At 45.5% G+C, this 72,089-nt stretch overlaps 1 pseudogene; it reads left to right on the top strand.

Moving 5' to 3' along the window:
- The first annotated feature begins 32,823 nt into the window (after window positions 1–32,823).
- LOC134929997 (5S ribosomal RNA) lies at window positions 32,824–32,942 on the top strand (annotated as a pseudogene).
- The last annotated feature ends 39,147 nt before the right edge of the window (window positions 32,943–72,089 follow it).

The raw sequence follows: 72,089 nt of genomic DNA, 5'->3' as shown, positions 1-72,089 counted from the left end.
ATTTTCCCACCTTCCGTCCTCCGGTGACATGTACACATCGCGTCACTGACCGGAAGTGACGTTCCGCAACTCCCGCGACGTCACATCCTAACAGGAAGTGAGTCGCGCATCTCCGGAGGATGCTCCCCGTCTTTCTCTGCTCACTCTTCACAGTTCCACCCTAGAAATCGTTTGGTTGGTATATTACGGGGGACGATTTTCCATAATAGGAGGGCAGAGTCCATTGTTCTATTTCAGAACCGGGATAGTTAGATGTTCCTTAAATGTATAAACACACTGATTACCAACAAAATCTTTTTCAAGGTTTATATTAAACACTTTTGTAAATAGTTATTGGTTATATCAAGATCCACAAGGTAAAAAATAACATGTGTATAAAAATAAAAGAAATAGAAGAAGAAAAAGAAGAAAAAAATGGAAGAAAAAAGAGGATAGTCAAAACCACCATTAACTTCCTCACAAGAACCATTTTAATTCGAAATCCTTGTTAATTCCCTTTGGTACAAGGGTTTCGAATTGATGTATCATCCGCATCTCGCTTTTTGCTAGTTTCTTGTTAATATCACTATTTCTAGAGTCACAGGTGATCTTTCTTAGGCCAAAAAAATTCTTTATATTCGGGAGTTCATAACATGTAATTCTACCAATGTAATTTATGGTATAGAATGTTCATGTAATCTCTTTTATATTGGTAGAACAAGCAGGCAATTAAAGGTAAGGGTAGGAGAGCACTTACGGAATATTAAAAAGGGGGTAGAGACGCATGCTCTCTCTAGCCACTTCAAAGAGAAACATAATTGTGATGTAAACCATATAAAGAATTTTTTTGGCCTAAGAAAGATCACCTGTGACTCTAGAAATAGTGATATTAACAAGAAACTAGCAAAAAGCGAGATGCGGATGATGCATCAATTCGAAACCCTTGTACCAAAGGGAATTAACAAGGATTTCGAATTAAAATGGTTCTTGTGAGGAAGTTAATGGTGGTTTTGACTATCCTCTTTTTTCTTCCATTTTTTTCTTCTTTTTCTTCTTCTATTTCTTTTATTTTTATACACATGTTATTTTTTACCTTGTGGATCTTGATATAACCAATAACTATTTACAAAAGTGTTTAATATAAACCTTGAAAAAGATTTTGTTGTTAATCAGTGTGTTTATACATTTAAGTAACATCTAACTATCCCGGTTCTGAAATAGAACAATGGACTCTGCCCTCCTATTATGGAAAATCGTCCCCCGTAATATACCAACCGAACGATTTCTAGGGTGGAACTGTGAAGAGTGAGCAGAGAAAGACGGGGAGCATCCTCCGGAGATGCGCGACTCACTTCCGGTTAGGATGTGACGTCGCGGGAGTTGCGGAACGTCACTTCCGGTCAGTGACGCGATGTGTACATGTCACCGGAGGACGGAAGGCGGGAAAATAGAACACTCACAAAATCTGCAACGGACCTAGTGGAGAGGATTTTTACCATTAGAAGCATAGAGATAGGGAAAGTGCAGGAGATCCATGTCTAGCTTTAGGGATACTTTTAGGTTTCAGAGAATGGGTATAAAAACCCTGGGATGTTTGTCCTCCACACACCTTGATAAAGATACCCTTGTGTATTGAAACGCGTTGGTGAGGAGGGGCTCTGCAAACGGAGGACCACTACCCAGGACGAAGGACTGTTTCCAGGGACGCCTGAGGTTTCTTCATTAATCCTGCGAAAAAGTCTATTTTTCAGAATAGACCATTCCATCTGGTAGGAGTCCAATATTTGCAGATTTTACAACTTGGCCATTTTTAAACTGTTTTGTCTACTTGTCGATTAGTAGACCACCTATAAGGGTGGGAGGCTAATTTTTATTTTTGCTTGTGAAAATAAATCTATGGTTTTACACTATGGTGGTGAATTTCTGTTTTCACATGTGATATCCTGAGGAGTTACTGTTGGAAGGCTCAGAAGGAGGATCCATTAAGAGGAGGAACCCCGTGTGATCAGTTGGAGTTTCAGACGCTTTTTTGTCTATCATTAATCTGATAGGCAAATTTAAGGGTACGAGTTTCCTCATAAAGACCTAGTAGAAATGCTATAAAGATATAACACTATATGCATTTTTTGTTGTTTTTTTGAGGTTACACAAGACCCTTGAAAGACCCATCAAACTAATAAGTATTTTATGTGTGCACTTGTGTGTGCTGTCTATGAACTGTCTGACCACAGTTCCAACAAACCTGGTAATCACCCTCTGTAATGACTGAGAAGCCTCCAGTCTATGGATTTTGCCTCATTATTATGCACTTTATGACTGATATATTGTTTTAGTGAATCTGCATGTGTTTGTTATTCGTCTATTTTATTAAACTGTATTACACTATATATTCTCTGTTTTATCTCATTTTATATAAAAAAAAACGGAGACGATTATTGAGAACTAAGTGATTATTGAGTCTACAAAGAAGCGCTGATTAAGTTGTCTCTCCATTTTTTCTGTTTTTGCACTGTTGGTGAAGGGTGAAGGATACCTTTAGGAGTGTTCAACTGGCAGGCTGCTTCTGTGCGCACGGAGTTGTTTCTCAAACTTTATCTTTCTGAATGCTTACATCTCACTTGTTGGCATTCTGAGAGCAGAAATCTTAATCTCACTTTTTTTCTTCCAACCTTAAGACATCCTGGTCCTGTGGCCCAGTAGTTACACATAACAAATGAAATTCTTTCTGGGATGTTGAAGGAGAGTTTGGTAAATAATTCCATTTACTCACTAAGAAAGTGACTCCAGTCTAGAAGAGAAGCCAACATGGACGTGGAATGGTTCTCTGAGCACCACGTGCCTTTCCTTGGAATTCTTTGCAATTTATCTATTATCTCTTCTTCTCCCTTTCTCTTGTGCGATGGATGGTTACACCCTATGAGTCACAATCTGGTTCAGTGTTTGCTGTATTTGTTCAGCCACATCTGGAAGTCTCTGCATCAGTAAACGACTGAAATTGTGGTTTCTCATTTCAGGTTTATGCTGTAGCGCAGTTACAGAGCTACAAAAGTCCAGTATCCAAGGTAGCAGATCCAAACAGAGTTTAAAAATGCTGAATTTTCCTGCAATAAGTTACTGTGATTTGGCAGACTGTATACAGTGTAAAAGGTTGGAAACATGAGGTCACAGCTTACACAACTTCAAGCACCTACTATTTGTTTTTAAAGTGATCTCATTACCTTCTAACAGTGAAAGCAGCATTTCTGTGGCTGAACCAGTATTCATGGAAGTACAGACGATCAAATCGCTAGGAACCTGTGACGTCAATGAGGTATGAGGTTCCTAATCAACGAGAAATCAGAACATTGTATCTGAAGACAACTGTACTTTAAACAGTATGCAGTCATTAGGTTGGCATTCAGCATTCACAATGTAGACTTTGTCATAATGTGTCCCCCTGTGCAGAGCATGGTATTTTTTTTATAATGTTTTGGGCAGGGGGCATGGCCATACCGTCCCAGAATTCTCCATGCCTCCCTTCTCCCCACCTGGGCCTGTGTATGCTCTTGACAGCCCTGGGCTAAGCTGGGTACACACACTGGAGCAATGTTGTTCCAAAATGCCATTTTGGAACAACATCTCGCTTACATCGCTTAGTGTGTATGCAGGATTGTGCACACCCGCAGACGCTTGCGACAGTCGCTATGTTTGATGTGCTGCATATCAAACCTACGTTATTGCTAGCATCCTTGTTTATGCTAATGAAGGACAAGATCGTTCCGACCTTCATTAACTTTGCTGCAGTGTGTACGGCCAATCTGTGTTAACAGGCATTCGTTCCGATGTCGGAAACAATGCCAGTGTGTACCCAGCTATAGGCTGTGGTTAGGTTTAGGGTTAGGCTGAGTTTAGGCTTGGGTTAGAGTAGGGTTATAGGGGATAATTTAGACCTGATCACTAGGGTGCGCTTTTTGCATCCCTGCGATCAGATATTCGCCGCCTACAGGGGGAGTGTATATGGTGTGTGTAGGTGTACGTTCACTGTTGTAGGAGACCTGCACAAACATCAGTATGTGCAGTCTCTGCACTACCCAGGACTTACTCAGCCGCTGCGTTTGTTTCATGCTGATCAGGGCCGGAGCTGAAGTCAGACACCCTCCCTCAAAACGCCTTTTCCCTCCTGCGTTTCTCCGGACACTCTTGTAAAACGGTCAGTTGCCACCCACAAACGCCCTATTCCTGTTAATTTCCTTGCGAACGCCCGTGCGAATGGATCCTTCGCACAAACCCATCGCCAGGCACTGATCCCCTGCGCAGTCATCCGACGCACCGGCGCATTGCGATGCATACACATGCGCAGTTCAGATCTGATCGCCCATTGTGCGAAAACGCACAGCAGCGACCAGGTCTGAATTACCCCTGTCAAAGTCGAAAAATATTCAAGAACACACAGCACGTATAAACTGCACACACATGCCCACTGCGCGTGCACTTGTTCTGCCGTCCGATTTTCAACATTTTTACTGCTTAACAGGTCACAAGCAGACATAATCTATCAGCATAAGGGTGGACAGAAGGAATCCTACGTATCCTTTTCTTGGTCGGTGGATACACTGAAAACCCTACTTAATTGCTGATTAGATGGTGTCTGCTCTGTATGGTTCGTAGGGATGCTGGTAAGAACTCGTAAGGTAAGCAGGAAAACAGCTATTTAAAATCTGTGAATTTATTTTTGGCGCCAAATGCGTACACAACAAAAGCGTACACCCATACTCTGTGCATACTTTCCCACATTGTTGCCATAACATTCAGATTACTAGATTCGTAATATAAACAAAGGAAGTAAGTGTAAAACACAAACGCAGTCTGGCCTAGTTATAAAGGTTTATACAGAAAAGAAACTGTGTGGCATGTTAAGTGAGCAATTATAGTTAATATTGCTCACATTTATAGAAATTGTATGATTTGTGCTATTGCGGACGTATGGTTTTGTACACGTGTCTCGGACAAAGTACGGAACTGCACACGCGGCGTAAGCACGGTCATGTGTTTACGCAAATTGCGTAAGAATACGGTCGCTAAATAGTTCGTTTAGTTTAAAGGTGGGACAGTAGCCACGCTACAATAACACAAGATTGCCCAGCTTCCAAAGTTTAGTATAAAACCCTTATTTACTGTATTGTCTCTGGGAGTAAAGCTGCTTGTCTGAATGAATGATAATTTTCTGTACAGAAAAACCAAAGTGTAATTGAGTAAGCGAACGCAGGAGCGAGTGGAAATTTAAACCACGGAATTTGGAATCTCTGTGTGTGGTACATCAAGTGAGTGGAGACTTGGTGGCGTGAGGCGGCAGACCCACGTTAATATAAGGTTTAATACGTAAGTCGTGAGGAGACTTACACAGGAGCGTGGTAGGGAATTGTGAAGTGTTGTGACCCATATAGTTTTTTTTTTATACGCTCCGGCTGAGGTTTTGCAGCCTGAAAATCGATTCCAGTGGTCGTACGGCAGAAAAGTAACAAGTACCTATACGCTGTGCGATTGGACCGCGCGTTTGTGGGTGCGATATATAGCGCAACGTGATATCCTTTTTACGAGCTTTTGCGTAAAATTGCGGTATCATCAGCGCTGTATAGAACATACGCAAGCCTGATTTGTGTATAATAAAGTGCATAGGGAGTTTTTTCGCTGGTCTCTCTCAGGAAAATCTCCAACGGACGATACTTTACTGGAAAGGATAAGTTATTCCTAAAAACTTCCAGTAAATATAGGTCACATAGGGCCCTAAGTTGGGTACATTGCCTTCACTATCGACAGTGTATGGTAGTACTGGCCAATGTGGGCGGTGAGCGGGTGAAGAGCGCTCGGAGAACTTTCACCGTTACCTTATATTTTGGTGTTTGTGGGAAAAGGCCCACAATTATGGGAGCCAGTTGCTCAAGTAAGGGACGTTTAACCAGGGTTCAGGTTGTAGAGCCGCGGCCCATGGGGTCAGCGGAGTTTAAAGGAAAAAGTATTGAAGACTTTTTGTCTGAATGGGAATGTGTGACTGACAAAGATAGGGAACCATTCCCTAAGGTGGGCAGCTTTGAACCAGAGGTACTGCAGAATGTAAGCCGTAAAATATGTCTTTAAAAATCCAGAAAACAAAGGATTAGACATAATGATTGTTTAAAATTATGGCAACAGGAGGGGGATATGCAAAGAGAACAAATTCTCAAAACAGGTTCAAAACCTAGCAGGAATGAGAACACAAACACACCAGTGTCGACACAGGTCGAAGGGGAAGAGATGGCTACAGTCAATGATATATCCGTAAACGATAGTAGTATGCAAAAACAATGTATTTACCCTAATTTTTGCAAGATGTATCCTGTTTTGAAGTCTTTTTCAGGTTATAGGTCACAGGAAGATGAAGGATCCAGCCAAATCGCAGCTCTCCTCCAAGCAGTCACTTTGCAGGACAATCAGGTGGGGTCTGTCCAACCAGGTATTGCAGTAACAATATTCCCCAATGAAAGAACTGGTGAGGTCACAGCTACCGGTAAGTGTGAGACAGCTCATTGCACAGAGACAACAACACCTCACAGTAAACAAATCAGGAACGGAATGGTAGAATTACACCCTGTCTTGGGAACAGTAACTCCCAATGGGGGAACCGATAGTCAGGGAGTAGTCCTCACCAGGAATAATGCAATATATTGCCCGTGGCCCAGAGATGAGCTGCGATCAATCATTTCAGAATTCCCCGACCCTCGGAAGGATTTAGCTAGATGTCAGAAATTTATCAGAGATCTGGGTATTGCGTAGGAACCGACAAAAAAACACTGGCGGATACTTTTGAAAGCGTGCCTATCCCCTAATATTGACACCCAAAAATGTATCACTGATTGTAGATTAGAGTCGGATAGTCTTATGACTGACAAACACAATCAGGAGAACTTAGAGCAAATTAACAGGCAACTAGAGTTGTATTTCCCCACAACTGTAAAGTGGAGAAGAATTTTCTCCATAAAACAGAAGGAAAATGAAATGACATCTGAATATTTCCATCGGGCCCTGCAAATAATGGATAGATACATGGGGGTATCGGATACAGGGAACAATACGAATTACAGGGAGGTGGCTGTCTCTGTGCTAATGGACGGACTCGATAAGACAGTAAGGGACAGAGTACAAACATCTTTGCCTAATTGGAGAGGGGTCACAGTAGCTTGCCTTAGAGAGTGCGCAATTGTACACCACAAAAATATTGTTAGGCGTAGAAAACAACAGGAGGAGAGGCTGAGGATTGAAAGTATACAGGCTCTTACACCAAAGTCTCATCAGCCTAAACCTCAGACCCCTGCTGTTTGGAAAAGACAGAGAACATGCTACATTTGTAGGAAGGAAGGGCATTTTGCCAGAGATTGTAGGTATAGTAGAACACATAATCAATATAGACCCCTAGACAGAGAAAACAAGCCATGTTATTAAACACATAGACGGGATCAAGGGACATATAGTAAGGAATCACGATACAGTATAGAAAAATACAGATTCAGTTAATGGGAAGAAATGAATAAATGCAACTTTACCCTTTTGACAGAACTTACTGGGGTTAGGAGGAGGCCTCTAAACGTCTGCTTCTCTCTCTAGCAGAAGTGACCTCTAAGTAACTTAACAGGAGTTTTGTTAGAGATGGTAAACATATTGAGTGCTCCCACCCAGGAAGCACAAAATACGTTAGATACCCACGAAGACTAATGTTGCATTTCACTGTTTTAGACGCATATCCATCACAGGTTGAGGAAATTATCTCAAACATACTGGGTTCCCTATGAATTTAGAATGGACAGGACACTGGATTGATGGCTGGGATAGTCCCAGTAGAGATATAACACACATAGAAAAAATTTTTAGAGGAACATACCGATTAGGGAATCATTCCCCGTAGTGCCCAATCCAGATGTCAAACTTTGTAAAATCATCTTTGCCTCTACAAACTTATCTGTTACTAAACTCTGTGATTTGTCTTCAAAGTTTCCTCTTCACCTCTTAAGTTCACCGACAGGATTACAGTTCAAACGTCACATGCCTACTCGGTCTTTTCAGAGTTCTGCCCAAACCCAGTATATCTCACCAGCATAGGGACACCATTATCAGTGTGCCTGGTCATGCACAAAGGGTGGAGGATGGGAATACTGGTGAAGGGAGACTGTGCATAGATACCGATATACATGATGGTGTGACAGCCTGATGGTGAACGCAAATCTGACAAATTTTCTTTTTATTATTTCCCCTCTCTTTTCACTTTCCACAGATGGTTTACTTCACACAACTGATAATACACAACAGTTAAACACATTGAAATGCAAGATTTATGTTCCCTACAGAAAGGTCGCTGACCCGGAGAGAACTCGTGACAAAGAGCAGAGTGTAGAGAACATCGTATCACTGGAGTGTCTGTTCTGGGAAAGCTGAGAGGCAGGACTGTTGAGACGGCACCTGAGCGCTGAGAACAACAAGACCAGAGGCGGTTGTCGCACCAGTTTTTATTTTTTTATTTTCTCCATCTCCCACTACCCTCCTTCTCTCCTTCTCTTTCTCCCCCTTCTTGTTTCCCTTCTCTTCCCTTAACAAGATGGACTTACCCCAAGAGACTGCGTTCCGGGTTTTCCTGTTAATCCTGATGTTGACCAGGACAGTCTGTTTCGGTGAGGGTCCCAGAGAGGTCGAGAAAGGATCTGGAATGGGTTCTGATGGCGAGGATGGATTTGTAGAATCTCAAGAGCAACACATCACTCGAGCAAAGGCGAGTATCAGAAAGCGATCTGGTAGTCAGGGAGCTCGGAGGCACTGTGAAGGATTATTGGCTGAGGAAAATTGCATTTGTAGGAATTGTGAGAACATAGTCGAGGATGGGTGCATCCAGAGATGTCAGTCCAGCCTTAATATCAACATGGACCGTCATCCATTGAGTGATTACCACTCACTAGTGGGTAAGGTCTTAAACCAGACAGAATTCTGGGTGTGCTCACAAGTACCTCAAGGTCAGAGCAAGTCAGGATTAGTACCGTACCCTTTAGCAATAGATGAGGTACTCGAATTACGGGGTGGGAGACCGGTGGACAAGAAATTCAATATTTCTAGGCCCCCTAGTTTGAAGCTCCATCAGTATCATGTAGATAGATCCTTATTATGTTTCAATATTTCCAATTACCGAAAACCGGGAAATTGGGAGGTGACGTGGAATAACCAGACAATGGCCTTTTCGCACAGAGCTGATAGGATACCCATAGACTCTGAACTTGTACGCCAAATAGCCAACAGTGGAAGGTATTTTCAGTATAGGTATACTCGAGGAATCATGACCATGTGGGTTGGAGAAGTATCACCAGGGTTCTGTGCTCATATCACCCAGCCTGATACTTGTACTGAGCAGATGGGAGAACTAGGGATTGGGTTTTTCACTTGGAAAGTTTGTAATATGGTAATGTCATATTCTGTCCCCTATGTTCACCCCGATGATGCCTATTTCATATGTCGGAGGAAGGCGTATAAGTGGCTTGCCCCGAACGCAGAGGGATTGTGTTATGTTGGAAGAGTGTTGCCAGAGGTCATGACCATAACCCATGATAAGATGAAAGATGTTCACCGCAGTGCTCAGGCTCCTTATACTTATACTCACTATGAACACATCGTCAAGAGACACCTCATAGAGGTGGACAGAGCACGTAGCCTCTGATTTGATCCACGAATCCACCGGGATTCAATTCCTTCTCGCATTAGACATCACCCGTACTGCCAGAGGAATTATAAATTAGAGATGAGCGGGTTCGGTTTCTCTGAATCCGAACCCGCCAGAACTTCATGTTTTTTTTCACGGGTCCGAGCGACTCGGATCTTCCCGCCTTGCTCGGTTAACTCGAGCGCGCCCGAACGTCATCATGACGCTGTCGGATTCTCGCGAGGCTCGGATTCTATCGCGAGACTCGGATTCTATATAAGGAGCCGCGCGTCGCCGCCATTTTCACACGTGCATTGAGATTGATAGGGAGAGGACGTGGCTGGCGTCCTCTCCGTTTAGAATTAGAATAGATTAGAGAGACACTTGATTTACTAATTTTGGGGAGCATTAGGAGTACTCAGTAGTGTACAGTGCAGAGTTTTGCTGATAGTGACCAGTGACCACCACTTTTATTTATAATCCGTTCTCTGCCTGAAAAAAGCGATACACAGCACACAGTGACTCAGTCACATACCATATCTGTGTGCACTGCTCAGGCTCAGGCCAGTGTGCTGCATCATCTATTATCTATATATAATATTATATATATCTGTCTGACTGCTCAGCTCACACAGCTTATAATTGTGGGGGAGACTGGGGAGCACTACTGCAGTGCCAGTTATAGGTTATAGCAGGAGCCAGGAGTACATAATATAATCCGTTCTCTGCCTGAAAAAAGCGATACACAGCACACAGTGACTCAGTCACATACCATATCTGTGTGCACTGCTCAGGCTCAGGCCAGTGTGCTGCATCATCTATTATCTATATATAATATTATATATATCTGTCTGACTGCTCAGCTCACACAGCTTATAATTGTGGGGGAGACTGGGGAGCACTACTGCAGTGCCAGTTATAGGTTATAGCAGGAGCCAGGAGTACATAATATATTATATAGTGAGTGACCACCAGACACACAGTGCAGTTTATTTTATATATCCGTTCTCTGCCTGAAAAAAGCGATACACACAGTGACTCAGTCAGTCACATACCATATCTGTGTGCACTGCTCAGGCTCAGGCCAGTGTGCTGCATCATCTATATATATTATATATCTGTTTGACTGCTCAGCTCACACAGCTTATAATTGTGGGGGAGACTGGGGAGCACTACTGCAGTGCCAGTTATAGGTTATAGCAGGAGCCAGGAGTACATAATATTATATTAAAATTAAACAGTGCACACTTTTGCTGCAGGAGTGCCACTGCCAGTGTGACTAGTGACCAGTGACCTGACCACCAGTATATAATATTAGTAGTATACTATCTCTTTATCAACCAGTCTATATTAGCAGCAGACACAGTACAGTGCGGTAGTTCACGGCTGTGGCTACCTCTGTGTCGGCACTCGGCAGCCCGTCCATAATTGTATATACCAGTGACCTAACCGTGGTTTTTTTTTCTTTCTTTATACATACATACTAGTTACGAGTATACTATCTCTTTATCAACCAGTCTATATATTAGCAGCAGACACAGTACAGTGCGGTAGTTCACGGCTGTGGCTACCTCTGTGTCGGCACTCGGCAGCCCGTCCATAATTGTATATACCACCTAACCGTGGTTTTTTTTTCTTTCTTTATACATACATACTAGTTACGAGTATACTATCTCTTTATCAACCAGTCTATATATTAGCAGCAGACACAGTACAGTGCGGTAGTTCACGGCTGTGGCTACCTCTGTGTCGGCACTCGGCAGCCCGTCCATAATTGTATATACCACCTAACCGTGGTTTTTTTTTCTTTCTTTATACATACATACTAGTTACGAGTATACTATCTCTTTATCAACCAGTCTATATATTAGCAGCAGACACAGTACAGTGCGGTAGTTCACGGCTGTGGCTACCTCTGTGTCGGCACTCGGCAGCCCGTCCATAATTGTATATACCACCTAACCGTGGTTTTTTTTTCTTTCTTTATACATACATACTAGTTACGAGTATACTATCTCTTTATCAACCAGTCTATATATTAGCAGCAGACACAGTACAGTGCGGTAGTTCACGGCTGTGGCTACCTCTGTGTCGGCACTCGGCAGCCCGTCCATAATTGTATATACCACCTAACCGTGGTTTTTTTTTCTTTCTTTATACATACATACTAGTTACGAGTATACTATCTCTTTATCAACCAGTCTATATATTAGCAGCAGACACAGTACAGTAGTTCACGGCTGTGGCTACCTCTGTGTCGGCACTCGGCAGCCCGTCCATAATTGTATATACCACCTAACCGTGGTTTTTTTTTCTTTCTTTATACATACATACTAGTTACGAGTATACTATCTCTTTATCAACCAGTCTATATATTAGCAGCAGACACAGTACAGTGCGGTAGTTCACGGCTGTGGCTACCTCTGTGTCGGCACTCGGCAGCCCGTCCATAATTGTATATACCACCTAACCGTGGTTTTTTTTCTTTCTTTATACATACATACTAGTTACGAGTATACTATCTCTTTATCAACCAGTCTATATATTAGCAGCAGACACAGTACAGTGCGGTAGTTCACGGCTGTGGCTACCTCTGTGTCGGCACTCGGCAGCCCGTCCATAATTGTATATACCACCTAACCGTGGGTTTTTTTTCTTTCTTTATACATACATACTAGTTACGAGTATACTATCTCTTTATCAACCAGTCTATATATTAGCAGCAGACACAGTACAGTGCGGTAGTTCACGGCTGTGGCTACCTCTGTGTCGGCACTCGGCAGCCCGTCCATAATTGTATATACCACCTAACCGTGGTTTTTTTTTCTTTCTTTATACATACATACTAGTTACGAGTATACTATCTCTTTATCAACCAGTCTATATATTAGCAGCAGACACAGTACAGTGCGGTAGTTCACGGCTGTGGCTACCTCTGTGTCGGCACTCGGCAGCCCGTCCATAATTGTATATACCACCTAACCGTGGTTTTTTTTTCTTTCTTTATACATACATACTAGTTACGAGTATACTATCTCTTTATCAACCAGTCTATATATTAGCAGCAGACACAGTACAGTGCGGTAGTTCACGGCTGTGGCTACCTCTGTGTCGGCACTCGGCAGCCCGTCCATAATTGTATATACCACCTAACCGTGGTTTTTTTTTCTTTCTTTATACATACATACTAGTTACGAGTATACTATCTCTTTATCAACCAGTCTATATATTAGCAGCAGACACAGTACAGTAGTTCACGGCTGTGGCTACCTCTGTGTCGGCACTCGGCAGCCCGTCCATAATTGTATATACCACCTAACCGTGGTTTTTTTTTCTTTCTTTATACATACATACTAGTTACGAGTATACTATCTCTTTATCAACCAGTCTATATATTAGCAGCAGACACAGTACAGTGCGGTAGTTCACGGCTGTGGCTACCTCTGTGTCGGCACTCGGCAGCCCGTCCATAATTGTATATACCACCTAACCGTGGTTTTTTTTCTTTCTTTATACATACATACTAGTTACGAGTATACTATCTCTTTATCAACCAGTCTATATATTAGCAGCAGACACAGTACAGTGCGGTAGTTCACGGCTGTGGCTACCTCTGTGTCGGCACTCGGCAGCCCGTCCATAATTGTATACTAGTATCCAATCCATCCATCTCCATTGTTTACCTGAGGTGCCTTTTAGTTGTGCCTATTAAAATATGGAGAACAAAAATGTTGAGGTTCCAAAATTAGGGAAAGATCAAGATCCACTTCCACCTCGTGCTGAAGCTGCTGCCACTAGTCATGGCCGAGACGATGAAATGCCAGCAACGTCGTCTGCCAAGGCCGATGCCCAATGGCATAGTACAGAGCATGTCAAAACCAAAACACCAAATATCAGTAAAAAAAGGACTCCAAAACCTAAAATAAAATTGTCGGAGGAGAAGCGTAAACTTGCCAATATGCCATTTACCACACGGAGTGGCAAGGAACGGCTGAGGCCCTGGCCTATGTTCATGGCTAGTGGTTCAGCTTCACATGAGGATGGAAGCACTCAGCCTCTCGCTAGAAAACTGAAAAGACTCAAGCTGGCAAAAGCACCGCAAAGAACTGTGCGTTCTTTGAAATCCCAAATCCACAAGGAGAGTCCAATTGTGTCGGTTGCGATGCCTGACCTTCCCAACACTGGACGTGAAGAGCATGCGCCTTCCACCATTTGCACGCCCCCTGCAAGTGCTGGAAGGAGCACCCGCAGTCCAGTTCCTGATAGTCAGATTGAAGATGTCAGTGTTGAAGTACACCAGGATGAGGAGGATATGGGTGTTGCTGGCGCTGGGGAGGAAATTGACCAGGAGGATTCTGATGGTGAGGTGGTTTGTTTAAGTCAGGCACCCGGGGAGACACCTGTTGTCCGTGGGAGGAATATGGCCGTTGACATGCCAGGTGAAAATACCAAAAAAATCAGCTCTTCGGTGTGGAGGTATTTCACCAGAAATGCGGACAACAGGTGTCAAGCCGTGTGTTCCCTTTGTCAAGCTGTAATAAGTAGGGGTAAGGACGTTAACCACCTCGGAACATCCTCCCTTATACGTCACCTGCAGCGCATTCATAATAAGTCAGTGACAAGTTCAAAAACTTTGGGTGACAGCGGAAGCAGTCCACTGACCAGTAAATCCCTTCCTCTTGTAACCAAGCTCACGCAAACCACCCCACCAACTCCCTCAGTGTCAATTTCCTCCTTCCCCAGGAATGCCAATAGTCCTGCAGGCCATGTCACTGGCAATTCTGACGAGTCCTCTCCTGCCTGGGATTCCTCCGATGCATCCTTGCGTGTAACGCCTACTGCTGCTGGCGCTGCTGTTGTTGCCGCTGGGAGTCGATGGTCATCCCAGAGGGGAAGTCGTAAGCCCACTTGTACTACTTCCAGTAAGCAATTGACTGTTCAACAGTCCTTTGCGAGGAAGATGAAATATCACAGCAGTCATCCTACTGCAAAGCGGATAACTGAGTCCTTGACAACTATGTTGGTGTCAGACGTGCGTCCGGTATCCGCCGTTAGTTCACAGGGAACTAGACAATTTATTGAGGCAGTGTGCCCCCGTTACCAAATACCATCTAGGTTCCACTTCTCTAGGCAGGCGATACCGAGAATGTACACGGACGTCAGAAAAAGACTCACCAGTGTCCTAAAAAATGCAGTTGTACCCAATGTCCACTTAACCACGGACATGTGGACAAGTGGAGCAGGGCAGGGTCAGGACTATATGACTGTGACAGCCCACTGGGTAGATGTATGGACTCCCGCCGCAAGAACAGCAGCGGCGGCACCAGTAGCAGCATCTCGCAAACGCCAACTCTTTCCTAGGCAGGCTACGCTTTGTATCACCGGTTTCCAGAATACGCACACAGCTGAAAACCTCTTACGGCAACTGAGGAAGATCATCGCGGAATGGCTTACCCCAATTGGACTCTCCTGTGGATTTGTGGCATCGGACAACGCCAGCAATATTGTGTGTGCATTAAATATGGGCAAATTCCAGCATGTCCCATGTTTTGCACATACCTTGAATTTGGTGGTGCAGAATTTTTAAAAAAACGACAGGGGCGTGCAAGAGATGCTGTCGGTGGCCAGAAAAATTGCGGGACACTTTCGGCGTACAGGCACCACGTACAGAAGACTGGAGCACCACCAAAAACTACTGAACCTGCCCTGCCATCATCTGAAGCAAGAAGTGGTAACGAGGTGGAATTCAACCCTCTATATGCTTCAGAGGTTGGAGGAGCAGCAAAAGGCCATTCAAGCCTATACAATTGAGCACGATATAGTAGGTGGAATGCACCTGTCTCAAGTGCAGTGGAGAATGATTTCAACGTTGTGCAAGGTTCTGATGCCCTTTGAACTTGCCACACGTGAAGTCAGTTCAGACACTGCCAGCCTGAGTCAGGTCATTCCCCTCATCAGGCTTTTGCAGAAGAAGCTGGAGGCATTGAAGAAGGAGCTAAAAGGGAGCGATTCCGCTAGGCATGTGGGACTTGTGGATGCAGCCCTTAATTCGCTTAACAAGGATTCACGGGTGGTCAATCTGTTGAAATCAGAGCACTACATTTTGGCCACCGTGCTCGATCCTAGATTTAAAGCCTACCTTGGATCTCTCTTTCCGGCAGACACAGGTCTGCTGGGGTTGAAAGACCTGCTGGTGACAAAATTGTCAAGTCAAGCGGAACGCGACCTGTCAACATCTCCTCCTTCACATTCTCCCGCAACTGGGGGTGCGAGGAAAAGGCTCAGAATTCCGAGCCCACCCGCTGGCGGTGATGCAGGGCAGTCTGGAGCGACTGCTGATGCTGACATCTGGTCCGGACTGAAGGACCTGACAACGATTACGGACATGTCGTCTACTGTCACTGCATATGATTCTCTCAACATTGATAGAATGGTGGAGGATTATATGAGTGACCGCATCCAAGTAGGCACGTCACACAGTCCGTACTTATACTGGCAGGAAAAAGAGGCAATTTGGAGGCCCTTGCACAAACTGGCTTTATTCTACCTAAGTTGCCCTCCCACAAGTGTGTACTCCGAAAGAGTGTTTAGTGCCGCCGCTCACCTTGTCAGCAATCGGCGTACGAGGTTACATCCAGAAAATGTGGAGAAGATGATTTTCATTAAAATGAATTATAATCAATTCCTCCGCGGAGACATTGACCAGCAGCAATTGCCTCCACAAAGTACACAGGGAGCTGAGATGGTGGATTCCAGTGGGGACGAATTGATAATCTGTGAGGAGGGGGATGTACACGGTGATATATCGGAGGGTGAAGATGAGGTGGACATCTTGCCTCTGTAGAGCCAGTTTGTGCAAGGAGAGATTAATTGCTTCTTTTTTGGGGGGGGTCCAAACCAACCCGTCATATCAGTCACAGTCGTGTGGCAGACCCTGTCACTGAAATGATGGGTTGGTTAAAGTGTGCATGTCCTGTTTTGTTTATACAACATAAGGGTGGGTGGGAGGGCCCAAGGACAATTCCATCTTGCACCTCTTTTTTCTTTTCTTTTTCTTTGCATCATGTGCTGTTTGGGGAGGGTTTTTTGGAAGGGACATCCTGCGTGACACTGCAGTGCCACTCCTAGATGGGCCCGGTGTTTGTGTCGGCCACTAGGGTCGCTAATCTTACTCACACAGTCAGCTACCTCATTGCGCCTCTTTTTTTCTTTGCGTCATGTGCTGTTTGGGGAGGGTTTTTTGGAAGGGACATCCTGCGTGACACTGCAGTGCCACTCCTAGATGGGCCCGGTGTTTGTGTCGGCCACTAGGGTCGCTAATCTTACTCACACAGTCAGCTACCTCATTGCGCCTCTTTTTTTCTTTGCGTCATGTGCTGTTTGGGGAGGGTTTTTTGGAAGGGACATCCTGCGTGACACTGCAGTGCCACTCCTAGATGGGCCCGGTGTTTGTGTCGGCCACTAGGGTCGCTAATCTTACTCACACAGTCAGCTACCTCATTGCGCCTCTTTTTTTCTTTGCGTCATGTGCTGTTTGGGGAGGGTTTTTTGGAAGGGACATCCTGCGTGACACTGCAGTGCCACTCCTAGATGTGCCCGGTGTTTGTGTCGGCCACTAGGGTCGCTAATCTTACTCACACAGCTACCTCATTGCGCCTCTTTTTTTCTTTGCGTCATGTGCTGTTTAGGGAGGGTTTTTTGGAAGGGCCATCCTGCGTGACACTGCAGTGCCACTCCTAGATGGGCCCGGTGTTTGTGTCGGCCACTAGGGTCGCTAATCTTACTCACACAGCTACCTCATTGCGCCTCTTTTTTTCTTTGCGTCATGTGCTGTTTGGGGAGGGTTTTTTGGAAGGGACATCCTGCGTGACACTGCAGTGCCACTCCTAGATGGGCCCGGTGTTTGTGTCGGCCACTAGGGTCGCTAATCTTACTCACACAGTCAGCTACCTCATTGCGCCTCTTTTTTTCTTTGCGTCATGTGCTGTTTGGGGAGGGTTTTTTGGAAGGGCCATCCTGCGTGACACTGCAGTGCCACTCCTAGATGGGCCCGGTGTTTGTGTCGGCCACTAGGGTCGCTAATCTTACTCACACAGCTACCTCATTGCGCCTCTTTTTTTCTTTGCGTCATGTGCTGTTTGGGGAGGGTTTTTTGGAAGGGCCATCCTGCGTGACACTGCAGTGCCACTCCTAGATGGGCCCGGTGTTTGTGTCGGCCACTAGGGTCGCTAATCTTACTCACACAGCTACCTCATTGCGCCTCTTTTTTTCTTTGCGTCATGTGCTGTTTGGGGAGGGTTTTTTGGAAGGGACATCCTGCGTGACACTGCAGTGCCACTCCTAGATGGGCCCGGTGTTTGTGTCGGCCACTAGGGTCGCTTATCTTACTCACACAGCGACCTCGGTGCAAATTTTAGGACTAAAAATAATATTGTGAGGTGTGAGGTATTCAGAATAGACTGAAAATGAGTGTAAATTATGGTTTTTGAGGTTAATAATACTTTGGGATCAAAATGACCCCCAAATTCTATGATTTAAGCTGTTTTTTAGTGTTTTTGGAAAAAAACACCCGAATCCAAAACACACCCGAATCCGACAAAAAAAATTTGGTGAGGTTTTGCCAAAACGCGTTCGAACCCAAAACACGGCCGCGGAACCGAACCCAAAACCAAAACACAAAACCCGAAAAATTTCAGGCGCTCATCTCTATTATAAATTATAGGTATATCCATGCGCTGGCGAACTTGATAGATAATATCACTGAGATGTATGACGACACCTTCAGGTATACGGGAAGGGAGTTACAAGCTTACAAGACGGAATTGATCCAGCACAGGATGGTCCTTAATTATATCACAGCCGTGACGGGTGGGTACTGTGTCACTTTGGCAACTCAGTATGGTGTGAAGTGCTGTACGTATATTACAAACAGCACTGACGACCCCACGGAGATAATCGATCAAAAGATGGACGATATCTTGCAGTTGAAGTGGGAGTTCCGGAGGAGACACAACCTTACCCTAACCGCTGTGGGTAATGAGCTGACCGGCTGGGTCTCATGGTTGAACCCACGAAATTGGTTCTCAGGATTAGGAGAGTGGGCTCAAAATGTTATTATGAGTGTAGGGAAGTTTCTCCTTTGTATCCTGGGAGTCGTCATAATTATTGGCTTGATATTCAGGTGTGTTCGAATTCTGATGCGGCGCAAGCACGGCACAAATTTGATGAGTTTAAGGAGCGAGGGCATTGTCATAGCAGCAGATTTAATTTACGACCCATCCATAGAGACAGTGTTATGATAAGGATTGCAAATGAATTCCATGGCCTGTTTCTTTCACGCGTTTTTTCTTTGTCTCCCCCTCTGCCCAGATACACCCATCCAGAAAAGACATCAGCCCTACCCAAGAATGTTTATGTAAATGTTATGTGAATGTATTTTAGATATGTGTCTTATCTTCTTCTCTACAACCTCCAGTTAATGACACACATAGTCGATAGGTGATATCCACATATACTATCACTCATATATGTTCCCCCTCCATGTATCATCAACTAAATGTGCACCCCATTTGTTGGAACAAGAAGCCGAAAAGAGCTCGGTAGTGTTTGTCAGCCCACTTACAGAACCTTAATACGGGATAAGAAGGATTTAATGTATACTTCGCAATACCTCGAAGCTTATCTAAAACATATACGGCACGATGATACATGCCCCTCAGATATGGATTCATACATACATGCTTTTTACTATCCCACTAGGTCATACATTTCCTACCTACCACTCTCCCCCGACCATACAAAACTTCTGTAGATATTGTGTAGATATTTTTCTGTTTAGTGATTAGATAGTGGCAGTTATTGGTGACTGCCAAAGGGTGGACTGTCAAAGTCGAAAAATATTCAAGAACACACAGCACGTATAAACTGCACACACATGCCCACTGCGTGTGCACTTGTTCTGCTGGGCGTGCACATATCCGCAATTTGCGTATGGTCGCTCCTGCGGTCCTGTGCATCAGCGCGTGGTATGGGTATTTACGGCAGAGTTTGTGTACGCATGGAGAGCCATCAGAACATATTACATATTTAATCCAAATAGTGCACAATGTACACATAGTCTCCTTGCACCACGTCAGAAAGTTATAGCTGTTTAAATGGTTGCAGAACAAAGGGATTCACCTTTACAGGATAAGAGGAGACAGAAGATCGCATGTTCCTGCGGATAGTTATGTGCAGAAGCAGAATATAGATATAAACTGTATTTATTGTATATTATGTATGCGGCGGGAATCCAGAGGAGACCACCCACAAGAGCAGTTGAGAAAGACATCGCCTACCTTTTCAAATCAACCTATGACCTCTCCTGTACTGTAAAAGTGCATCCCTGTGTCCAATGGACAAAGGGATTACAGTATCCATTGTATTGCTTTTGGAAGACTTGTATAAATAAAGCCTGCTGCAGGCCGGCCAGACACAAGACTCACAACGTTATCTATTTGATTACGGAGGACTGGACCAGGAAGCGCACGCGAATATACTCACGTATGTACATTGACTGTAGCCATTATTCTGTTATATATATTGTCTTGTATTGTAGCGTATAATTTGTATTGTAAACCCCCTTTCAGAAATAATCCACTGTGGTGTCGGAACCCAGTGGTAAACTCACAAGTGGTGTCGTGTGCTCATTGTCCTGCTAAGGTTTAAAGTGTACTATTATTGCATAGCATTGCTGTAGAAGGTTTAAAGTGTATCTCTGGGTGTGTATGCGCTGCGAGTACTTTGTACCGTCAGCGCGGCATGTGTACGCAAAGTCCGTACACTACGGAACCCTTTTACGCTAATAGCGTAAAAGGTGCGTAGTGTGAATTAAGTATAGCGGCCACAGCGGCTAAAGGTTTAAAGTCTATTTAAGGTATAGCTTTCATTCCTGTAAAGATAATCAGCTTTATCACCCCCATAGATAGAATCCTCTGAAAAGGCTAGATCAACATGCTGATTGTCAACATTCACATTCAACATTTTGTACCACAGCCTTTAAACAATGATATCCCTTACCAAGATTTGATAAATCTCCTCCTAAGTCTGAAATGCAAATTGAATTAGAGTAATTGTTAATTACAATTTGGACAATAAGGATAAAGTAAATAAACTGACTTATTTATTAAATAATAGGCCAGTCTAGGGGCCTAATTCAGACCTGATCGCTGCTGTGTGTTTTTCGCACAGCAGTCAATCAGGTCTGAACTGCGAACGCGCCGGCGCATGTCAGACAGCCAATCACAGCCAATGGCCATGATTTACAAGCAGAGGCGATCGCTGGGTGGTAGGTGGCCGTCCGGCGGCGTTTGGCCGCCGTTTTGGGGGCGCGGTCCGGGCATCGCAGGGGTGCCCGGACCATTTGGGGGGCCAGGCCACGGCAGCTGCATGACGTCACACGCAGCCGATGCGACCCGCTCGCTAGCTGCTTTTAGCAGCATTGCACACGCTAAGCCGCCGCCCTCTGGGAGTGTATCTTAGCTTAGCAGAATTGCAAACGAAAGATTAGCAGAATTGCGAATAGAAATTTCTTAGCAGTTTCTGAGTAGCTCCAGACCTACTCACAGATTGCGATCAGCTCAGGCCGTTTCGTTCCTGGTTTGACGTCACACACACGCCCAGCGTTCGGCCAGCCACTCCCCCATTTCTCCAGACACTCCCGCGTTTTTCCCTGACATGCCTGCGTTTTTCCGCACACTCCCAGAAAACGTCCAGTTTCCGCCCAGAAACACCCACTTCCTGTCAATCACACTACGATCACTTCAACGATTAAATTTCTTAGTTCGGACGTGAGTAAATCTACTAAGTTTTGTGCTAAAATACTTACCGCATGCGCACTGCGAACCATGCGCATGCGCATTTTTGCCTTAATCGCTCCGTTGCAAAAATCGGCAACGAGCGAACAACTCGGAATGACCCCCATTGTCCGCTCAGACCATATCACTACTAGTAAGCCAGAAAGCTGGTTCCACTACCACATAGATCAGGCAAATAGTGTGAACACCATATTACAGTGTGGCTAAAATTAATGCTGGTGTCCCTGTATCACTAACCTACAGGGGCTAACACATGAAAATTCCCTCCTACGTGTTGTGATCTGTTGTAGTGATGTATCATTAAATAACATTACCTCCAGCCTCCTTTGGAACATTAAAAAGTGATTTAGATGTCACCCTAGCACTCTCTTCACTCTAAGACCATGCTATATGCTGTCATAGTGTTAGGGATGGACAGCAAACATCTGTGATCAGTGGTCACACCAATCAATGCTGGAGTCCAATATATCAGCTTCATCAATAATTTGGCCCTGATTTTATCAGTACAGGTTGAGTATCCCATATCCAAATATTCCGAAATACGGACTATTCCGAACTACGGAATTTTTTGAGTGAGAGTGAGATAGTGCAACTTTTGTTTTCTGATGGCTCAATGTACACAAACTTTGTTTAATACACAAAGTTATTCAAAATATTGTATTAAATGACCTTCAGGGGGGCGTGGCCTGACGGCAGAGGAGAGTGGAAGCAATATTCCCGAGCTCCAGCACCTTCTTCATAAAAATTACTCTCCCTGCCCTCTCCTCCCAACCCTTTTGCCCCATCCACCCCCCTCTCACCTTTATTTATCCCCCGCTGTGGATAGGTCGGCACCGCAGAGCCAGGGAGTGCTGTATAGCACTCCTGCAGGTTGCGGCCTACCACCACTCCGAGGCTGGGATCTCGATTTTCAGGCCTGCCCAGGGAGAGAACCGGTGGGCCTGAATCCCGTGGACGCTCACCGAGGCGCATCTGACGGGGATATATCGCCGGCAACACCAGACCCGCTGCATACCGCTGGGCTTCCACACCCCTGGCACCCCCGGCAGAGACGTCAACTAGCATTGCTGTCCGCGGCACGTCTGACGGGGATACCGCTGACGTGGCCGCCCGCCCCGCCGGACCCGCTGCATACCGCTAAGCCTCTGCCCCCCCCCCGGCACCCCTGATGGAGACATCCACCCGCGGCGTGCCTGACGGAGACACCGCAGACGCGGCCGCCAACACCACCAGACCCGCTGCACTGCTGCCTATTCACTCCCCGGGACCGGGGCCTACATTTCCGGGCCTGCCTGGACGGAGCTCCGGGAGTCCTGAGGTTGGGATACATACTGCCTCACTCACCCTTGTCACTGGACCAGCTGTTCCCTGCTGAGACCCTTGTGCCCATGCTGGAAACTCCTGATTACATACACACTGTGACATCTTTGCACCACTCAGGTAACCCCTCAGCTGAGGGACCTTTCATACACCTGCTGCTTCAGGCCTCATACTTGTGATTGTCCTAGATCGCTTCCTATGAGAGCTGCATTGCCTTTTCTCCCCAGACTACCTAAGATAGTGTGATTATCTGCTGCTGCTGCTGCTACAACAGCCATTACCTCCTGTCAGAGCGCTCTCTCACCTGCTGCAGATAGGCCGCCAGACCTGCAGCGGCCCTCTGTCCTCTGTCCACGTGTTGCCGTCCCCTGGGGTTGTAGCCCCGTACTCTGGACGACTCCACCTGATGCCCTATTACCCCCCAACGCACCCTGCACGGCCCCTCCTCGCCCGCTGGAGCGGAAATCATTCTCATAAGGGCCCATCAACCGCAGCCCATGGTTGCACTCAGCCCTGCACACTGCTTATACCGGGCACTGTAACGGCCCTATCTGGGACTGCGCGGGTGTGATTCGCTGGTGTCCTCGCGGTGCGCCCTGTGTCGGGCCGGTGGGCCTCCTGGGAGTGCTACGCAGATCTCCCCGCCAGGTGAATCCCACTCGGAGTGCCTACTCCGTATCCCTCTCTCCCCTCTGAAGAGGCCCTCTGCCTCCCTCGTTGTATCCCTTCACCAATTGACGCCCCCTCCTTCAGTGCTCCCTGTAGCTTTGCCACGGGCTACCGACATTGCTGCTCCACGCAGTGATGCAAGACCTTGTGCTCTCGTCCTCCATTATTCTGCGTGAAGCCACTTGATGATCGCCTGAGACCAGGCCGCGGAGAGTGACCGCTCCCTGGGAGCCATGCTGTTCTGTGTATCTTCTTGATTCTGACACATCTTGAGCTTATTGCAAACACCCTCCTTGCTATCTCTCTGGAGTATGAGGCGTACCTCGAAATCCTCTAAACGGAGCAACAACAACAACAAACGATCTCAAAAACTCACGAGATCTCAAAAAGACCTGAGACCTTTCCTTCATCCAACGACACCCCCACAGATGGAGAGCCGTTCCTCACCCCGCCCCCCGACGTCTCCCTCTGCCTCCTTGATCTCAAATCCGGCTGATGACATGGCTGACCCTGTAACGGCGGGAGGCCGGGACCTCCGGGAAATTCTGACCTTCATGAAGTCACTCCCTACTAAGCAAGACCTTCAAGACACCATTAGGAATGAGCTCGCCTCCATTAAAAGCGAAATCTCTCACCTGTCTGATCGCTTAGTGAATCTGGAAGAAGACCAAGAGGCCAATGTCTCCTGTATGTCCTTGTTGAGAGACTCCATCTTTGCTCAATTCAAGGAAATCCGTGCCTTACAGTCTAGAATGACGGATATCGACAACAGAGGCAGACGGAATAATATACGCATCCGTGGTCTCCCGGAAGACGTTTCACAGTCTGGGTTAGTGGATGCCCTGACCAAGATATTTAACGAACTCTTGAATAAAGATTCAGACAACTTTATCACTTTTGACAGAGCCCACAGAGCCCTCAGACCGAGAGGCCTCTCCACCGGGTATCCGTTCACATGGTCGACCATGTTATGGTCGACAGTCATTAGGTCGACCACTATTGGTCGACATTGACATGGTCGACATGGACACATGGTCGACACATGAAAATGATCGACACATGAAAGGTCGACACATGAAAAGGTCGACATGAGTTTTTTAACTTTTTTTTCTTTTGGCGAACTTTTCCATACTTTACTATCCACGTGGACTACGATTGGAATGGTAATCTGTGCCGAGCAAAGCGGTAGCGGAGCGAAGGCACCATGCCCGAAGCATGGTGAGCGAAGCGAGCCATGCGAGGGGACGCGGTGCACTAATTGGGGTTCCCAGTCACTTTACGCAAAAAACGACACCAAAAAAAGTTAAAAAACTCATGTCGACCTTTCCATGTGTCGACCTTTCATGTGTCGACCATTTTCATGTGTCGACCATGTGTCCATGTCGACCATGTCAATGTCGACCAAGAGTGGTCGACCATTCATACCGGAACCTCTCCACCGACAGGCCTCGAGACGTCATTTGCCGGCTTCATTATTTCTCCCAGAAAGAGGAAATCATGTCCAAAGCCCGTCAACTGGCCGAAATTGATTTCAACGGCTCCGATATAAGCCTCTATCAGGATCTTTCCTGGTACACGCTCCAGCAACGGAAATCCTTGAAACCCCTAACAGACAAACTGCGGAAACGTCAGCTGCGGTATCGATGAGGTTTCCCCTTTAATCTCCAGGCTTGTTCCTCTGGAAAATGGTTCACCCTGTCCTCTCATGCAGACCTCTCCTCGTTCTGCTCTTCACTAGGTCTACCTCCGTTAGACATTCCAGATTGGGAGTTCTCTCTCCCTGATGTCCCTCTCCCTGCAAGGGCTCCTGACCTACAACCGTGGCACGAGGTACGAGGCGCCAAGAAGAGAATCCAGCCGACCGCTTCCCCCTCCAAGTCTGCTTTGCTCTGAGGACTCCTCTGTTTAGTGTTATTGTTTTTGCTTATTTCAAGAGACTCATGCTACTACTATAGTGTTGGAGGGTATATTTTCCTCTATAAGAGTTACTGCATATGCTTTTTGTTAAATTCCTGACTGTTGAGGGATGTTGTTACTAACTAGCTAGTTTGCTTACTTGGGCTGGCCGGTTGGAGGCGGGGGTTGTGGATTGTTCTACTGCCCTTGCAGCCCGCCGTCTAGTCCTGTTATTGCAGAATTTTTTCCTTTCTTTTTGTGTCAGTTTCGGGCATATTTTTTTAGCATGGTTCCTGGCGCGGTTCACTTCCGTTCCCCCCATTGAACCCGCCTTTGGCTCAATGCCGGTGGGGAGGCTGAAAGTAATACGGTTCAGTCTCTCTCCTGCAGGTCTTTTTCTGATGTTATTACATTGTTGTTGTATTTCCTTTTTCTTTGTCTCTTTTTCCACGCCTACTCTTCTTCCTCCCCCTTCTCTCTCCTTCCACTTTCAGGTTTATGGAAATTCGCTCTATTTCACTCCACCATGAGCACCCCTGGGAGGATTAAAGTGCTGTCCCTTAACGCGCGTGGTCTTAACACACCGGAGAAGAGATCTAGCCTTTTACGTTTACTGAGGTCTGAGAGGACAGATGTCGCGTTAGTACAAGAGACCCATTTTAAGGTTGGAATTCGTAATCCCTCTCTTACCAATCGCTACTTCCCCACAGCATACTACAGCAATACCCCAGGTAGCAAGTCCAAGGGAGTGGCTATGATTTTCTCCAAGGATTTACGCATTTCTGATGTATCCACACATAGGGTGGTGCCGGGTAGGCTCCTCCTCTTGACTTGTACACTCTTTGAACAACTGTTCACTTTTGCAGTGATGTACGCCCCAAACCAGGCCCAATTATCTTTTTTCAATTCCCATCTCCCGAGATTAGACTCTCTGTTCCAAGGCATTACTGTTCTGGGTGGGGACTTCAACTGGACATTGGACCCCAGTACTGACACATCATCCCAAACCTCTAGATTTGTTGCATCTAAATATCGCCATGTCAAACGTTTACTTCATACACAACAACTAGCTGACTCCTGGACGTGATTATTCCTTCTATTCACACCCCCACCGGGTTTATTCCCGTATAGATTACTTGTTCCTTAGCCATAGACACCTCCCGCTTCTCATAGATGCCAATATTGGCTCTATCACCTGGTCGGATCACGCTCCGGTGACATTGACTTTGGAGCTCCATCACAGTCCCCATAAACAATGGACCTGGAGACTCAATGAGTCTCTTCTCTACGACACACTTTGTAAAGATGCCTTTGAAAAGGCTATAGACGATTATATTGCCACGAATGACACAGGCGATGTCTCCCACCTAACTGTGTGGGAGGCACATAAGTGTGTACTCCGGGGCAAGCTGATCCAACTAGGCACTTACAAGAAGAAGCAGAGGCAGTCTCTGCTCTCAGGTCTTCTAATTAGGATTCACGCCCTCGAGACCTCTCACAAGGCATCATTGTCAGATAGGACCCTCGCAGAATTGACGGAAGCCCGCTCACAGCTGAATAAACTCCTGTCTGATAATATAATTCTCTCCATCCGTAAATGTAGACGGATATATTATCAGTGGGGCAATAAACCTGGCCGAGTCCTGGCTCAGGCTATACGTGCTCAACACTCGGCTTTGTTTATTAGCTCTGTGAAGGATGCCAGAAGAGTCCCCAAATTTAAATCACCTGAGATTGGCACTTGCATTGCATGGTTTTACGACTTGCTCTATAACTTATAAAGTGCCCCCCCAGGTGCAGACTCCCACCTTTCACTCCAAAAAATAAGGGACTATCTGCGGTCCATAGAGTATCCCGTCCTTCCGCCCTCGAAACTTAACTTGCTAGAAGCCCCTTTCACTGCCCAAGAACTGGATCAAGCCATTTCCTCTTTGCCGTCAGGAAAAAGCCCTGGCCCTGACGGTTTTACAATTGCATACTACAAGGTGTTTAAGGATAGACTGATTCCCCTACTCCTTAGAGCATTTAACTCAATTTCATCTGGCTCTCATTTTTCCCGTGACTCTCTGGAGGCCCATGTCTTCCGGTGATACCGAAACAGGGCAAAGACCCTTCGTTTTGCTCCAGCTACAGGCCCATTTCCCTCCTGAATGTGGATCTTAAGATCTACGCAAAGATTCTGGCCAATAGATTAAAGATGCTGATCCCTCTCTTAGTTCACAATGACCAGGTTGGTTTTGTTATGGGCCGAGAGGCTAAAGACAATACGACCAAAATTCTTAACCTCATCCACTTAGCTTCCCACAGTTCTACTCCCACTATCCTACTCTCTACTGATGCCGAAAAGGCATTTGATAGGGTCAGTTGGAAATTTATGAAATCAATTTTAGAGCACATTGGCTTAGGTCCCAACGCACTTACTTGGATACTAGCCCTCTATGACTTTCCGACTGCAAAGGTACACGTAAATGGCACCCTATCTGAACCATTCACCATAAGCAACGGCACTAGGCAAGGCTGCCCATTATCTCCGTTGATCTTTGTGCTCTGTATTGAAGCGCTAGCTAGAGCTATACGAGCTAATCATGATATCAAGGGTATTGTCGTGGGAGACGGAGAGTACAAATTAGCACTGTTTGCCGACGACCTCTTAGCCATAGTATCCCACCCCACTGACTCCTTACCGCACCTGATGAATGAGCTCGACCTCTTTGGACAGCTTTCCAACTTCAAAATTAATTACTCTAAATCTAGCGCTCTTAATATTTCCACCCCTGCAGAGTCCGTAGTGGACCTTAAACGTTCTTTCCCCTTTTCATGGCGATCTTCTCATATAACATATCTTGGTGTTAAGCTGTCTGCTAGTGAGTCCCAGCTGTTCCTGTTAAATTATTTGCCTCTCTTGCAAACAATTCGGAATGACTACTCTAGATGGAATATGAAATATTTATCTTGGTTTGGGAGGATAAATATAGTTAAGATGAATACCCTTCCTAAACTATTGTATGTAATGCAGGCCCTCCCGATACGCATCCCAGAGTCCTGGTTCCGATCCATCTCGCGATTGATCCAACAGTTTATCTGGCAATGGAGGAAACCTAGACTTAAACGCTCCCACTTGACTAAATCAATCGAAAATGGCGGCCTCAAACTCCCTGATATAAAACATTATTACCATGCCGTTCTTCTAAGTAGAATTATAGACTGGACGAGAAGTCGCGAGCTCAAACAATGGGTGGTATTGGAGGGCCTGTACGTGCAGCAATTCCCTGAAATATTCCCTTGGCTCCATTCCTTTCCAAGGTTACTCCTCCCCCACCCCACTATTACTCCCACGCTAGCCGCCTGGAAAACACTACGGAGTCTTCCCTACATCTCATCTAAATTCGGCCCCTTGACATCCTTCCTAGCCAACCCTGATTTTACACCGGGTGTTAACCCCGCCCACTTTTCACAATGGGCTATAACAGGATTGTTCAGGGTCGGCCAGATGGTGTCAGCGACTGGAGTCAAACAGTTTGCGGACTTGAGGGCGAGGTGGGACATCCCCCAACAGGACTTTTGGAAGTTTCTACAAATAAGGCACTTCTTGACATCTAATGCTAGACTTCACAGCGCCACCAGGGAGTTGACCCTATTTGAGAGGCTTTGCGTTGCGATCCTAGACCCGACCCACACTATTTCCATGCTATGTAAAATTGTTTGCCATTCCCGACCTGTCGATACCCCGCCCTTTGCTGTGGCCTGGGAGAGGGACTTGGGCATTTCCTTATCACCTAGAGATTGGGAAAGAATTTTCTTAAAAACTAATTTGAGCTCTGTCTGTGTCCAGGTCCTGGAGACACAATACAAAGTTGTGACAAGGTGGTATAGACACCCCTCCCTCCTCCACGCTATGTATCCCTCCTCGCCAGCTCACTGCTGGCGTTGCTCCTCCACAACTGGCTCCCTCTTACACATTTGGTGGACTTGCTCCATGATCCAACCATTTTGGCAGGAGGTTATGCTCATTTCTCAGGACATTCTTAAGATTCAGATTCCCTCTGACCCTGCATTTTGGCTTATTAATCACTCTAATACTCCAGTGTCCCAATACAAACACTCATTACTGCGTCATCTCAGCAACGCAGCACGTGCTGTAATCCCGGCTATGTGGAGGTCCCACCTCCCCCCTACACGTCGTGCATGGTTTGCTAAACTGGACTATTTTATGAGAATGGAAGACTTGTTTCTCTCATCGATAGGCAAGTCTAGTGAATTCGATTCTACTTGGCTCCCTTGGTTGGAATACAAGACCTCCCAGGCCTACTTAGCCACTCCCTTGGATAGCAGTTTATATCCCTGTAGCTCTGATTGTATACCTCAATAAGTGGTACCTCTTACTTTCTCTTGTCCCCTTCTCTCCTTTTCTTCCTTCCCACTTTTCCTTGCTTCTTTCCTCAACCTTTCCCTGGTTCTCTTTTAGTTTTTATATTTCTTATTATAAAGAACACATTTTATTGTTGACGTACAGTGCAGTCCACAGCAGGCACTCCATGGCCTCTACGATATTGCATTACAGTATCTCCCGCTCCTTAGATGTTGCGCTCTATCTGCCATCCCACTTAGCTGATGCTGCCTTTGAAGGTTCTTTACTTCTCTGCTGGCTTGCTATCCTTGCACTAAGCATTTTTACATTTAGATCTGTGCCTACATACTTTATTTGTATCAATGTTTCTAAATTTGAATATGTCTGTGTTCTTCTTTATTATTTACGTCTTTGAAAATCTTTAATAAAAATCGATTGTACAAAAAAAAAATGACCTTCAGGCTGTGTGTATTAGGTGTATATGAAACATAAATGAATAGTGTGAATGTACACACACTTTGTTTAATGCACAAAATTATTAAAAATATTGATTAAAATTACCTTCAGGCTGTGTGTATAAGGTGTATATTGAACACAAATGCATTCTGTGCTTAGACTTAGGTCCCATCACCATGATATCTCATTATGGTATGCAATTATTCCAAAATACGGAAAAATCCGATATCCAAAATTCTTCTGGTCCCAAGCATTTTGGATAAGGGATACTCAACCTGTACTACAATCTTAACTGTTTAACCTAAAGATATTACCTATATAGTGCCTACTGTCTGAGCAACATAATGCATAGTAGTGTGATGTTGAACACTCTGGTTCAAAATGATATTGGAGCAGAAGACCCTCCAGAGTGCCCCTGTAAACACTACATAGTGCCTCACCTGGGGCCCTGGAGGACTAGCAACATTTGGCATGGGCTGATGAGTAACGGTTCCAGTTATTTCAGACTGATGGTAGGGTTCGGGTGTGGCACAGACTCCATGAGGCCATGGGCCCTAATTGTCAACAAGGCACAGTGCAGGCTGGTGGTGGTTCCATAATGGTTTGTGGTGTGTTCACATGGCATGGGTTGGGTCCGTTAGTCCACCTGAACACATCATTGACTGGTAACTGCTATGTTGCATTGCTTGGGGACCATTTGTAGCCCTTCATATACTTCATGTACCTCAACAACAATGGAATAATCTAGCAGGATAATGCACCGTGTCATCAGTCCCAAGTTGTCCAGAATTGGTTCATGAGCAGTCTGGAGAATTCCGACGAATGGTGTGACCACCACATTAGACTGACATGAACCCAACTAAGCATTTATGAGAAGTGGGGGAGAGGTCCATTGGCACATAAAATTCTGCACCTACAAATATCAGGGAGTTGTAGGAAGCTATCCAGATGGCATGGGTCAACTTCTCTCCAGAGATCTTCACTTTTGGAATCAGGTCTGTTCACTTTTGGAATCAATGCCAAATCAAGTTTCTTACAGTCACTGGGCTAGAGGGTCCGACACGATACTTGGCACCTAGCCCATGATTTTTGTAACTTCAGTGTATATTTAAAAACAAAAAGCAAAAACATGATTTGGTTAAACAAGTCACAAACAGAGAGAGACTGTTGAGAACCTACTTTCTCTTGGGCTTCTTGTGACTGGCTGGTCCCTTGGTTGAGGTGTGTGTGTGTGTGTGTGTGTGTGTGTGTGTGTGTGTGTGTGTGTGTGTGGGGGGGGGGGGGGGCTGTTACCCTGCTGCACTTATTTCCTAAGTAACTATTACTACTTCTGCCACTTTCTGTGAGACTCCTGGATGCATACACGACTCATCGATGTGCCAATATACTGCTAGCTTTCCAGCATCAATTATTTATCATCCATGTGCCTGTGCCAATCCTGCATTAATCCATGTTATTGATGCTGACCCTTTGATTGTCCAACCCTACATAGTGCTCTGTAGGAGCAACCCCAAAGCTTGTATTGCAAGGGACAATAAACAGAACAAGGTTGTAAACGTGGTGTGCCATCTGTCTTCTGTGCTGTCTCCCTGCAGGGCCCTTTTTGCCCTGCAGGGCCCTAGGGTCATCATGGAAATGTAGCCAATTTCCATGATGAATATGTTTGGTCAGTCCTGTGCTCACAACAGAGCTGGACACAGTAAAAACACTTTTCTACTGGAGCCTTAATGGATGTCATTTCAAAAGACATCTTTTTACAGCTGGTGTTAAACTCTCAGACAGCTACCTACATTTATATCCTCCATCATCTTATAAAATATGAGTGTGTCTCTACTAGAACACAGATGAACTTACATTATCATTCCCAAGAACATGAACTCAAATGGAACATCTGACATTGCTGTAAAGCTAAATATATAGGCAAAGAGAGAAAAGTATGACTCTTGTTTGGGCGCACTCTTAAGTTATCTCAGTGTTAATTGATAAGTAATGTGACTAACCGTTAATAATGTAGTCTTTATTTCTACTCTTTAAAATATACGAGAACTCAACAAAACAAGTTAAACATAAACAGCCATTGATATGCTCGATGGGAAATAAGTCTCCCAAAATTAAGAAATGTTCAGATCTTAATTATACCTGGATAAATGCATATCGGAAGATAGCTACATACTGTGCTGCTTCCGTCTGCCAAAGATCTGTATAAACTGTGTTTGTATTAATGCAGCCCTAAATTGGGTTTAATTCGTGAGTGGGAGAGCCCACACACAAATTAACAATTCTAATAATTGACCACTATCATGGATGAGTTAAACAGTGACAAATGAAAGTTCAAGAAATAGTAGGATTAAGTATAAGTGGTGATACTGCTGTTGGTGTTGTTTCTATAGGGAAGAGATTCTTCCTACTTCACTGGGTATTCCCTAGCAGTCGCCCATCTAGGTACTGACCCAGCCCACCTCCGTTTAGCTTCAGTCTAACGTGGACAGCAGATTCACAGTTACCTATCTGTTGCCATTCGCCTTCCCCACGCATTCCCATTATTATTTTCCTGAGGAGGAATCAATCCTTCCGTTTCGGTGCACTCTCATTGGTGGTATAGGGTCAAATCTTCCTACGACCATACCCCTACGATCACGCCCAATCTCGTCCGATCTTGGAAGCTAAACGGAGGTGGGCTGGGTCAGTACCTAGACGGGTGACTGCTAGGGAATACCCAGTGAAGTAGGAAGAATCTCTTCCCTATAGAAATAACACCAACAGCAGTGTCACCACTTATACTTAATCCTACTATTTCTTGAACTTTCATTTGTCACTGTTTAACTCATCCATGATAGTGGTCAATTATTAGAATTGTTAATTTGTGTGTGGGCTCTCCCACTCACGAATTAAACCCAATTTAGGGCTACATTAATACAAACACAGTTTGTACAGATCTTTGGCAGACGGAAGCAGCATAGTATGTAGCTATCTTCCGATATGCATTTAACCAGGTATAATTAAGATCTGAACATTTCTTAATTTTGGGAGACTTATTTTCCATCGAGCATATCAATGGCTGTTTATGTTTAACTTATTTTGTTGAGTTCTCGTATATTTTAAAGAGTAGAAATAAAGACTACATTATTAACGGTTAGTCACATTACTTATCAATTAACACTGAGATAATTTAAGAGTGCGCCCAAACAAGAGTCATACTTTTCTCTCTTTGCCTATATATTTGGTCTCCCTTCTTTTGACACTGGGCGCACCGCCATACGGACAGATAGGTATTTCCAATATTATTGTCCATCTCTGGCTTCTATATCATTACCTATGTACTTTGAATCTAGGCCAGTGCAGGATCAAAAACCCTCTTTTTCCGTGTAAATTGCTGTAAAGCTTCATGTTCCAATGAATATAAATAACACATAGGTAATGTTCAGACTCTTCCTGCAGCTGTGAAGAATCGGGTTGTCACTTTGTGTGGGAAGCTTTGGGAACATCTCATTTTTGTCTTCGCAGTTTATGTGTGCAAAAGAGACCTGATATCACACGATCAAAATAGCTTGCATTGTGTTAAACTGGGAAATGTAAATCTTTCTCATTACAAAATGCTTGTTTGAAAGAGAACATTTTAAAACATTTATACTCAAATAAAATAAAATTGGGTAAAACATTAAAAAAAGTATAATTGTCAATAAAATCTTGTACTACACAACTCCAAAAATATGAAAATGAGACATTAACTAAATATAGTTCAGCTGTCTCCTCATTGTCATAAACCACCAATATTATAACTGTCTCTAGTTATTTATAGCCCTGTAAGTGTTCAGTAGCATACCTCCCAACTGTCCCGATTTTCGCGGGACAGTCCCGTTTTTTGGGGACTGTCCCGCTGTCCCACCCGCGGGCCGCAGTGTCCCGCGGTGGGGGGGGGGGGGGGCAGTTGGGAGGCTCTGTCTCTTGCTGCCCTGCTTAGCAGAGCAGCGGTGAATAGACGCTGTGTGCATGCGCACAGCGTCTATTCACTGAAGTCAGAGGGAGAGGGGGCATGCCAGCGGCTCACAGAGCGCTGGGCATGCCCCCTCAGTGATGAAAACGGGGCGTGGCTCGCGATCGCGGGTCCTTCCGCGAAGCCACGCCCCATTTTCTTAGGTCACGCCCCTTTTTCGGGAGCGCGCGCGCGGCTTCGTCGCGCGTGTGTTCCGATTTAGAAAGAAGAAATGTTGGGAGGTATGCAGTAGCGCTGCACATAGTAGATGGAACACATAGTAAAACTTGTATCCCTCGGCGCTAGAGAACTCTGATGAATGAGATTTCTTATCCCATAGAAGTGTTCACTTTATCCTGTGTGTTTCCTTTAAGGAAGAAAAAAACACTTCATAGGGCAGGAGAGAAACTGATATTAATACCAAACTTGCTAAAGAAGAAATGAATTTTATTTTTAGACACAAAACCCTTGTTCCGACCGGATTAAACAAGGATTTTGAAGTCAAATGGTTTCTTTAAGGATTTTTTTAAATGTAATATATTGTCTGTTTTTAATATATTTTTTATTTTTGTGAGATGTGGTCGATATGAAGAACACTGCACGCAGGCTAAATGACAAGATGAACCGCAGCGCTATCTCCTCTATGAGAGATTAACACAAGCGGCTGTCATCAGCGGGGACTGTGGAACGCAACACATTAATTCCGTAATCGCCGTTGGAACGCATGACGTAACTTCCGGCGGTAACAGGAAGTTCGTCATCAGCGCGGAGACTGGCGCAAGTGACACAGCTGCCCGCAATTGGAGACCTCGCTATGGGAAATCTCACGGACACACCGGCCTGGACTTATGTATTGGGACTGTGCAATAGTTAGGATAGGCACTGAATAGTGGTTAGTTGTCTATGTCTGGAATTAGGATTCACCAAGGACAGGTATAAAAACCTGCCACCATTACAACCTCATTATGCTCTGAAAAAGATACTGGGAAGTATCGAAACGCGTCGCACTGAGGTTGAAGGCAGGATTCTGGACTACCACCTGGGTCGGATAAGAGCTTGCAGGGACGCCTGTTTGTATACCATCTTATATCTGTTTGTCTACTTTTCGGAGTGGACCAATCCACAGGGTGAGAGTCTAGTACGACTGCCTTTCTTGCACATTTTTGTATGTTTTATTGTGATTAAATTTTATTATGCTATGGCGGCCTTTTTCTATTATTTTTGAGGAAATCCAGCCGAGCATCTATGGCGGGGAAAACCACCTAAATACAACTGCATATTTGTCTACTTGGACGGTAGACCAATATATAGGGTAGGAGTCCATCATAACATTGTTGATGCCCATATATTGGAAGTTGATTGCCCTATGATGTGTTTTTATTGTTTTTGAGGATACGCGGCTACCAATCCATGGTGGGAATACCCTCTCAATAAATCTGCTTATTTGTCTACTTTTACTGTAGACCAGCACATATGGTAGGAGTCCATCTTAATATTGAATATTTGGTCCTTTGAGAACAAACGGTCCTGCCCTATGAAGTGTTTTTTTCTTCCTTAAAGGAAACACACAGGATAAAGTGAACACTTCTATGGGATAAGAAATCTCATTCATCAGAGTTCTCTAGCGCCGAGGGATACAAGATTGGTGAAATCGTTGTATATTGGCCCTCATTCCGAGTTGTTCGCTCGGTATTTTTCATCGCATCGCAGTGAAAATCCGCTTAGTACGCATGCGCAATGTTCGCACTGCGACTGCGCCAAGTAACTTTACTATGAAGAAAGTATTTTTACTCACGGCTTTTTCTTCGCTCCGGCGATCGTAATGTGATTGACAGGAAATGGGTGTTACTGGGCGGAAACACGGCGTTTCAGGGGCGTGTGGCTGAAAACGCTACCGTTTCCGGAAAAAACGCAGGAGTGGCCGGAGAAACGGTGGGAGTGCCTGGGCGAACGCTGGGTGTGTTTATGACGTCAACCAGGAACGACAAGCACTGAAATGATCGCACAGGCAGAGTAAGTCTGGAGCTACTCTGAAACTGCTAAGTAGTTAGTAATCGCAATATTGCGAATACATCGGTCGCAATTTTAAGAAGCTAAGATTCACTCCCAGTAGGCGGCGGCTTAGCGTGTGTAACTCTGCTAAATTCGCCTTGCGACCGATCAACTCGGAATGAGGGCCATTGTGTTTTGTTTTAGGAGTGTTTGGTGACACTCTTCATCAATTGTATCACACAGGCCGCTTGTTGCGCAGGAGTGGGGCTCATAAAGTTTTTTTCACATAGTAAAACTATTTACTCTAGCACATGGGTGATAGACAGGACACTTACAGACAGGTGATCAATTTTATAAGAACACATAAACAATACCTGCAGATTATGGTATTACGTTGAGACCACAGCAGAAGAGGAAGCTCTGCTTGCAAGAGATAGATCCTAGAGGCACTATGGGTGGACATATAAAGGAAGAGGGGAGCAGAGTTGGGTATTTGGGGGTTTGCGGGTGGTTTTAAAGGCTGGGAATCTGGGTGAGGGATACTGCATGGGAGAGCACTCCAGAGGATTGCAGCAGCACAGGAGAAATCCTGTAGCCAGACAAAGGAGGAGGTGATTATACAAAGACAGCAGTCATTTGTAAAGCGAAGTGGGAATGAGAGAGTGTGCGTGGGTATGAGAATGGAAAAGTAGGAGCAGTGGAGGGTGTTGAAGGTAATTTTTTATTGATAAAGCAGTCTTTATTTGCATAAAGGTAGCAAAAAACATACATAGACATTACATACATGAGTACTGTGTCGCAGCACAGCTAAAACACAATACAAATGCAGACGGTATAGAGCAGTGGTCTCCAACCTTAATTGGGGTGTGAGCTACTTTTGGAAAATAAAACCTCTGAAGAAGCTCCCCCATCCCCCCAATGCACATGCATTCCTGCAAAAGTGGGTGTGGCCTCACAAAAGTGGGTGTGGCTTCACAAGCACAAGTAATGTTCCCCCACGTAGTGCCAGTTACACAAATAATGACCCTCAGCAGTGCCAGATATTCAAATAATGCCTCCCAGCAGTGCCAGATACACAAATAATGCCTCCCAGCAGTGCCAGATACACAAATAATGCCTCCCAGCAGTGCCAGATATACAAAAAATGCCCCCCACCCCCCCACAGTGTCCGATACAGTGCCCCACACAGGGCTAACCCTTGCTGGCTTCTTCTACTGCCGCCGGTGCTGGATGGAAGGGGAGAAGAGGGCAGCATGTGCCTCTCCTGTGAAGTCCGGAGAGCGGCTGCGGTGAGGGTGACAGTCTCCGGTGGCGCCGGGCATTTAAAATATGGTGCCGGTAAGTGAGCCAATCAAAACTCGCGGTCCGGCAGCCAGTCAGGTGCTGCCACTGCCGGTCCACGAGCTCTGATTAGCTGACAGCCGGCACCATATTAAAAATGAAGGGATGAGGAGTGCCAGTGACTGGCCAAGCCCGTGCGCTCTGTGAGCTACCAAAAATACTACGGCGAGCTACCGGTAGCTCGCGAGCTAAGGGTTGGAGATCACTGGTATAGAGCATTTCTAGAACTACAGCATAAGGCCAGCATACACTATAAATCATGTCATGTACTATGCATATAAACTTTAAACAAATACAACAGTTAATAAGGCTATGGGTGTGGAGGGTAAGGGGGTGAGGGAGGGGGAATCACAAGCCTGAAGCTTTATTGAAAGACAGACACATATAAGGGGAGGGTGAATAAATAGAAAGACATCAATAAAACAACAGACATTGTGAATGGGGGAGAAGGGTCCACTGTCCCAAGTCTCATTAAACAGTTCAAACAAGGGGAGAGGGGCTTTAGTCCTCGTCTTCCTCAGGACTGTCCATGATTGAATACTCTCGTAGCAGGCTGTGAATCAGCCTGCAACAGTCCTGGATGGACATCCTCTCCCTCCTGAGGGTGTTGAAGGTAATATTGGGGGTCATTCCGAGTTGTTCGCTCGTTAGTTTTTTTCGCAACGGAGAGATTTGTCGCAAACTGCGCATACGCAATGTTCGCAGTGCGCCTGCACCAAGTAAATTAGCACAAAAGTTTGGTATTTTACTCACGGCCTAACGAAGATTTTTCATCGTTCTGGTAATCGGAGTGTGATTGACAGGAAGTGGGTGTTTCTGAGAGGAAACTGGCCGTTTTATGGGAGTGTGCGGAAAAACGCAGGCGTTTCAGGGAAAAACGCGGGAGTGGCTGGAGAAACGGGGGAGTGTCTGGGCGAACGCTGGGTGTGTTTGTGACATCAAACCAGGAACGAAACTGACTGAACTGATCGCAGTGTAGGAGTAAGTCTCGAGCTACTCAGAAATTGCTAAGAAATTTCTATTCGCAATTCTGCTAATCTTTCGTTCGCAATTCTGCTAAGCTAAAATACACTCCCAGAGGGCGGCGGCCTAGCGTGTGCAATGCTGCTAAAATCTGCTAGCGAGCGAACAACTCGGAATGAGGGCCTTTGTAGGAGCAGGACAGAAATACTCACAGCGCAAGCTTAGTTAATAAGCCTTTCTGTTGCGGTCTCCTCTTTTGTGTATTCCCTTTTATTTATGGAGAGAAAGTATCGTCAGCCCCGATGCAGAGAAAGGTGCAATTCCCCAACTGAAATAAGGCACAAATAACAGGACATATTAATATGGTAGAGGTTTGTTTATTACAGTGTTACATGGAGAGTGTCACACACCGCTGGATTTCCTATGGTTCATTAATTATATTTGGGGTTTCTACTTTCTATATGTAGAGTATTACTGTACTTCATTGAAATAAATGGATCATTGCAATGACCGGGGAAAAAATGCAAGAGACTGCTGCTGATGTAACAGCCTGTGCTGTACACAATGCACTATCATGGAGGGTTGGGTTTGGGAGACCGGCAGTCGGGATCCCAGTGGTCAGCATGCCGACGCCAGGATCCCGGATGCCAGAGTGGCGGCAGGGGGGAGAGCGCGACAAAGTGGGAATAGCCCTCAGCCCCCTGCCGGCATTCTGGCGGCCAGGGATTCCAGCATTGGTATGCTGACCGCCAGGATCCGTACCGTCAGGATTGTGACTACATTCCATCATAGAGATCAATTGTATTTTTCATGTAAGGTGACATGCCTTAAATGCGCTGAAAAAAATAAACCAAGATTCAAACCCACACTTGTATATACACAAATGAGTATGGCACGTAGAATGGGTGTAATATTACATACATTTGTACGCCTAGAACTTAACTAAAAAAAAAACAAGTCATTTGCAGTGCAGAAACACCATTATGTAATCATTTTAGCTGAGCTGAATAATACCTCCCAACATTGCAGCAGAGCAAGTAGAGACCTCTGTGTAGGGCCGTGACTAGGTGTGTGCCAGCGGTGCCTGGCACACAGCGCATGTGTACTGTGGGCACAGGACCGCCGGCAACACCCGCAGGCAGGGCCGGAATAACGGTGTTGTCACAGAGGCAGCTGTCTTGGCAGTAGCGGATTTACCGCTGTGCGGGCAAAGCATCCGGCAGCTCACAGGGGTCTCGCAAGAGGGCTAATTAATTAATGCTTAATTTACTTCCCGGCACGGCAGGCTGTCAGCGCTTAGATTCCGGACAACTGCTCTGTCTTGTCTACTCTTCTGCTCGCTACACTGTGTTGTGCTGCTTTGCCTGCATGTGACGTGTCACGGCCACCCGCTCAGGGAGAGGAGCTGATCAGAATGATGAAGGCGTGCAGCAGTGGCTGAAGGATAGATAGTGAGTTGCTCCTGGGGAGGGTAGGTGGGGTAGTTCTGGTTGTGGTTGCGGTGCCCGAGGTTCCGGACGGTGGTAGTAGCAGCAGGTGGACCTATACAGCATCCTGCAGCTCTCTCTTCTCTCCTGTCCTGCTCCCTTACTATTGTAGTAGATTTTGTAAGTGTATTTGTTAGGGATGAGCGGGTACGGTTCTCAGAGAACCGAACTTCACCATTTGAGTCCGGATCCGAGCCTGGCTCGGGTTTTCCCGCCTGACTCGGAAACCAGAACGAGGCAAAACGTCATCATCCCGCTGTCAGATTCTCGCAGGGTTTGGATTCCATATAAGGAGCTGCGCTTCCCCTCCATTTTTACTCCAGCATTGGAGAGTGTAGAGAGAGGACGTGTCTCCGTTCTCTCAGTGTCCTCAGTTTCCGTGTCTTGTGCTGAATCTGTCCAGTCACAGTGCTTTAGTCCTCTGCTGCCATATGTCCAGTGCTGTCCAGTGGTGCTGTGTTGTGCTGCATCAGTTCAGTGGTGGTGTGTTGTGCTGCACCAGTCACAGTGCTTTAGTCCTCTGCTGCCATATGTCCAGTGCTGTCCAGTGGTGCTGTGTTGTGCTGCATCAGTTCAGTGGTGGTGTGTTGTGCTGCACCAGTCACAGTGGTGGTGTCCTCTGCTGCCATATGTCCAGTGCTGGCCAGTGGTGCTGCATCAGTTCAGTGGTGGTGTGTTGTGCATCATCAGTCACAGTGGTGGTGTCCTCTGCTGCCATATGTCCAGTGCTGCTGTATAATAACTCCCTTACAGTGTTGCTATGTTGTGCTGCATCAGACCATTGGTAGTGTCCTGGCCATCAGTCATTCCAGTGACCAGGCAGTCACAGTGGTATACGCTGCTGCTGTATGTCCGCTGCTGCCTTATTATAATAACAATAATAATAATAATAACAACAACAACAAGTCCCTTACAGTGTTGCTGTGTTGTGCTGCATCAGACCAGTGGTAGTGTCCTGGCCATCAGTCATTCCAGTGACCAGGCAGTCATAGTGGTATACGCTGCTGCTATATGTCCACTGCTGCCGTATTATAATAATAATAATAATAATAATAATAACAACAACATCAAGTCCCTTACAGTGTTGCTGTGTTGTGCTGCATCAGATCAGGGGTAGTGTCCTGGCCATCAGCCATCAGTCATTCCTGTGCCGCATATTGTGTTATATAACTAAAAAAAAAAACAATGGAGAACAAAAATTTGGAGGATAAAATAGGGAAAGATCAAGAACCACTTCCTCCTAGTGCTGAAGCTGCTGCCACTAGCCATGACATAGACGATGAAATGCCATCAACGTCGTCTGCCAAGGCCGATGCCCAATGTGATAGTAGAGGGCATGTAAAATCCAAAAACCCAAAGTTCAGTAAAAAGACCCCCCCCAAAAAAAAAAAAAAATGTAAATTGTCTGAGGAGAAATGTAAACTTGCCAATATGCCATTTACGACACAGAGTGGCAAGGAACGACTGAGGCCCTGGCCTATGTTCATGACTAGTGGATCAGCTTCACATGATGATGGAAGCCCTCATAACTGAGGCCTTGACACTTATGTTGGTGTTAGACGTACGTCCGGTATCCGCCATTAGTGCAGTGGGATTTAAACAATTGATGGAGGTATTGTGTCCCGGGTACCAAATCCCATCTAGATTTCACTTTACTAGGCAGGCGATACCGAGATTTTGCCATTTAATTCCAGTGATTTAGACGTATAATTCCAGTGATTTTGCCATCTAATCCCAGTGATTTTGCCATTTAATTCCAGTGATTTGGACGTATAATTCCATTGATTTTGCCATTTAATTCCACTGATTTGGATGTATAATTCCAGTGATTTTGCCATTTAATTCCTGTGATCATGCCGTATAATTCCAGTAATCCTGACGTATAATTACAGTGGTACTGGCATATAATTACAGTGATCCTGCCATATAAATGCAGTGATCCTGCCTTACGGGTGTAGTACGGTATGCCGGCGCTCGGGCTTCCGGCGACCAGCATACAGGCGCCGGGAGCCCGACCGCCGGCATACCGACAGCGTGGTGAGCGTTAAGGAGCCCCTTGCGGGCACAGGGGCGCGCTACGCGCGCCACACTATTTTATTCTCCCTCCAGGGGGGTCGTGGACCCCCACGAGGGAGAAGAGCTGTCGGTATGCCGGATGTCGGGATTCCAGGCGCTGGTATAATGTGCGCCGGGATCCCGACATTCGGCATACTGAAGACCACCCTGCCGTATAAGTCCAGTGATCCTGCCTTATAATTAAAGTGGTACTGGCATATAAGTCCAGTCCAGTGATACTGCCGTATATATATATATATATATATATATAACCTGTTGCAAAGCCAATTACTGAGGCCATAACACCTATGCTGGTGTTAGACGTGCATCCGGTATCCACCATTAGTGCAGTGGGACTGCAGTGCCAACCATAGATGGAAAAAAATCTAAAAAACATCGCGCTATAAAATATGTAAATATAAATGTGTATATAGAAAAGTAAAAATTAAAGTTTGAAAAAATAGCTGTGGAGTTATCAGAAATGAGGTCGGGAGACTGTCTATATATAATATAATAAAATACCTTTTATTTTATACCAAATAATCCACAAAGTAAAAATAAAAATAAAGCATATATATATATATATATATAAGAGAAAGCATCAAGTAGTTAATGTATATAGAACATTCCAGAGTACATAAATAACTGTTGTAACAGCTCTAATGGATATGCTACAGTGTTATTAAATAGACACTTAAGTGTCCTTTTTTAGAGACAATGTGCATCAATAGTTGCAATATCCTTTGCACGATCCACAGAAGTATAACTATTGGCTTTAAATGCCGGCGTCCCGGCCACGATAAGTAGTTCAAAATGGGCTGAAGATTTTATATTTACCGCCTGTAGCTTTCACATATATGAAAGAAATCGTCCCTCCTTTCCCGGTGGTGAGGCTATCACCGCCCCGGGCGTGGTGTAGCGTATGTCCATGAAACGGATGAAAGTCGAGGGACTCACCGGTCTCTCCCGCTGAGATAGTATTGCCGTCTCCCCTCTCCCGGTGGTGAGGCCGTCACCGCCCCGGGTGGTGTAATTCGAGGGTCCGTGAGTGTTGCCCGCAAGACTCCTGCTGTCGGTGTGACGTAGCGTGGTGATGTTCAGCTGACGAGCTGACAGGCGGGTGAATAGCTAGCCAGCGGCAATGCAGGGAAGGTACTGTTTAGTGATAGTATGGCAGCGGGATTTCTGTGGATAATTTCCAAAGCCAAGTGTATCCAATCGAAGTGGACCAGTGCACTGAATGTCCAATATAGCGTCAACGCGTTTCGTCCCACAATGCCTTGGGACTTCCTCAGGAGTCTTTTTTGTTTTGGTTTTGGCTTGGTTTTGCCAAAACCACCCTTTCGTGTTATGGTTTTGGATCTGGATGATTATTTTTTTTTAAAAACATAAAAACAGCTAAAATCACAGAATTTCGAGGTAATTTTGATCCTATGGTATTATTAACTTCAATAACATTCATTTCCATTAATTTCCAGTCTATTCTGAACACCTCACAATATTGTTTTTAGGCCAAAAGGTTGCACCGAGGTGGCTGTATGACTAAGCTAAGCGACACAAGTGTGCGGCACAAACACCTGGCCCATCTAGGAGTGGCACTGCAGTGGCAGAGAGGATGGCAGATTTAAAAAATAGGCCCCAAACAGCACATGATGCAAAGAAGAAAAAGAGGTGCATTGAGGTAGCTGGATGACTAAACTAAGCGACACAAGTGTGCGGCAGAAACACCTGGCCATCTAGGAGTGGCACTACAGTTACAGACAGGATGGCACTTAAAAAAACTAAACAGCACATGATGTAAAGAAGAAAAAGAGGTGCAAGATAGAATTGTCCTTGGGCCCTCCAACCCACCCTTATGTTGTATAAACAGGACATGCACACTTTAACAAACCAATCATTTCAGTGACAGGGTCTGCCATACGACTGTGGCTGAAATGACTGGTTTGTTTGGGCCCCCACCAAAAAAGAAGCCATCAATCTCTCCTTGAACAAACTGGCTCTACAGAGGCAATATGTCGACCTCATCATCATCCTCTGATTCCTCTCCCCTTTTACTGTGTACATCCTCCTCCTCACAGAGTATTAATTTATCCCCACTGGAATCCACCATCATAAGTCCCTGTGTACTTTCTGGAGGCAATTGCTGGTAAAGGTCTTCCCGGAGGAATTTATAATTCATTTTGATGAACATCATCTTCTCCACATTTAGTGGAAGTAACCTCCTACGCCTATCGCTGGCAAGGTTACCGGCTGCACTAAACACTCTTTCGGAGTACACACTGGAGGGGTGGCAACTTAGGTAAAATAAAGCCAGTTTGTGCAAGGGCATCCAAATTGCCTATTTTTCCTGCCAGTATACAAACGGACTGTCTGACATGCCTACTTGGATGCTGTCACTCATATAATCCTCCACCATTCTTTCAATGGTGACAGAATCATATGCAGTGACAGTAGACATGTCAGAAATCGTTGGCAGGTCCTTCAGTCCGGAACAGATGTCATCTTTCGCTCCTGACTGCCCTGCATCACCGCCAGTGGGTGAGCTAGGAAATCTTATCCTTTTCCTTGCAGCCCCAGTGGCGGGAGAAATTGAAGGACGAGCTGTTGACAGGTCACATTCTGCTTGAGTTGACAATTTACTCAGCAGCAGGTCTTTGCACCTCTGCAGACTTGTGTCTGCCGGAAAGAGAGATACAACGTAGGCTTTAAACCTAGGATCGAGCACGGTGGCCAAAATGTAGTGCTCTGATTTCAACAGATTGACCACCCTTGAATCCTGGCAAAGCAAATGAAGTGCTCCATCCACAAGTCCCACATACTTTGCGGAACCGCTCTATCTTAGCTCCTCCTTCAATTTATCCAGCTGCTTCTGCAAAAGCCTGATGAGGGGAATGACGTGACTCAAGCTGGCAGTGTCTGAACTGACTTCACGTGTGGCAAGTATAAAGGGTTGGAGAACCTTGCACAAGACAGAAATCATTCTCCACTGTGCTTGAGTCAGGTGCATTCCCCCTCCTTTGCCTATATCGTAGGTGGATGTATAGGCTTGAATGGCCTTTTACTGCTCCTCTATCCTCTGAAGCATTTAGAGTGTTGAATTCCACCTCATTTCCACCTCTTGCTTCAGTTGATGGCAGGGCAGGTTCAGGAGTGTTTGCTGGCACTCCAGTCTTCGGCACGCGTTGGCTGAATGCCAAAAGTGGCCCACAATTTTTCGGGCCACCGACAGCATCTCCTGCACACCCCTGTCATTTTTCAAAAAATTCTGCACCACCAAATTAATTGTATGTGCAAAACATGGGACGTGCTGGAATTTGCCCAGATGTAATGCACGTACAATATTGATGGCGTTGTCCGATATCACAAATCACCAGGAGAGTCCAATTGGGGTAAGCCATTCTGCAATGATGTTCCTCAGTTTCCGTAAGAGGTTGTCAGCTGTATGCCTGTTACGGAAAGCGGTGATACATAGCGTAGCCTGCCTAGGAATGAGTTGGCGTTTGCGAGATGCTGCTACTGGTGCCGCTGCTGTTGTTGCTGCAGCAGGCCATACATCTACCCAGTGGGCTGTTACAGTCATATAGTCCTTAGTCTGCCCTGTACCACTTGTCCACATGTCCGTGGTTAAGTGGACACTGGATACAACCGCATTTTGTAGGACACTGGTGACTCTTTTCTGACGTCTGTGTACATTCTCGGTATCGCCTGCCTAGAGAAGTGGAACCTACATGGGATTTGATACCGGGGACACAGTAACTCAAACAATTCTCTAAGTCCCACTGAACTAATGGCAGATACTGGACGCACGTCTAACACCAATATAGCTGTCAAGGCCTCAGTTATCCGCTTTGCAAAAGGATGACTGCTGTCATATTTCATCTTCCTCACAAAAGACTGTTTGACAGTAAATTGCTTACTGGAAGTAGTACAAGTGGTCTACCAACTTCCCCTCCGACTCCCAGCAGCAACAACAGCAGCGGTAGCAACAGCAGGCATACCACTCAAGCACCCTCCGGAGGTATCCCGCTTAGGAGAGGACTCCTCAGTCTTGACAGTGACATGGCCTGCAGGACTACTGATGTTCCTGCCTGAGAAGGAAGTTGACGTTGAGGGAATTGGTGGTGTACTGACTTCTGATGAATGCACAGCAGGTGACGTATAAGGGAGGATGTTCCTAGGTGGTTAACATCCTTACCCCTACTTATTACAGATTGATAGAGGCAGCAGATGGCTTGACACCTGTTGTCCGGATTTGTGGAGAAATAATTCTACACCGAAGAGGTGGCTTATTTGGTAGTTTGCCCAGGCATCACAATGGGCTTCTCCATTCCACGGACAACAGGTGTCTCCCCCGGTGCCTGATGATAAAGCTAAATATTTATCTTATTTAAAACCCTTTAAGAGGCCTAAGAACACTGTACGCTATTGACGTATGGAGTACCGTAAGGGTACGCACGTTGCGTAGCAATCGCTTAGCCGAGGTCGAGACGCTCAAGCGTCACGTTCGCTCACGGCCAAGAGATCACAGGCAGGCACACTATTGGCTGCTGACTAACGTAATGGTTCGCTATAGCGTGGCGGACGCTCGGGACCACGAGGAGATCACCAGCGGCGCAGACGCTCACAATGTTAAACCTTTATATCTAAACCATAAACAATGTAATATGCAGTAAAACCTTAGTGTAGAGATAGGGTGTAGATGCAACACAGTGTAACCTTATTAACTTAAAAACTGTTTGAGCGTCACCGACGCTCTGTGAATACTTAACACTATAAGAAATACACAGATACCGTGCTTAGGGTCTAACGCCTTATATGAATGTTATACTTGCAAAAAGAATAATACAATACAAGTCACACACTACAATATAACATAGACTAACTAACCAGGTAACTACACATGAAATACAATACAATACTATTACGTTTAAGAGAATACGAGAGAAAGAGAAGAGAGAGAGAGAGATATGGCCCATAACAACAAGAAAGACAATATGATCGCGGAGAAAACTTACGCACAAGGGGAACGATCGCATGCGCCTCTGGACATCCAGCTCCCGATTTTCAGCAATGAGAACCGTTGAAGAGTGAGAGCTGGATGTGATCGGCTTGTCTATTTATGCCCCACACACAATACAATTCAATGGTCCCTACAATCTCATTGTTCATTGGACACAGGAATTCCTCCTCGCATTATAACAAAAGGTCATAGGTTGATTCATACAGGTGGGCTGTGACGATTTCCAACTGCTCAGGTGGGTGGGAAACTAGGTTTCCCGCCGCATGGATAAGTAAGTGCAAATAATAGTAAATGGACATAAACTTCTTATGTCCATAACTATTCGCACGAGCGATTAATCCGCTTCAAACCAACACCGGAATATTGCTAATTAAATACTCTTCCGATGGATACTAAACACCACAGTATTACTCCTGTCTGACCCTTCGTATCAAACAAAGAGGGATTTCTCTGTCCATGAACATGCTACATTAACCAAACTTTCAGAATCTATCAAAGGGACCATGATCTACAAAATACATTATATAGTGGAAATATGTAACGATAGAGTCGCACGCTACGAACACATGAACTCTACCGTAAATGCACATACCGCGCGCCCGCGGGTGCCCGCAACAGCGAGTATGCGCATGCACGGGAGAGCGCACGCATGCGCAGCGCAGACCTGTATGAGGTGCAAATATGGCAGTGTGCATCGTGATATTTTTCTGACTTTGACAGTCCACCCTTTGGCAGTCAACAATAACTGCCACTTCCTAAAACATTTCAAAAAGAGAAAAATATATGTCAGGGGTTAATACATTTACATGGTTGGGTAGGGGAGGAGAGGAGAAGGTAGGAAAAGGGTATGACCTAGTGAGATAGCAGAAGCATGTGTGTATGAATCCGTGTTTGGGGGTCATGTATCATCGTGCCGTACGTGTTTTAAATCAAGCTTCGAGGCATTGCGAAGTATACATTTGAATTCCTTCTTATCCCGTGGTACGGGTCTGTGGATGGGCTGTCAAACTTTACCGAGCTCTTTTCGGCTGTGGTTGTAACAAAATGGGGAGCACATTTTAGTTGATGATACATGAATGGGGGAATATGTGATTGCTGATATCTGTGCCTGTATTCCCTATCGACTATGTGTGTAATTACCTGAAGGTTGTAGAGATGAAGAAAAGACATAATTACGGTAAATGCAGTGGTATTCTATGTCAGGTAAATGAACATTTGTCGGTTGAAGTCTTGTTCGGTGTCTGTTGAATGCAGTCTTCTTTGTGCTTTTGCCAAAAGGCGTGTGGGCAAAAAGCTTTGTCAATGTCCATAGACTTACAAAAGTGTTGGGCTAGCGTAATTTTAAAATTTCTAGGGAAACTGGGGGTCTATGGCAAAGTTCATCAAATATCTGTGTATAAGGTTGTCAAAACTTCTTCTTTAATCCATCAGTTGTCTGTATACAGGATCATCAAATTCCTCGTCCAAGTGGGTCTTTTTACCTTGGAGAAAACGGAAAAACAGGTGAAAGAAACGGACCGTAGAAATCGCATTTTCATCACATCATTGTTTCTACATTTGGGTCATAAATCAAATCCATTGGAATTACAATTTCCTCACTCCTTAAACTCATCACCCTGGTACTTCGTTTACACTTCGTTAAAGCCTGACCGCATCTAAATATCAAGCCAATCGTTATGATAACACCTAAGATACATAGGAGAAACTTCCCTACATCCATTATGACTCCTTGAGCCCATTCTCCTAAACCGGAGAACCAATTTCGCGGGTTCAACCATGACACCCAACCAGTCAGCTCATTACCTACAGCAGCAAGAGTGAGATTGTGTCTCCTGCGAAATTCCCACTTCAATTGGAGAATATCGTCCATCTTTTGGTCTATGACCTCGACCGGGTCCTCGGTACTATTTGTAATATATGTGCAACATTTCACGCCGTACTGTGTTGCCAGTGTGACACAATATCCACCTGTCACTGCCGTGAGATAATTGAGAATCATTCTATGCTGAACCAGTTCTGTTTTATAAGCTTGAAGTTCTCTTCCAGTATACCTAAACGTGTCATCATACATTTCTGTGATATTGTCTAACAAATTTGCGAGCGCAGATATGTATTTATAATTCAGCACTCCTCTGGCGGTGCGAGTGATGTCTAACGCGATTAGAAACTGAATCCCGGTGGATTCATGGATCATGTCAGAGGCCGGATGCTCTGTTCTTTCTATCAGGTGCCGTTTAACTACGTGCTCGTAATGGGTGTGAGTATAAGGAGCTTGGGCAACACGGTGTATATCTTTCATTTTGGCATGTGATACAGTCATTACTTCAGGCAATACTTTTCCAATATAACACAATCCTTCAGAGTTTGGGGCAAGCCACTTATACGCCTTCCTCCCGCATATGAAATATGCATCATCGGGGAGAACATATGGGACGGAGTAGGACATAACCATATTACACATTTTCCATGTGAAATCTCCTAACCCTAATTCTCCCATCTGTCTAGTACACGTATCAGCTTGTACGATATGTGCACAGTATCCTGGTGATACCTCTCCAACTCTCGTAATCTTATTTCCTAGGGTATACCTATATCGGAAAGATTTTCCTCTACTGGCTATGTGGCGTATAAGCTCTGTATCTGTCGGCATTCTATCTGCTCTATATGAAAAGGTCATGGTTTGGTTACTCCATGACACTTCCCAATTTCCCGGCTTTCGGGGATTGGAAATGTTAAAACATATGAGGGATCTATCCACATGATATTGGTGGAGCTTCAAACTAGGAGGACTGGAGATATTAAACCTCCTGTCCACCGGCCTCCCACCACTTAGCTCAAGTACCTCCCCTATCGTTAAAGGAAATGGTACTAGTCCTGATTTGCTATGACCTTGAGGTACTTGAGAGCATACCCAACAATCTGTTTGATTTAGCACACTACCCACTAAGGAGTGATAGTCACTCAAGGGATGCCGGTCCATGTGGATATTAAAACTGGATTGGCATTTCTTGATGCACCCATCCTCAACTACATTGTCACAGAGCCTACAGATACAGTTTTCTTCAGCTAACAATCCTTCACAATTCCTTCTATGGTCAATGCTATCGGATCGTTTTCTGATACTCGCCTTTGCTTGTTGATTATGTTGTTCTCGGAAAACTACGCCTCCTTCTCTGTCATCAGAACCCATTCCAGAACCTCTCTCGACCTCCGTGGTACTCTCGCCGGAACAGACTGCTCTGGTCAACATCATGGTCAACAGGAAAATCCGGATCACAGTCTCTTGGGGCAAGTCCATCTTATAGGAGGAAACGAAGAAGAATGAGAAGGGGGAAAAATAATTTGAGGGAGGGGGGATGGGAAGTGGAGAAAAACAATAAAAGGGAACAGGGAATCGACAACTGCTTTTGATCTTGTGATTCTCAATGCTCAGGTGCCGCCTCAGTCCTCCTGGAACAGACACTCCAGTGATACAACTTCCTCTACCGTCTGTTCCTTATCACGGGACCTCTCTGGATCAGCAACCTTCTTACAATGGGACGAATGAACCCAAGTCTCTCTCTCGGCAACTTTCAATGCTGTAGTGCTAGTCAATAAGACTTGGTATGGTCCTTCCCATCTGTCAATAAGGCAACCTGAGCGTAGAAAATTCCGTATCATTACATAATCCCCAGGTTCAATGTCATGACAATTACTATCTGGTAAATCAGGAATCACCAACTTTAAATTATCATTTTGATTCCTTAGCTGTTTTCTCATGTTAATCAAGTACTTTACAGTCACTTCATTGTTACACTTCAAATCATCCTGAGGGTTAATCATAACATGCGGTTGTCGACCAAACAAGATTTCAAAGGGAGACAGATTAAGAGGGGACCTGGGAGTGGTTCTGATGCTGTACAGTACAATGGGTAGAGCTTCTGGCCATGTCAATCCTGTCTCTGCCATAACTTTGCTCAGTTTATTTTTAATAGTGCTGTTCACTCTTTCCACCTTCGCACTCGCCTGTGGACGGTATGGAGTGTGCAGCTTGCTATCAATTCCCATCAACTTACACATTCCTTGAAAGACATCACCTGTAAAATGGGTACCCCTATCACTTTCAATTATTCTAGGGATACCATATCTACATACAAATTCCTGCACAATTTTCTTAGCAGTAAACATAGCGGTATTTGTGGCCGCAGGAAATGCTTCGACCCAATTTGAGAATACATCTATACAAACAAGTACATATTTCAAATTTCGACAAGGGGGTAATTGAATAAAGTCAATCTGTATTACCTGAAAAGGACCGCCTGTAGGTGGGATATGAGATGGTTCTGTTGGTATTGCCTTTCCGATATTCTTTCTCAAGCATGTAAGGCATGACATTGCTCTCTTACTTGCATGAGATGAAAATCCTGGGGCGCACCAATATGCTCTTATCAACTTGCACATTCCTTCCTTGCCCAGATGAGTCAGCCCGTGAGCTGCCTCAGCTAAACATGGAAGATATGCTCTGGGGGCCACCGGTTTACCTTGTCCATCCGTCCAGAGTCCTGAGGACTCCTGGCCATATCCCTTTGCCTTCCAGACTGCCTTTTCCTGTGTGGAACACAAATTTTGCATCTCACACAACTTCTGTGTGTTGATGGTATTAAATACCATCAGTTGTGTGGTGTCTGTCTGTCTGGGGGTCCCAGCTGCTAACTTAGCTGCTTCGTCTGCTCGGCTGTTACCAAGTGATACTGGGTCTTGGCTATATGTGTGTGCTTTACACTTGATAACAGCCACTCTGTCGGGTTCCTGTATCGCTGTTAGAAGCCTTTTGATGTGAGCTGCATGCGCTACCGGTGTACCAGCTGCCGTCATGAAATTTCTGAGGCGCCATTGGGCTCCGAAATCATGGACTACCCCGAATGCGTATCTAGAGTCGGTGTAGATATTGGCTGATTTGCCCTTAGCCAATTCACATGCTCTGGTTAGGGCGACCAGTTCAGCAACCTGGGCTGAGTGAGGTGGGCCTAGCGGTTCCGCTTCTATGGTGCCTTGGTCATCTACGACTGCGTATCCGGTACACAAGTCTCCCGAGTCTGACTGTCTGTGACAACTACCGTCCGTGTAGAAAGTTAGATCTACATCTTCCAGTGGGTTGTCACTGATGTCAGGCCTTGCGGTAAAATTTTGGGTCAAATATTACATACAATCATGTGTGTCCTCCTTTGTGTTAAATTCTCCTTCCCCACCACTCTCATCCTCCACCCTTTGTGCCTGTCCAGGCACACCTGGGAGATATGTTGCAGGATTTAATGCACTGCATCTCCTTATGGTGATGTTTACGGGGGCCATTAGTGCCAATTCCCATCTTGTAAACCGCGCTGATGAGACGTGCCTGGTTTGGGCAGAATTTAGCAAGGCTGACACTGCATGTGGTGTATGAATTGTGAGGTTGTGACCTAGCACTACATCTTCGCTTTTCGTTACTAGCAATGCTATCGCAACAACGCTTCGCAAGCATGTGGGGAGGGATCGCGCTACCGTGTCTAGCTGAGCGCTGTAGTATGCTACTGGCCTGCTGGCATCACCGTGCTTTTGGGTTAAGACGCCTGCCGCGCAACCAGCACTTTCTGTTCCGTACAGCTCAAAGGGTTTCCCATAGTCTGGCATACCTAATGCTGGTGCCTGCGTTAGGCACTGTTTAAGTCTCTCAAATGCCATCTCGGACTCGTCTGTATGCGAAATCCGATCAGGTTTGTTTGAGGAGACCATCTCCTGCAAAGATAACGCTAGAATGGAAAACCCTGGGATCCAGTTACGGCAATACCCACACATTCCTAAAAATGTTCTGATCTGTTGCTGGGTTTGTGGCAGAGTCATGTCTCTAATTGCTTGAATTCTATCAGCGGTCAGGTGTCTCAGTCCTTGTGTTAGACAGTGTCCCAAATATTTTACCCTAGTTTGGCATAATTGCAACTTGTCTTTGGAAACCTTGTGTCCTGTGTCTGAAAGATGAAACAGGAGCTGTTTCGTATCCTTCAGGGATGCTTCCAATGAATCAGAACACAGTAGTAAATCATCCACGTACTGTATTAATACTGATCCACTCTCTGGTTGGAAAGACTGTAAACAATCATGCAAAGCCTGGGAAAATATACTTAGACTGTCTATGAAACCTTGTGGTAATCGAGTCCATGTGTATTGGACTCCTCTGTATGTGAATGCAAACAAGTATTGGCTGTCAGGGTGCAAAGGTACCGAAAAGAAAGCGGAGCAGAGGTCAATAACAGTGAAAAAGTTCGCAGTGGGAGGGATTTGCATAAGGATGACAGCTGGATTTGGCACTACGGGGAACTGACTCTCAACTATTTTGTTAATCCCCCTTAGATCCTGCACTAGCCGGTAACCCCTCCCCCCACTCTTTTTCACAGGGAAGATGGGACTATTGGCAGTGCTGGACGTCCTTACCAGAATGCCCTGTTGTAGCAAGCGCTCTATTACTGGGTAAACTCCTAACTCCACCTCTGGCTTCAGAGGGTACTGTGGGATTTTTGGAGCTATCCTACCATCTTTTACTTGTACAACTACTGGAGCTACGTTTGCCATCAATCCAGTGTCTTGTCCGTCTTTAGTCCAAAGTGACTCTGGTATCTGGGATGTCATTTCTTCTACTTGGGATGGAGTCCTATTTGTCATAATGGTATGTGACATTAATTTTGATGGGGAGTCTAACATGTCTTGCACTTCCTGAGCGTGATTCTCAGGTATGTCCAAGAATACACCTTCAGGAGTACAATAGATGACGCACCCCATTTTACACAATAAGTCTCTTCCCAGGAGATTAGTCGGTGCCGATGCAGCCAGCAAAAAGGAATGCTTGGTATGTAAAGGCCCTACTGTAATCTCGGCTGGTTTGCTAACAGGGTAGTGCTGGACTACTCCTGTTACTCCCATGGCTGGAATTGTCTTACCAGTGGTTCTCATGCCCACTGTCGAATTTATCACTGATTTGGCCGCCCCTGTGTCTACAAGAAAGTTTAATGATTTACCAGCTACATTGATTGCAATTTCAGGTTCACTCCCAAGACTTGCAATCAATTTTACTGGCTGCAGATTACAGGTATGGCCACACCCCAATTGGGTATGGTGACCTCCCTGAATCCCGCTGGCAGCAACTACTTGTGAAGGGGTTAAATGGGAACTGCCAGGAGTTTGCCAGTCTCTGTTCGGGGGGGTATCTTTTTGTTTCCCCTGCATGTGGCTCATAACTCCGTTTCTGCGGACCCTGCTCCCAATGTCGTGTGTCGTGTCGTTGTCTAGGGGGTTGATATGAGTTTTGTGAATTTTTCACTCTACAGTCTCGTGCCATGTGTCCCTGTCTATGACAAGAAAAACAAGTTACCACATTTGACTTACCCACAGGGTTTGGTGATTTATACAAAGGCTGCCTTGTGGTCAGGGCCTGTATACTTACGGACATTAACTTATCACCTTGTGACTCCCTGTGTCGGGTGATATTCCGGTCGTGATCAATTGCAGCCTCTCTCAAAGTAGCCACCGACAGACCTCGCCAACATGGTTGCGTGGTCTGTACCCTTGTCTTTAATGTCTCTTTTAAACCATCCATTAGTACAGATACTGCTACTTCTCGATGGTTTATGTTTGTTTTAATGTCCTCTATACCTGTGTATTTTGCCATTTCTAGTAATGCCCTGTGAAAATATTCTGCAGCAGTTTCTGACTCTTTCTGTCTAATGGAGAAAATCTTGTTCCACTTAACTACCGCTGGAAAATACTCCTTTAACTGTAAACTTATTCTTTTTACGTTATCTTTGTTGTACACATCTGTAAGAGGTACATCCTGATCTAATCCACAGTCAGCTAAAAATTGAGCTGCGTCGACATTGGAGGGTAAACATGCCCTCAGCAATACCTGCCAGTCTTTGTTATTGGGCTCTAAAGTGTTCCCTAGGTCTCTGATGTATTTCTGGCTAGCAACTAAGTCTTTCCTAGGGTCAGGGAATTCAGACACTATGGTTCTTAATTCCATTCGGGAGAATGGGCTGTACATGGCAATGTTCCTAACAGGTGTGATTCCTGTCGTGTCAGTTTTCCCATTTGGCACTGCTATTACCCTAACAGGATTAAGTCTACTAACATCACTCTGTGTAGGTTCTACAGCCTGTGGTGAAATGGTTTCAGCGTAGTGTATGGTGCCGTACTTACCTGTAGATACGACCTCACCTATCCCTCCGCTAGGGGCTTTTGTTACTAATCTCGTGGGTGGAGCCGTGCCTACTGTTGTCTCTGCTATGGTGGCTGCTAGAGAGAGCGCCGATATTGTTGCCGATTCGTCCTCTTGATCACACTCCTGGGGAAAGTTCAAAACAGGGTACAACTTGCACGGGTTAATACTTGCATTGGTTAACTTATTAACATTATCCTTAACATTTATACAGTTGCTAAGTGCCTGTTTGTTACACCCTAATGCGTCATTCTCCGCAACCAATTTCTCTCCTGATATGTATGGTGGCGGAGGGGCCGTCGCTATCAATTTCTTGATAGGATTAGATCCCGCCGCCAGAGCCAATCCTCTCTGTATTTCACCCTCCTGTTGCCATAACTGCAAATAATCATAATGTTGGATTCGTCTCTTTGTTGATTTAATGAGACATATCCTCCTCCTTAAATTTTGCAACACTTCTGGGCTAAAGCTACCTACTCTTGGGAATTTCTCCCCGTCATGCACTGTCATTCTCTCCCATTCATCACATAAAACCTCTGTATGTGAACCATATTTTTCACACATTACGTACCTTGCCGACCCGACTGGTCGGTTTACTGAATCAACCCGAACCGAGGTTGATCGCCCCCTTCCTGAACAATTGGCCCCCACAACTTGCAGGCGTTGCTTTCACCACCTCTGACCTTCAATCAGGGTCTTCAGCGAACCCTTACAAAAAACAAAATGTTCACGATAGGCTGACGGTGGCGGTTTACCGAGTACCCCACTCACTCGCCCACGCCGACCAATACGACCTACACACTGCCTTAGCGCTGGCGTACTCGACCCAGGGCCCCTATGAACCTCTATTTACTGGAACATGCGAGGGATATCCGCAGAACACTTACTCTTTCCAGTAACTATTGGTTGTTGGACAATTCCTGAGTGACCAGCGAACTTCCCTTCAGAAAATAAAAAATTACACAAATCACATCAGAGTGTACAAATAGTTTTATGACCGGGTTCGTACACAAATGGTACTGGTCAGATTAACTAATGTACACAATTACGTGCGGTACAATCGTTCAGCACATAAGCAACTAATCTTATGTGCTGAGCGACCAGTGGAATCGAAAATTTCGGCTGCGAATTCCTTCAGCCAGAGCTTTATTGGCCTATATGGGTTTTGCACCAACCCCCTGGGTTGTGCCCTTTTCTCTTATTTATGGCAGACTTCTTAGTCTGCTGTACCTGGACCTCCTGGTCTGTAGTATGACCTCCTGGTCTACTATACTCTACTGCTCAAATTTTATGTTTAACCAGAGATGCCTCCCTAGCCACCATGCACGTCACTTACATGTATGTACCTCTGCGAGAACTCGACTTCTTGTGGTTCAACCTGGAAAATTGTATAAACTTATATATACAAAACACTCACTCACCACATGTACACTTTTGTTTCTATTTCTATTTCTGCGCAGAAATTTTCTTTAGACCAGATGTGTTGTGAATTTGGAGAAGGATCTGTTAATCTAAATTTCGGACACTAAAATAGACTTGCGCTACTTACCACGTTGCCACCTTTCCGCCTGTTGCAATAACACTATCGTGTGATTTGAGTTACGTGGGCGTACCCGGACGCTCCGTTGCGTAATTTACGCTGCGTGTGTCGGCCTTTGAGTTGCGTACGCGAGTCTCACCCTTTGTTAGAGACACGTGTACGCAAAGCAAATATCCACCGTAACACAACTAACACGTTTTATCAATGTAGATGATCCTCGATCGTCTACCGCGCAACACACCAATCTCTCCTTATACATTAGGTAGAGTTGCGTGTGGGCTTTACACTTTATCCCTTTATATATTACATTTACACTTTAACTATGAAATAGCGACAAATCTCTCTTAGCACTTTTTATCAATTATAAAATGGCAAACAGGAGAGCGATATGAAAATACACGAATGAAAAAGAAATGCAGATATGTGCGTGCGTGCGTACGCAAGACAGAAATAAACAGTTTTAAAAGACACTAGCGTTTTGTTCTTACCTCCGGTTCCGGATTCCTTCAGCACCCTTTACTAAGCGAAGCAGACGCTTATCCAAACAGCACTACGAGGAATATGACCTCCCGCCCTTTGCTGCTGGATAATGTCTGCTGAAATTACCTAGCAGAGATATGTGAAGGACAGGACGAGCCGCCAATTGATAAAGCTAAATATTTATCTTATTTAAAACCCTTTAAGAGGCCTAAGAACACTGTACGCTATTGACGTATGGAGTACCGTAAGGGTACGCACGTTGCGTAGCAATCGCTTAGCCGAGGTCGAGACGCTCAAGCGTCACGTTCGCTCACGGCCAAGAGATCACAGGCAGGCACACTATTGGCTGCTGACTAACGTAATGGTTCGCTATAGCGTGGCGGACGCTCGGGACCACGAGGAGATCACCAGCGGCGCAGACGCTCACAATGTTAAACCTTTATATCTAAACCATAAACAATGTAATATGCAGTAAAACCTTAGTGTAGAGATAGGGTGTAGATGCAACACAGTGTAACCTTATTAACTTAAAAACTGTTTGAGCGTCACCGACGCTCTGTGAATACTTAACACTATAAGAAATACACAGATACCGTGCTTAGGGTCTAACGCCTTATATGAATGTTATACTTGCAAAAAGAATAATACAATACAAGTCACACACTACAATATAACATAGACTAACTAACCAGGTAACTACACATGAAATACAATACAATACTATTACGTTTAAGAGAATACGAGAGAAAGAGAAGAGAGAGAGAGAGAGATATGGCCCATAACAACAAGAAAGACAATATGATCGCGGAGAAAACTTACGCACAAGGGGAACGATCGCATGCGCCTCTGGACATCCAGCTCCCGATTTTCAGCAATGAGAACCGTTGAAGAGTGAGAGCTGGATGTGATCGGCTTGTCTATTTATGCCCCACACACAATACAATTCAATGGTCCCTACAATCTCATTGTTCATTGGACACAGGAATTCCTCCTCGTATTATAACAAAAGGTCATAGGTTGATTCATACAGGTGGGCTGTGACGATTTCCAACTGCTCAGGTGGGTGGGAAACTAGGTTTCCCGCCGCATGGATAAGTAAGTGCAAATAATAGTAAATGGACATAAACTTCTTATGTCCATAACTATTCGCACGAGCGATTAATCCGCTTCAAACCAACACCGGAATATTGCTAATTAAATACTCTTCCGATGGATACTAAACACCACAGTATTACTCCTGTCTGACCCTTCGTATCAAACAAAGAGGGATTTCTCTGTCCATGAACATGCTACATTAACCAAACTTTCAGAATCTATCAAAGGGACCATGATCTACAAAATACATTATATAGTGGAAATATGTAACGATTGAGTCGCACGCTACGAACACATGAACTCTACCGTAAATGCACATACCGCGCGCCCGCGGGTGCCCGCAACAGCGAGTATGCGCACGCACGGGAGAGCGCACGCATGCGCAGCGCGGACCTGTATGAGGTGCAAATATGGCAGTGTGCATCGTGATATTTTTCTGACTTTGACACTGACTTAAACAAACCATATCACCATCAGAATCCTCATCGTCAACTTCCTCCTCAGCGCCAGCTACACCCATATCCTCATCCTGGTGTACTTCAACAGTGACATCTTCAATTTGAATATCAGGAACTGGACTGTGGGTGCTACTTCCAGCACTTGCAGGGGGCGTGCAAATGGTGGAAGGTGCCACCTCTTTCCGTCTAGTGTTGGGAAGGTCAGACCTCGCACCCGCCGACACACTTGGACTCTCCTTGGGGATTTGTGATACCATCTCAGAATGCACAGTTCTTTTCTGTGCTCTTTCCGTCTTAACTCTTTTAATTTTTCTAGTGGGAGGATGAGGGCTTCCATCGTCATATGAAGCTGAACCACTAGTCATGAACATAGGCCAGGTCCTCAGCCATTCCTTGCCACTCCGTGTCATAAATGGCATATTGGCAAGTTTACATTCCTCCTCAGACCATTTAAATTTATTTTTTGGGGTCTTTTTACTGAACTTTGGCTTTTTGGATTTTACATGCCCTCTACTATCACAATGGGCATCGGCCTTGGCAGACAACGTTGATGGCATTTCATCGTCTCTGCCATGACTAGTGGCAGCAGCTTCAGGACTAGGTGGAAGTGGATCTTTATCTTTCCCTATTTTACCCTCCAAATTTTTGTTCTCCACTTTTTAATGTGTGGAATTATATGCCAGTAATATATCTGGAATTAGACGCCAGTAATGTCTGGAGTTAGATACCACTATATAGATACCAGATACCACTGTGACTGGAATGATGATGATCTATGCACAGTGACAGGACACTACCACAGCACCCTACAGCAGCAAGATGCAGCACAAAACACTGTACTAGTATTAGTAATGTAGTATTACTGAGCACCACAAGACAATGAAGAGTGATACTGAGCACTGATGATACTACGGAGAACTGACACTGAGCAGCACGATTAGCACAAGACACTGTACTAGTATTAGTAATGTAGTATTACTTAGCACCACAAGACAATGAGCAGTGATACTGAGCACTGATGATACTATGGAGCACTGGTGATACTACGGAGCACTGACACTGAGCAGCACGATTAGCACAAGGCACTGTACTAGTATTAGTAATGTAGTATTACTGAGCATCGCTAGACAATGAGCAGTGATACTGAGCACTGATGATACTGAGCACTGATGATACTGAGCACTGATGATACTACGGAGAACTGACACTGATCAGCACGATGCAGCACAAGACACTGTACTAGTATTAGTGAGCAGCACAAAAGCCCTCTGGAATTGTCACCCCCCAGATACCACTGTGACTGGAATGATGACGAACGATACACAGACACAGGACACTACTACCACAGCACCCTACAGCAGCAAGATGCAGCACAAGAGAGACACTGTACTAGTCTTACTGAGCAGCACAAAAGCACTCTGGAATTGTCACCCCCCCCCCCCCCAGATACCGCTGTGACTGGAATGATGATGACCAATGCAGTCACAGGACACTACTACCAGAGCACCCTACAGCAGCAAGATGCAGCACAAGAGAGACACTGTACTAGTATTACTGAGCAGCAATAAGCACTAATACTGAGCACTGATACTGAGATTTGACACTGAGAGAACGTAGCCACGTCCTCTCTGTACCCTCTACAATGCACGAGTGAAAATGGCGGCGACGCGCGGCTCTTTATATGGAATCCGAATCTCGAGAGAATCCGACAGCGGGATGATGATGTTTTGCCTCGTTCGGGTTTTCCGAGTCAGGCGGGAACAACCGAGCCTGGCTCGGACCCGTGTTTAACACATGAAGTTCGGTAGGGTTCGGTTCTCAGAGAACCGAACCCGCTCATCTCTAATTTAAATGGGTATCCGATCTCTAGGTCGACCACACCCAGATTGACAGTCATTGGGTCACTATTGGTCAACATGCATTAGGTCGACATGATCACTAGGTGAACATGTACTAGGTCGACATGACAAAAGGTCGACATAAGTTTTTCACAATTTTTTTTTTAAACTTTTTTTATACTTTACCTTCCACGTGGACTACAATTGGTAATGGTAACCTGTGCCGAGTGCAGCGGTAGTAGAGTGAGGCACCTTGCCCGAAGCATTTCGAGCGAAGTGAGCCATGCGAGGGGACACAGTGCACTAATTGGGGTTGCTGGTCACTTTACGAAGAAGACGGCACCAAAAATAACAACTCATGTCGACCTTTGACATGTCGACCTTGTTCACGTCGACCTAATGCTTGTGTCAACCTATTTTGGGCATCGACTTAGTTACTGTCGACCGATAGTGGTCGACCGTATGTGGGGTCGACCCACATTTAAATGGGTCGACCCATTTAAATGTATATTGGTGTATCTATATGTGTATTGGTGTATTGTAATGTGTAAAAGGGGACTTTACAGCCGTAATGTGTAAAAAGGGACTCTTCCTGCCGTAATGTGTAAATGGGGACTCTACCAGGCGTAATGAGTAAAAAGGAGGTCTCTGCCTGCCGTAATGTGTAAAAGGGGGCTCTACCTGCCGTAATGTGTAAAAGGGGGCTCTACCTGCCGTAATGTGTAAAAGGGGGCTCTACATGCCGTAATGTGTAAAAGGGGCTCTACCTGGTGTAATGTGTGTGTATATGGTGCTACTGTACAACATAATTTGAATAATGGAGACTACTGTGCATCGTAATATGAATTGGTACTATTTGTGGCCATGCCCCTATATTTTTGACGCGCACGCACTGGCCCTATTTTAAATATTTTTTTGGGGGGCATGCTGTTTCTTGCACGTAGCACTAAAATGTCTAGTTACGGCACTGCCTCTGTGCATGTTGAAGGCGCATGTGTCTGAAAAGGGGTCGGAACCTATGCGAAAGTGAATGGAGCCTTGTGGCGCCCCCCATTTGCATTACTCTCTGAGCTGCTGGGCTGCCTCCAGGCTCTCCCTGTACCATGCATAGATGCTGTGCACATGTGCATGGCAACTGTTCACCTGCTACTTACCTGCTGCTCTGCATAGCAGGGCAGTGGTGTGTGCTCTCACAAACTCCCCCACCATCACCACCGCGGGACACTGCGGGCCGCAGGTGGGACAGCAGGACGGTCTCAGAGAACTGTCCTGTTGAAAGTCCTGCTGAAAGACTGTCCTGCTGAAAGTGGGACAGTTGGGAGGTATGCTGTATATCCACCAAGCCGTATTTCACACCTCTACTGTCAGAGGCAGATAGGGACAGCTTGGCAGACTTGTTTTGCAAAAATGTTCTGACTCAGTTGGTGGGTTCACACTGGCTAGATGCATCATCGCTTGGAGAGTGATAAAATGAAAAGTGATAAACTACAAGACAACCAGCTCCTAACTGTCATTTTTCAAACAGGGCCTGTGACATGGTAGTTAGGAGCTGATTGGCTGGTGCCTTTTCTCTTTCTATTTTTAGCACTCTCCAAGCGATAATGCATCTAGCCCCTAAGCCTTGAAAAATGATAAATTGCATGGTGATTAATACCAACCAACCAGCTCCTAACTGTCATTTTTCAAACACAGCCTGTAACATAGCAGTAAGGAACTGATTGGCTGGTACTTTATCTCTCTCCATTTTATCACTTTTCAAGGCTTAGGGGTCTATTTACTAAGCCTTGGACGGAGATAAAGTCAACAGAGATAAAGTACCAGCCAATCAGCTCCTAACTGTCATTTTTCAAACCCAGCCTGCGACATGTCAGTTAGAATCGGATTGGCTGGTACTTTATCTCCGTTGACTTTATCTCCATCTAATGGTGCCCATACACTTGTGCGATGTCCTGCGACGCGACATCGCGGGGCATCGCACCGGCAGTTCAGTACTGTCAAATTGATTACCATGCGATCATGCGATAGACCGCATGGTAATCACATGATGGGCACGTCACCGCCGAGTGGGAGCAGCGTCTGGCCGCTCCCGGCGAGTGCCCATTGCGCATCGCAGTGCGATATATTGCATGCGATCGCACTGCGATGCGATAAATATTAAGTGCAGCACATACTATCTTGAGATGCGAGATTTGACCGGCGTGCCTGCGCATCGCGTCGCAAGGTACCTAAAATGTGCATACAATCCTTCGATTTCTCTCACAGATGCGGTCGAAATTGAAGGATTGTACCTGATATCTTACAAGTGTATGGGCTACATTAAGCTTAGTAAATAGACCCCTTAGTACATCTGGTCCTATATGTGCCCATGTGGAAGAGATATTGGGGGTCATTCAGACCAGTTCGCACGCAGCGGTTCTGAAATGCACATGCGCGGCGGACGCATTGCGCATGCGCATTGTTGCCTGGCGATGATCGTTGCCAGCGACAAATGTGATCGCAGCGGCGATCGCATGAAGATGGACAGGCGGGAGGCGTACCGGGGTGGATTCTCACCGTTTCCAGCCGTTTTCGGGAAGTGGTAAGAAAAACGAAGGCGTGTCCAGGCGAACGGAGGGCGGATGTCTGACGGCAAAGCCGGGACCTGCAATGCTGGATCCGTCGCACCGGGTAAGTAGGTCTAGGGCTAGTCCTGCTATGCTAAAATACACTCCCCCATAGGCGGAGATTAGTTTCGACCAGCAGCAAGAAGTTGCTTGGTGCGATCAACTCGGAATGAGGGCCATAGGCCATAGGCCTGCGATCACATTTGTTGCTGGCGGCGTCATTGCCTGGAGACGATCAATGAAGCGCATGCGCATTTCCAACCCGTTCGCACCACAGCGAAGAACCGCTGCATGCGATCGGGTCGGAATGACCCCCATAGTGGATTGTAAGCTCCACTGGAGCAGGGACTAATGTGAATTGTCAAAGTCGAAAAATATTACAGAACACACAGCACGTATAAAACACACATGCCCACTGCGCGTGCACTTGTTCCGTCGTGCGTGCACATATCCGCAATTTGCGTATGGTCGCTCCCGCGGTCCTGCATGTGGTATGGGTATTTACGGCGGAGTTTGTGAACGCATGGAGGGCTATCAAAACATTACATATTTAATCCAAATAGTGCACATTGTATACATAGTCCCCCTGCACCACATCAGCAAGTATCAGCAGTTTAAATGATTCCAGAACAAAGGGATTCACCTTTGCATGATAGGAGGGGACAGACTAAGGTTATAAGGTGGTGTCTGGTATCCAGCTGTAGGGTATTTTAAGGGTAACATTCCGGTGTTGGTTTGAGGAAGATCGCATGTTCCTGCGTATAGTTATGTGCAGAAGCAGAATATAGATAAAAACTGTATTTACTGTATATTATGTATGCGGCGGGAATCCAGAGGAGACCACCCACAAGAGCAGTTGAGAAAGACATCGCCCACCTTTTCAAATCAACCTATGACCTCTCCTGTACTGTAAAGAAGCATCCCTGTGTCCAATGGACAAAGGGATTACAGTATCCATTGTATTGCTTTTGGAAGTATTGTATAAAAAGCCTGTTGCTGCCTGGCCGGTCAGAAGACTCTCAACGCTATCTACCTGATTAGCGGAGGACTGGACCAGGAAGCGCATGCAAATATTCTCACGTATGTACATTGACTGTAGCCATTTACTCTGTTGTATTGTAGTGCATAATTTGTATTGTTAAACCCCCTTTCAGATATATTACTCTGTGGTGTCGGAACCCAGTGATTAACTACAAATCGGTGTTGTGTCCTCTTTTCCCTGCTAGGGTTTAAAGTGTATTACATTGCTTAACTGTATAAGGTTTTAAAGTGTATTAATTGAGTGTGTATGCGCTGCGTGTACTTAGTACCCCCAGCGCGGCGTTTGTACACAGAGTCCGTACACGGTACGGGACTCTTTACGCAAATAGCGTAAAAGGTACATAGAGTGCATATTAAGTTTAGCGGCCGTAACGGCTCCATGGTAAAGGTGTGTTTAAAGGTATAGCTTTATAATTTAAGATAATATCGACATTATCAATTGGGGGCATCGTCCGGTTTTTCCACATACCCGCAGCCTAGCAGGTTAAAGCAGACTTTATCTATCAGCAAAGGGCGGACCGGTATCCTACGTAAACCTTTTTCTGGCCGCAGGATACACTGGGAAACCCTATTTTATTGCTGATTAGTTGGCGTCTGCTCTGCATGGTTTGTAGGGATGCTGGTGGGACCCGTAAAGTAAATACGCAAAGCTATTTAAAAAGTCTGTGAATTTCTGTTTGGCGCCAAATGCGCACACAACACAAGCGTACACCTGTACTTTGTATAACTGCTCATATTGTTGCCATAAATACTGATTACTAGATTCATTTAGACCTGTGCGGAGAAATTTGTTGCTATTTAGTTAAAAATATAGAATAAATATTAAGGAAGTAAACGTAAAACATAAATACAGTCTGGCCTAGTTAAACAGGTTTATACAGAAAGAAACTGTGTTGTGTTAAGTAGACGATTATAGGTAATATCGCTTACATCTATAGAAGTGTGGGATTTGTACTATTGCGGACGTATGTTTTTTGTACACGTGTCTCGGACAAAGTACGGGACTGCGTACGCAACGTAAAGACATACGCACTGTCGCGTGTTTACGCAACGTGCGTATGGGTACGACCGCTAAGTACAAATTACACAATAGCATTGTTTAGTTTAGGGGCGGGACAGTAGCCACGCTACATTAGCACAAATTGCTCGGTTTCCAAGATTTAGTTTTAAATAAAACCTTTTTTACTGCATTGCCTCTGGTACTAAGGCTGTTTATCTGAATGAAAGATAATTTTCTGTACAGAAAAACCAAAGTGTATTTGAGTGAACGAACGTGAGTGAGCAAACATAATAAAGGTTTTGTGGACCCAGGGAATTCGGGATCCCGTCGAGTGGTACACCAAGTGAGTGGAGACTTGGTGGCGTGAGATAGCTGACTCACGTTAATATAGATTGAAGTGCAAAGGAGCAAGGTAGCAGAGTACCGCGGCCCAGGAGGTCAGCGAGGTTTAGAGTACCACGGCCCAGGGGGTTAGCGAAGGTTTACCCATTTAGTTTTTTTTTTTATACGCTCCGGCTGAGGTTTCGCAGCCTGAAAATCGATTCCAGTGGTCGTACGGCGGATAAGTAACAAGTACCTATACGCTGTGCGATTGGACCGCGCGTTCGTGGGTGCAATATTTAGCGCAACGTGATACCCTTTTTACGAGCTTTGCGTAATATCGCGGTATCATAAGCGCTGTATATAGCATACGCAAGCGTGATTTGTGTATAATAAAGGTTTAGGGAGTTGTCGCTGGTCTCTCTCAGGAAATCTCCAAAAACTTATATTTACTGGAAAGGGTAAGTTATTCCCAGAAACTTCCAGTAAATAGAGGTTACATAGGGCCCTAAGTTGGGTACATTGCCTTCGCTATCGACAGTGTATGGTAGTACTGGCCAACGTGGGCGGTGAGCGGGTGAAGAGCGCTCAGAGAACTTTCACCGTTGCCTTATATTGAGTATTTTGGTTTTTTGTGGGTTTAGCCGAAAGGACAATACCTGAAAAATATGGGGGCCAGTTGCTCAAGTAAGGGACGTTCAACCAGGGTTCAGGTTGACATGCCGCGGCCCAGGGGGTCAGCGAGGTACACAGAAGTTTTATGCAATGAATGGGAACGTATGACTGCAGAAGATAGGGAACCATTCCCTAAGGTAGGCAGTTTTGAACCAGAGGTATTGCAGAATTTAAGGAGTAGGATATGTCTAATAAAATCCAGAAAACAAAGGATTAGACATACAGATTGTTTAAATTTATGGCAGCAAGAGGGCGATATGCAAGGGAAATTAACATATGCAGCAGGTTCCAAACCTAGCGGGAATGAGAACACAAACACACCATTGTCGACACAGGTCGAAGGGGAACAGAAGGCTACAGTCATTGATACATCCGTAAATGATAGTAATATGAAAGAGCAATGTATTAACTAGAGATGAGCGGGTTCGGTTTCTCTGAATCCGAACCCACCAGAACTTCATGTTTTTTTTCACGGGTCCGAGCAGACTCGGATCTTCCCGCCTTGCTCGGTTAACCCGAGCGCGCCCGAACGTCATCATGACGCTGTCGGATTCTCGCGAGGCTCGGATTCTATCGCGAGACTCGGATTCTATATAAGGAGCCGCGCGTCGCCGCCATTTTCACACGTGCATTGAGATTGATAGGGAGAGGACGTGGCTGGCGTCCTCTCCATTTAGATTATAAGAGACTGAGAGAGATTTACTGGAGCTGACTAGGAGGAGTACTGTTACTGTAGAAGTGTAGAGACTGAGTGGAGAGAGTTTACTAGTGAGGACAGTGCAGTTTACTTTATAATCCGTTCTCTGCCTGAAAAAAGCGATACACAGCACACAGTGACTCAGTCACATACCATATCTGTGTGCACTGCTCAGGCTCAGGCCAGTGTGCTGCATCATCTATTATCTATATATAATATTATATATATCTGTCTGACTGCTCAGCTCACACAGCTTATAATTGTGGGGGAGACTGGGGAGCACTACTGCAGTGCCAGTTATAGGTTATAGCAGGAGCCAGGAGTACATAATATATTATATAGTGAGTGACCACCAGACACACAGTGCAGTTTATTTAATATATCCGTTCTCTGCCTGAAAAAAGCGATACACACAGTGACTCAGTCAGTCACATACCATATCTGTGTGCACTGCTCAGGCTCAGGCCAGTGTGCTGCATCATCTATTATCTATATATAATATTATATATATCTGTCTGACTGCTCAGCTCACACAGCTTATAATTGTGGGGGAGACTGGGGAGCACTACTGCAGTGCCAGTTATAGGTTATAGCAGGAGCCAGGAGTACATAATATATTATATAGTGAGTGACCACCAGACACACAGTGCAGTTTATTTAATATATCCGTTCTCTGCCTGAAAAAAGCGATACACACAGTGACTCAGTCAGTCACATACCATATCTGTGTGCACTGCTCAGGCTCAGGCCAGTGTGCTGCATCATCTATTATCTATATATAATATTATATATATCTGTCTGACTGCTCAGCTCACACAGCTTATAATTGTGGGGGAGACTGGGGAGCACTACTGCAGTGCCAGTTATAGGTTATAGCAGGAGCCAGGAGTACATAATATATTATATAGTGAGTGACCACCAGACACACAGTGCAGTTTATTTAATATATCCGTTCTCTGCCTGAAAAAAGCGATACACACAGTGACTCAGTCAGTCACATACCATATCTGTGTGCACTGCTCAGGCTCAGGCCAGTGTGCTGCATCATCTATATATATTATATATCTGTCTGACTGCTCAGCTCACACAGCTTATAATTGTGGGGGAGACTGGGGAGCACTACTGCAGTGCCAGTTATAGGTTATAGCAGGAGCCAGGAGTACATATTATATTAAAATTAAACAGTGCACACTTTTGCTGCAGGAGTGCCACTGCCAGTGTGACTGACCAGTGACCTGACCACACTGACCACCAGTATAGTTAGTAGTATACTTATATTGTGATTGCCTGAAAAAGTTAAACACTCGTCGTGTGACTTCACTTGTGTGTTTTTTGTTTTTTTTATTCTATAAAAATAAAACTCATTCTGCTGACAGACAGTGTCCAGCAGGTCCGTCATTATAAAATATATAATATATACCTGTCCGGCTGCAGTAGTGATATATATATATTTTTTATATCATTTATCATCCAGTCGCAGCAGACACAGTACGGTAGTTCACGGCTGTGGCTACCTCTGTGTCTCTGCACTCGGCAGGCAGTCCGTCCATAATTGTAATACCACCTAACCGTGGATTTTTTTCATTCTTCTTTATACATACATAGTTACATAGACATCTTCTCTTTATCAACCAGTCTATATTAGCTGCAGACACAGTACAGTACGGTAGTTCACGGCTGTGGCTACCTCTGTGTCTGCACTCGGCAGGCAGTCCGTCCATAATTGTATACCACCTAACCGTGGTTTTTTTTCATTCTTCTTTATACATACATAGTTACATAGACATCTTCTCTTTATCAACCAGTCTATATTAGCTGCAGACACAGTACAGTACGGTAGTTCACGGCTGTGGCTACCTCTGTGTCTGCACTCGGCAGGCAGTCCGTCCATAATTGTATACCACCTAACCGTGGATTTTTTTCAGTCTTCTTTATACATACATAGTTACATAGACATCTTCTCTTTATCAACCAGTCTATATTAGCTGCAGACACAGTACAGTACGGTAGTTCACGGCTGTGGCTACCTCTGTGTCTGCAGTCGGCAGGCAGTCCATAATTGTATACTAGTATCCATCTCCATTGTTTACCTGAGGTGCCTTTTAGTTGTGCCTATTAAAATATGGAGAACAAAAATGTTGAGGTTCCAAAATTAGGGAAAGATCAAGATCCACTTCCACCTCGTGCTGAAGCTGCTGCCACTAGTCATGGCCGAGACGATGAAATGCCAGCAACGTCGTCTGCCAAGGCCGATGCCCAATGTCATAGTACAGAGCATGTCAAATCCAAAACACCAAATATCAGAAAAAAAAGGACTCCAAAACCTAAAATAAAATTGTCGGAGGAGAAGCGTAAACTTGCCAATATGCCATTTACCACACGGAGTGGCAAGGAACGGCTGAGGCCCTGGCCTATGTTCATGGCTAGTGGTTCAGCTTCACATGAGGATGGAAGCACTCAGCCTCTCGCTAGAAAAATGAAAAGACTCAAGCTGGCAAAAGCAGCACAGCAAAGAACTGTGCATTCTTCGAAATCCCAAATCCACAAGGAGAGTCCAATTGTGTCGGTTGCGATGCCTGACCTTCCCAACACTGGACGTGAAGAGCATGCGCCTTCCACCATTTGCACGCCCCCTGCAAGTGCTGGAAGGAGCACCCGCAGTCCAGTTCCTGATAGTCAGATTGAAGATGTCAGTGTTGAAGTACACCAGGATGAGGAGGATATGGGTGTTGCTGGCGCTGGGGAGGAAATTGACCAGGACGATTCTGATGGTGAGGTGGTTTGTTTAAGTCAGGCACCCGGGGAGACACCTGTTGTCCGTGGGAGGAATATGGCCGTTGACATGCCAGGTGAAAATACCAAAAAAATCAGCTCTTCGGTGTGGAGGTATTTCACCAGAAATGCGGACAACAGGTGTCAAGCCGTGTGTTCCCTTTGTCAAGCTGTAATAAGTAGGGGTAAGGACGTTAACCACCTCGGAACATCCTCCCTTATACGTCACCTGCAGCGCATTCATAATAAGTCAGTGACAAGTTCAAAAACTTTGGGTGACAGCGGAAGCAGTCCACTGACCAGTAAATCCCTTCCTCTTGTAACCAAGCTCACGCAAACCACCCCACCAACTCCCTCAGTGTCAATTTCCTCCTTCCCCAGGAATGCCAATAGTCCTGCAGGCCATGTCACTGGCAATTCTGACGAGTCCTCTCCTGCCTGGGATTCCTCCGATGCATCCTTGCGTGTAACGCCTACTGCTGCTGGCGCTGCTGTTGTTGCCGCTGGGAGTCGATGGTCATCCCAGAGGGGAAGTCGTAAGCCCACTTGTACTACTTCCAGTAAGCAATTGACTGTTCAACAGTCCTTTGCGAGGAAGATGAAATATCACAGCAGTCATCCTACTGCAAAGCGGATAACTGAGGCCTTGACAACTATGTTGGTGTTAGACGTGCGTCCGGTATCCGCCGTTAGTTCACAGGGAACTAGACAATTTATTGAGGCAGTGTGCCCCCGTTACCAAATACCATCTAGGTTCCACTTCTCTAGGCAGGCGATACCGAGAATGTACACGGACGTCAGAAAAAGACTCACCAGTGTCCTAAAAAATGCAGTTGTACCCAATGTCCACTTAACCACGGACATGTGGACAAGTGGAGCAGGGCAGGGTCAGGACTATATGACTGTGACAGCCCACTGGGTAGATGTATGGACTCCCGCCGCAAGAACAGCAGCGGCGGCACCAGTAGCAGCATCTCGCAAACGCCAACTCTTTCCTAGGCAGGCTACGCTTTGTATCACCGCTTTCCAGAATACGCACACAGCTGAAAACCTCTTACGGCAACTGAGGAAGATCATCGCGGAATGGCTTACCCCAATTGGACTCTCCTGTGGATTTGTGGCATCGGACAACGCCAGCAATATTGTGTGTGCATTAAATATGGGCAAATTCCAGCACGTCCCATGTTTTGCACATACCTTGAATTTGGTGGTGCAGAATTTTTTAAAAAACGACAGGGGCGTGCAAGAGATGCTGTCGGTGGCCAGAAGAATTGCGGGACACTTTCGGCGTACAGGCACCACGTACAGAAGACTGGAGCACCACCAAAAACTACTGAACCTGCCCTGCCATCATCTGAAGCAAGAAGTGGTAACGAGGTGGAATTCAACCCTCTATATGCTTCAGAGGTTGGAGGAGCAGCAAAAGGCCATTCAAGCCTATACAATTGAGCACGATATAGTAGGTGGAATGCACCTGTCTCAAGCGCAGTGGAGAATGATTTCAACGTTGTGCAAGGTTCTGATGCCCTTTGAACTTGCCACACGTGAAGTCAGTTCAGACACTGCCAGCCTGAGTCAGGTCATTCCCCTCATCAGGCTTTTGCAGAAGAAGCTGGAGACATTGAAGGAGGAGCTAACACGGAGCGATTCCGCTAGGCATGTGGGACTTGTGGATGGAGCCCTTAATTCGCTTAACAAGGATTCACGGGTGGTCAATCTGTTGAAATCAGAGCACTACATTTTGGCCACCGTGCTCGATCCTAGATTTAAAGCCTACCTTGGATCTCTCTTTCCGGCAGACACAAGTCTGCTGGGGTTGAAAGACCTGCTGGTGACAAAATTGTCAAGTCAAGCGGAACGCGACCTGTCAACATCTCCTCCTTCACATTCTCCCGCAACTGGGGGTGCGAGGAAAAGGCTCAGAATTCCGAGCCCACCCGCTGGCGGTGATGCAGGGCAGTCTGGAGCGACTGCTGATGCTGACATCTGGTCCGGACTGAAGGACCTGACAACGATTACGGACATGTCGTCTACTGTCACTGCATATGATTCTCTCAACATTGATAGAATGGTGGAGGATTATATGAGTGACCGCATCCAAGTAGGCACGTCACACAGTCCGTACTTATACTGGCAGGAAAAAGAGGCAATTTGGAGGCCCTTGCACAAACTGGCTTTATTCTACCTAAGTTGCCCTCCCACAAGTGTGTACTCCGAAAGAGTGTTTAGTGCCGCCGCTCACCTTGTCAGCAATCGGCGTACGAGGTTACATCCAGAAAATGTGGAGAAGATGATGTTCATTA

Source organism: Pseudophryne corroboree, chromosome 5, assembly GCF_028390025.1.
Source record: "Pseudophryne corroboree isolate aPseCor3 chromosome 5, aPseCor3.hap2, whole genome shotgun sequence".
Taxonomy (NCBI): domain Eukaryota; kingdom Metazoa; phylum Chordata; class Amphibia; order Anura; family Myobatrachidae; genus Pseudophryne; species Pseudophryne corroboree.
Note: the sequence above shows the minus strand (reverse complement) of the source record. Positions and strands in the feature narration are given on the sequence as shown.